Here is a 72,089-nt window from a genome sequence, read left to right as displayed (position 1 = left end):
TGTCGACTTCAAAATTAAATTGACAAAAAAGATAAAGGAAATAGGATAACAAAAAAAAACTAAACCTCTCCATACCTTGCAGAACATATTAATTGAAAAGTTTTGAAGCAACTCGTGTTGAAATATTTGTGGTGGCTTCAAATTTGCACTGCTTCCAGGAAGTGACCAAGTATGCTTCACAGGAGGACGAACAGCATGTCTCTCCTTTTTAAATACTTTTGATTGATCCGTTGTATTGGTTGGTCTTTCAATAGAATTTCCACCAAGACCAACAGAGAGCTTAGGAACTAGAAAACTAGCCATTGCACCAAATGCACTTGAAGTGGCTACAGAACCTTTCTCATTGTCTACACCAGTTTGTCCAAAAACAGCCTGCATTAACATAGTTACTTTTTTGTATAAGACTCGTAAGAACTTAACAATAATCAACTAATGTTTTGCAAATTTATATTTGACATACTTCAATCTGGTTAACAGTTTTTGGAATGTTACCAATATCCCCTACAATGTACAATGTTGCATTTGCAGGGAAATACCAGCGCTCATGAAATTTTCTTATTTTATCTGCATCCCACTTCTTTATCTGTTCTTCTAATCCAATTGGAAACCTTTTGCTCAGCTTGTTTTCAGAATGCAAATGTTGTAACAACTGCAATCACAAAAAGTAAAAGCAAAAAAAAGTTAGCAAAAAAAAGACTGAAGAAATATCAATTTGATTCCAGAAGATATTCTTTTCAGCACCTGGCAATCAACCCGATACTCTATTGTGTTCATCATTTGAAGCTCTGAGAGTATAGCACGCCGTTCTTTTTCTATTCTTGATGCAAGAAAATTTGGGTGGAAGGTTATCTGCATGCAACAAAAAGAAAAAGGTGTGATACAATGCCAACCTAGAAGTACTGTAGCCATCTTTACCATAATGTCCCCTTAACAGCTTCTAAAGATGGCTCAAGTAGGGTCAAATCAAAAGTATAATATCTAGATCAGATGAAACACCCCGTCACATCTAATATATGCATTTCTACAAAATTATAAGTGGCTTACCTCATTCAGGGCATCCAGAACAGATGGAAGAAGATCATCAGAATCCTGACATACAAGATTCACCAATGAATAAATATGTGTAAAGAATCACAGTGCCTAATCAGAATTACAATACGATAAAAATGCAGGGTACTCATTGGGAAATAGTATGTGCAGTTTAAAAATATTAATAAAGAAGTTTTAACATGCAATAAGTGTAGTAAACAAGAGCACTAGATTTCAAATTTTAAAATATTCCCTCTTCCATTTCCTCTTCTTTCTCAGGAGAAGTTTCTCTTGAGCCAGATGTTGTCCCTAATGACTTACCACTGAACATCATGTTGAATCTCTTTTAAAGAATGCTATTCACACTTCCCAGTGAAGATAAGCATAATTATTCCTTTGGCATTGACATGTATTTACCTTCTAATGTCACAAAATAATCAAGGGCTGCGCATTTAGTGTACCAATTGAACATTTGAGAATATTCATGCAAGTTATTCTTCCAACTTTGGTTAAAAAACTAGAGTTAGTAAGTACTGTGCTGCTCAAAATGTAAACTAATCTTTATTCACTGCAACATCAATAACTTCTATGTAACTTTTTGGTCAGAGAAATAAACTTCACTTTTCCCTCGTCACATCTGCTTGATTTGAATTAGTGTTTCATAAGTTGTAACAAAGGTCAAAAAAATGTTTCATAGACGTCAAAAATTCCAAATGAAAAACTACCAATGACCTAATATTTGAACACAAAACAAAGAACTGCACACTAGATGGTCCAAACCTTGGTAGAGGTAGGAGAATGGATGTGAAACACTGTATGGTGAAAATCTGTATAAGCATTTGAACGGGCTCCTGTTCCCAAAAGCTTCTCGCGTTTTTTACTTCCTAAGAAAGCAACATGTTCAATCATATGTGCAATTCCTTGTTCATCATCCTCTTCATCTATTGATCCTACATGAACTTCCATGTGTGCTTCAAACCTTAAATAGCAACAAGTGGATACTAAGAAGTCAGCCACAAGTAGATTCTAGAGAAGTAACATACATATGTACATCCCCCATTTTGGATTTCTTGTCATCGGCATATTACAGCAAAACAATGTTTGATAGAGAGAACATAAAACTATATAAACATCAAGTACATCAATTGATTAATAAATATTATTTAAGTCATCCGATCGATGGTGTAGTTATTCACTTTAAAAGTGTTTGTGTTAAATATACATTACAAATAAGAACTAGAACAATTTTCAAAATCACATATGTTTTATGCATTTCACCATTTAAAGCTATCAGTCGCAGTTTCACAATCTTGCAAGAACAACAACCAGTGAACAACACGAGGGTATATAACACTAAGGTGTGCTCTGGAGGGTGAATTGAATGATACGGACAATTTTCCTCCAAAGAAAGAAAATGCCCTATGTTTGCACAATGGTATCAAAACAACTTTAATCACGCCCTTGAAATTGATCATTAAAAGGGCATGCTAAAAAAACTCAAGTATGATAAATCAGTGAAATCCACAATTCCACCTCTTAAAGCACAACCTAGTTTTCAATTAAATTTCAAAAATCGATTGAAATCCCGTTCATTTCGTTTCTAATCACATCAGAAAGCATTCCATTGCAGTCCATGTATTGTTAGTAAATGTCAAAAATTGTCAATCTATCATTACTTATTGAACTCACCTTGTTGGAGGAACTTTATTTGGCAGAATCAAATAACGAATCCCATTCTTTAGCTGACCCCGATGCAACTTAGGGTGAGATGGAAGTTCAGAACCCAAAAAACCCTCTAGCCTTTCCAGTTCAGAATCAAACAAACTTAAGTCTTGTTTTTCAGCAACGCCCTCCTGCCAAGTTGTGCTAGCGGCATGTGGCTCATCTGGACCAACAGTTGCATGCGGAAGCTGAACCCGCTTAACCTGAATAAAATACACAACACAATTACATATAAAAAAAGAAAAGAAAAAAAACAGTGATTATGCCTAAACGCAATCAAATTAAAGTCTCCAAAATTATCCACGTTGAAGCTTCAAGTTCAAGATAAAACATCAACTTGCAAGCATTGGATTGCTCTAAATATTGGTAATATCAAAATTCTTTCAGTCAATAAACAACAAAATATGAAGGGGAAAAAAATCCAAAAGCCTTGTTAGCTAATTAGTTGCAACAAACTATAATTTAAAAAACAGACGATTAACCAAAACAGTTACCAGAAATTAAAAAAAAAAAACTAAGCAGCATAGAAAACAGTTATTATCCATATAAAGCAAAATCGAAGTTGAAAATCTTACAGAAGCGTGACGAAGCTTATCCTTAGATAATCCAAAAGAAGAACTATCAAAAAAAGCTCCAGGAACAAATCTCGGGAGATTTGAACGGCGTTTCTTTGCGGAAGCAAGACAGCATGAAGTACAGCTTTGCCGTACCGGTACCGGTGCAGTCGGTTGAGAAAGGACGGAGGAATAGTGTTTCCAAACATCCGGCGTATTCCTCCGTAAACCTAATCCAGCGTGAACAACTCTTGCATCACTGAACAAAAAATAGCGTTAATTAATAGAGTTAACTAGAATTGAAATAGAGGTACTGTTGTTGAGTGAATTAGGATCGAGAATTGGTTTTCATTGGAATTATGAGCAACAATTGTGAGAGAGAGAGAGAGAGAGAGAGAGAGAGAGAGAGAGAGAGAGAGAGAGAGTTACCGTGGAGAAGAGAACGCGAGAGAAGAGGATAAGAAGAGACGGTTGGTACGGATACGAGTGGAGATTGAAGAGGGAGAGTGAAAGTGGCGATGATGACGATGCGGAGGGAGAGAGAGGTTAGTTCCAACGACGGAGAGAGATGAGGTTGAAGTTGAAGCAGCCATTGGCATAACCACCGTATGCGTAGCAGCTTAACCTTAACAGAAACGCAAGCACACCAACGCACTCAACCTCTTGATTTTTCTTTCAGATTTTTTTTTTCTTTCTACTTCTCAGAAATGGATGTATGGAATGGAATGCTCTCGATATACTAGTACATGTACGCAAAATAAGAAAATTTAATTAAACACACATTTAAAATAAATAAATTGATTTTTTTTCAATAAAAATTATTTAAAATATCTGCTTTCATTTTTTTTTCAATAAAAATATTTTTTTTTACTTTTTAATTTTTGTTTTTGCAGAAATAATACTGATAGCATTTCATTAAATTAATAATAAAATATGAAGAACAAAAGTTGTTTTTCCAATATCATGATTAAACTGATGAATAAAATTTGATTTTTTTATTGAATTAAATTATAGTAACGTACAATGGATTATTATTTAATATCATGTCCAAATAACATTTTTTGTAATATAATAAATACATATGAAAACATCAATAAAAATGTGGTAATCTTTGTAAGAGCGTGGATTGTCCTATTGACTTGTACTTTAGTAAACTCAACTCATGAGTTTTATAAAACAAGTAATACTCCGTATCAGTTTATAAGAAAAAAACATTTATTTAGTTTTTACAAATTATAAAAAAGAATATTTATTTTATTTTATTAAATTATTTATTCTAAAGAATTTATCTTTTTAAATAGGCACCACAATATAAGATATATTTCTGGATATCCACTCAAACTCACGTCGAATTTGACAGAAAAAATTCATTTTAATTAGATTTAGATTCAGGTTTAGATTTTTTTTTATTATAAATGTGAATACGATCAAGTAATGGGACATTAGTACTCATTTCCAAACCCGCCTCATTTATTTATTTAATGTATGATGTTATTTTAGTTGTTATAATTTAGAATATTAAGTTTATGGTTAATTTTTTGATATTTTTATTTATATTATTATTTAAAATATTTGAAATATATGCATGAAAAAATTTATATTTTTTTTATTTTATTATTTGTAATCTAATTTAATTTTGGAAAAATAAATATTTTTATTAAAAAATTAATTTTATTAAATAGATGGTGGCGGAGTAGGAATATTCAAACTTATCATGAATTTGTTTGGGTCGGAAAACGAAGATTGTTTTGGGATTCGAGTTTAGGTTGAGGAGTTAAAAATCGTTTATATTTCGCCTTATTGTCATGCCTATTTCTAAGGTAAAATTAAATACAAATTGCGAATTTTTTTTAAAATAACCACCTTTTTCAATTTAAATACTAAAATAACCTATTTTTCAAATTAATTAACGAAATAACCACATTTCATTACTTATGCGTCAGTTCAATCAAAGAAGACGCCCTACTCATTGGCGAATGCATGCAGCTATGCATGTGAAGGCGCCACATGCAATGACGTATGCATGTAGGCATGTGAGTGTGCGCCACATGCAATGACGCATGTATGTAGTCATGTATGTGTGCGCGCCTAAGGCAATGGTGCATGCATGTGTGTGTTGATTTACAAATACACAGTGTTTCTCCCATAATTTTTCACACAATTTCTTACCCTCCTTCAATTTTCCTTCAATCTCCTTCAATTTTCTTTTCTTTAAAATGTCTGAATCTTCATATATTCATAAGAGAATGTCGATTTAATCTTTTCAGCAGTGCAGCCTCCAATAAAGATCCAACTTTGGAATATAGAAACATTCGAACGTCTTAATAGGACCTCGAACCATTGGTTAGATTGAGAAATTGCAGAGGGTGAAAGGATTAGAAGAATTCAATGACTTGAGTCCACGTTCAACCAAAATGGAGAAGTTTGTGTATGGGGGGATATTAAGACTGACAGAGACGTTCACAAGATGATGTATACTATGTTCAAAATTGTTTTGATGGTTGTAGTCGCATAGTTATGTTGTTGTAATCGCATAGTTATGTTGTTTATGTGTTGTATTTGTTAGTGATGGTATTTTATTTGTTGTAGTTTGTTGTGTTATTGTTTATGTGTTGCTTATGTGTTGAATGTGTTGTATTTGTTTGTGATGGTATTTTCTCGCAATCATATGAAATGAATGTTATTTTTAATATAAAGCAAAAGAGTTACAATTAAAATTATCTTGTTGTGCTTGTTTCAACATTGGGATAGTTAGTACGATTATGACCGGATGGCGACATGAGCTACATAATCTAACTATTTTGTTCATTGTATCCATTTCGGTTCGAATACGGATGTTGTTTGAGCGGCCCTTTTTCTTTCTTCGCATTATTTCAGTATGCCAGAAAATGTCCCTTGATATGCAGGACAATAATCCTCTTTTGGTACCACTGAAAATCTAATGTTGTAAACATTGAAAAGGCTTATGACTTTGTAAACGTCGGATAGTAAGTAGGATGATAATACGGTAAATATTATGCATTTGTCGTTGTTACAAAACATAAATAAGGTAAGCACATATAGTTGTGGTTCAGCTGTTTTGTCCTATTTATATAGTTCGTTGTGTAAAACTGCCAAAAAAAAATACTTGTACCTTTTATTTTTGCGCCTATTTGCTACAAGCATGGGGTTGGTCAAGACTGTTGTCACTCGGCCCAGTCAACGATAAGCTATTCACATTCCCCTATGCAACAAAGTAAGTTTAAAATTTTACCTTCTAATTTATTAGACTTTATACTACAACTAACTGTAACTAATATATTTTCAATCTTTTTTATCTGGGTGGTCAATTAAAGGGATGAACTATAATTACTTGGTTCACTACTGTGGAGATGCTCCAGAGTGGCCGTGTAAAACTGCAGTTCGACATGCAACAACAAATTCTAGAACCTCCGATGTGTTTAGGAGATTGGCATCAACAAATAGTCGATGGGCAATGGGATTATTTCGATTGGAGAGACTTCGTAAAAGAGATATGTCTTCATTGGAGGAATCGATGGTAACACATCTTAAACGAACCAGTCATACATGGTGTTAGATCAACTCAATATTATATGGCATGGTTTAGGTCGGTTACAGCGCCACGGTTTGTGTCTGAGCCAAGGTATTTGATTGATCCACGCCAATGAGCTTCGTCATCAAACACCGAACAACAAATCCCCGCTCAAGAATAATATCAACCCACCCAAACCCAACGACCAACCTCACACCATCATCTTACCATATACACCCAGCCACCAAACACCCAAACTCACAACAAATTCATGTCACACACCCAAACTTAAAACCAAGAATCAAACCCTAACCACCAATAACCATACGCAACCACCACAACAGTCTATAGCTCAGATGATTCATACAGTTCAGCATCATGTCATCGTAGCCCCCCATCAATAAACACCCAAACATCTCATCGCCCTAACACTCAACCATTGTTTGACTTTAGTAGACCACAAGAACCATTCCTTCGTTTCCAAAATGATTCAATGTCCCAATTCGGGCAACCATACCGTCCACAATCCACCCAACTACAACAACCCAACTACGACAACATGGGCATCAAACTCAATTACGGAAGTGTCGTTGCCAACCCCCCCCCCCCCCCAAACTCAAAACCAGGAATCAAACTCTAACCACCAACAACCATACACAACCACCACAACAGTCTATAGCTTAGATGATTCATATAGTTCAGCGTCATGTCATCGTAGCCCCCATCAATGAACACCCAAACATCCCATCGCCACAACACTCAACCATTGTTTGACTTTAGTACACCACATGAACCATTACTTCGTTTCCAAAATGATTCAATGTCACAATTCGGGTAACCATACCGTCCACAATTCACCCAACTACAACGACCTAACTACGACAACATGGGCACCAAACTCAATTACGGAAGCGTCGTTGACGCCCCCCCCCCCCCCCCCCTCTCAACTATCGGGGAGAAATGATGAGAAATCTATCAAATACCATTGGACCTTCCACCAGACCTTCACACCAGCCACCATTGCATCATGTCAGCACTCAAAGACCCTAAACACCTCAGAGAAATCGTTGGAGACCTCGAAGACAGGCTAACGCACATGGATGTGGAACAAATGAGTGTTTCAATCGGGCGGGTCATTGATTTTCTTAACAATTTTATGTATTTTAACTTTATATTATAATATTATTTTTCATTTAAGTATTTAATTTAATTAATTATAAATATAAAATTAAAAATTAAAAAATATATATATGCATAGTGCATGCGCCACATGCATTGGCGCATACATTTATCTAGTGTATGCATGCGCCAATGCTTGTGGCTTTAAGGCATGCATGCACCTATCCCTATGGTGTTTATGCTCATTTGCAATGCATGCATGCACCAATGGGTAGGGCTCCTCCATTGATTCACAATTAGATGTACCGGTTCAACTAGCCCATAAGTAATAAAAGGTGGTTATTTTGGTAATTAATTTGAAAAATAAATTATTTTAGTATTTAAATTTAAAAAGGTGGTTATTTTAAAAAAAAATCACAAATTGCATTTAATTTGATTTTTCTCTTATTTTTTCAATAAACAACAACCAATCAAAATTATTTTTGCATCTTTCCATAAAACATATTAAAAAACATAAGAACTTAAATTTTCTTAATAAATTTGAAATATTATATTTTTGCTTATAACTTGGAAGGTATTGTTGAATTGTAATTCCTTGTGTTGAAGCAGGTTGTTCGACAGAACAATGAAGTGTCGAATCACCTAGGGTGTTGAGTTGTGTTAGTGTGTCAAAGCATGTTGCTTCACATAGGATTTAGACTTAGGCCTATTTTAATTCTTGCAGAAGACGCGACAGATCAAGAAAAGGTTGCACGTAAATAATTTAAGAAGAAAGATTATAAAGCTCTCTTTATAATCCAGCAATGTGTTGATGCAGATAACTTTGAAAAGGTTAGTGATGTAGAGTCAGCGAAAGAAGCATGAGAAATTTTGGAGAAGTCATTTGGAGGCGTGGAGAAGGTGAAATATGTGAGGCTACAAATTCACAAAAGGACGTATGAATTGCTTCAGATGGAAGTCAATGAAAGCATAACTGATTTCTTCATCTAGGTTACGAAACTAGTGAATCAAATCAAGGTATATGGAGAAATGTTGACATCAAGATCTGTTGTTGGAAAGATCTTGATGTCGTTGGCTCCAAAGTTTGACCACGTGGTAGTATCCATGGAAGAGTCGAAAGATTTGTCATAACTGACAAATGAAGAGCTTCAAGGGACGTTTGAATCTCATGAATAAAAAATGGCTGAAAGAGCTTAGGAAAGTTGAAGAGTGATATGGCTTTGCAGGCGCAATCAACAAAAGAAAGGAAAGGCAAAGGAAGTTGGAATGACAACAAAGGAAGAGGAGGTTACAACAATTTGACTGGTCGAAATCAGCAAGAAGGAAACTGGTCGAATCAGAGGAAATCCTGGAACCAAGGCAACCAAAGATGTGGTGTTGCAGGTAGAGGAAGAGGTGATGGTCAAAAGCTAGAAAAGAGTCATGTTCAGTGTTACAATTGTCATAAGTATGGTCAATATTCTAGTGATTGTCCAGAAAAGCAGAAGAATCAATAAACTTATGCAAAGCTGACGAAACATGAAGAAGAAGAGGCGTTGTTAATGGTTACAACAAGAGATGAAGAGAGATTCAAGGACCAGTGGTACTTAGACTCAGGATTCTCATCACATAAGTCTGGAAGAAAAGATTGGGTTGTCAACATAAAGCCCTCAATGAAGAACATGGTGAAATTTATAAATGATAACACTCTAGCAGCTGAAGGTGTTGGTGATGTTCTGATTATGAGGAAAGATGGCAAGAGGTCAGTAATTTCAAATGTGTTGTACGTACCAGGCATGAAGAGAAATTTGCTCAGCATAGGGCAATTAGTCGAAAAAAACTACAAGGTGTCGATCAAAGACAAGATGATGAGAGTTATCGACTCAAATGAAAGGTTGATATTGAAGGCTCCAATGTCTCATAACAGAACCTTCAAGATTGAGCTTAATGTGATGGAGCATAAGTGCCTTGCAACAGCATCCAATAGAGATGAATGAATATGGCATTATAGACTTGGTCATCTTAATTTCAAAGACATCAGATATTTGAAGAGAAGAAATATGGTTTCAAGATTACGAGAAATTGACATTCCAAATGAAGTGTGCGGAAAATGTGTGCAGGCGAAGCAACATAAGAATAACTTCAGTAAGGATGCAAGAAGCAGGTCGAAGGAAATTATTGAAGTCATATACTCTGATATATGTGGTCCTCTCTAGGTGCATTCGATTGGAGGTAACAAATACTTTATTACATTCATAGATGATTTTAGTCGAAAACGGTGGTGTTACCTGATCAAGAAGAAAAGTGAAGTGATCGAGGTATTTTCCAAGTTTAAATATATGGTCGAAAGACAGAGCGGTCGAAAGATCAAGATTTTGAGGACTGATGGTGGTGGAGAATATGTGTTGAAAGACTTAGACACATTATGTGTGAAATAAGGAATTATGCATGAGGTGGCGCCACCCCACACTCCACAGCAGAATGGAGTCGCAAAAAGGAAGAATATAACCATCATTAATATGGTTAGAAGTATGTTGAAAGACAAACATCTACCCAAAGAATTATGGGGAGAATTTGTGTCGACTGCAGCATATATCCTGAACAAATGTCCGACGAAGAAGCTAGAAGGAATCACGCCAGAAGAATGTTGGTCTGGTGTCAAGCCTAGCTTGAGACATCTGAGGGTGTTTGGATCTATAACACATAGACATGTGTCGGATCAGTTGAGAAGAAAACTTGATGACAAGTCGAGTCAGATGATCCTGATAGAATATCATTTGACTGGAGGATACAACTTGTTCGACCCAGTGAATAAGCAAGTGTTAATCAGCAAGGACGTGATCATAAATGAGCTTAAGGAGTGGGATTGGACTGATAATGTTAAGAAGGATTTAATGAGAATATTTTATGATTAACGAGCTAGTGAAGTCAAAAGAGAAGTTCGATAGGAAGAGTCAGAGGTGAAACAGGCACAAGCAGACCTCAAAGAACAAGACACATGCCTGCAAGGTTACAAGAATGTGTAAATACATCAGATGATGTGGTTAATGAAGAAGGTGAGCTGGTACAATGAGCTTTTTACGCAGATGTTGAATCAGTCAATGCAGTTAAGGCATTGAAAGATTCGAAGTGGATGAAAGCAATGAGCGAAAAGCTGAAGTCAATCAAAGTCAACAACACTTGGTCACTTGTCGAATTTCCCAAAGAAAGAAGGCAATCGACGTGAAGTGGGTATACAAGGTGAAGTTGAATCCCAAAGGAGAAGTGACTCGACACAAGGCGAGACTTGTGGCGAAAGGATTTCTCCAGAAAGAAGGAATCAACTTCAATGAAGTTTTTGCACTTGTTGCTATGATCGAAACAATTAGGCTGGTTGTTAGTCTAGTAAACATGAACAGCTGGAAGATGTGTCAGATGGATGTGAAATGTGAACTCTTTAATGGCCCCTTAGAAGAAGAAGTTTATGTTGCACAACCAACTGGGTGTGTGAAACAAGGCAAAGAAAGAAAGGTGTACATGCTCCATAAAGCCATGTACGAACTTAAACAAGCTCCAAGAACCCTGTAAGGGAGAAGGAGTTTGTGAAGTGTAAATCTGAACATGGAGTATATGTAAGAAGAAGCAATAGTTAATTGCTTATACTATGTCTATATGTCGATGACATGTTGATAACAGGTAGCTACAATAAGGAGATCGAAGACTTCAAAGGTGATCTCAACAAGGAATTCGAAATGTCAGATCTGGGTGACATTTCATATTTCCTTGGCATCAAATTCTACAAGAGTGGTAGAGGTTTGATGATGCATCAAAGAAGGTATGCAGACAAAATACTCAAGAGATTTGAGATGCAAGATTGTAACCTAACTTCGACTCCAGCTGAGCCTAAATTACAACTATAGAAAGATTCAGATGAAGATGATGTCGACCCAACCCAATATAGAAGACTTATTGGGTCACTTCGATACCTTTGTCATGCAAGGTCTGACTTAGCATATAGTGTAGGTATGGTGAGTAGGTTCATGCAGAAGCCAAAGGTATCACATCTAGCAGCGGCGAAGAGGATACTAAGGTATCTGAAAGGAACTCTCGTCTATGGCATTTTGTTTCCTGCAGCTGATGAAGGAAAAGAATGCAAACTAGTGGGATACACCGACGCAAGTTGGTGTAGTGATGTTGAGGATAAAAAATCCACAATTGGCTATGTGTTTATGCTAGGTGGTACACCAGTTGCTTGGAGCTCGAGAAAAGAGCCAGTAATGCCATTATCATCGTGCGAAGCAGAATACATATTTGCTTCTCTTTGTGCATGTCAAGCAACATGGATGGTGAATCTGGTCAAATGGATAAGAGCGAATAGTCATGGAGAAATTACCATGAAGATAGACAACATGTCAGCTATCAATCTAACGAAGAATTCCATAACACATGGTCGAAGCAAACACATCGAAATGAGGTTCAATTATCTTCGATAGCAAGTAGCAGATGGGAAGATGAATGTGGAAAACTGCAGAACTGAGACTTAAATTGTGGACATCATGATGAAGGAAGTGCAAGTTGAAGTGTTTGGAAGACTAAGAGCTATGAAGAATGTAGATAATTTATACACAATGAATTATGTGGTGTTTTGAATTGTAATTCCTTGTGCCGAAGTAGGTTGTTAGACAGAACAAGGAAGTGTCGAATCACCTAGGGTGTTGAGTTGTGTTAGTTTGTCGAAGTGTCGAAGCATGTTGCTTCACATAGGATTTCGACTTAGGCCTATTTTAGTAGTTTTAGCTATTTTGGGCTTTTATAGTTTTAGGCTTTGGCTTGAGGTCCAAGTTAACCTAAATCTATAAATAGAGGGAGTAACCCTTATTCTTGTAATGGGGTGAATAGAAAATTCATAACATTGTATTCATAGTATTTTGCAGTTGCAAAGTGAATAACAAGTTTTTCATAGTTTGTGGGCAGAGAGAAACTCTGCAGAATTTTATTACTCTTCTCCTTCATCGTTCTTTACTTTATTTCTTTCTCCATTGTTCTTCTATTTTCATTGTTATTGTATGGATGATAACAATCTTGTTCATCAAGATTGATTGAAATTCTCCATAGGTTGTGGTGGATTTCCAACAGGTATATGAAGTACAGTTGAAAAAAATCTCTATGTAGCACCTAACTTGGAAATACCTTCCTTAAGGCTGTGAAACTTGTTCGTCGTAGGCATGGCAACATAATTCGTACCCGTAGGTATCCACCTGAAGTTGATGGGAAAATCCGTTTTGATTGGGTTTGGGTTTGGGTTTGGATTCGGATTTGGGTTTGGGTTTTTCCTGATTAAAAAATATGGGGACAAATCGAATAATTGGGACACCAGTATTCGCCTCATTTATTTCATTATGTATATTATTATATAGTTTTGATAATTTGGAATATTAAATATATGGCAAATGTTTTAATATTTTGATTTGTATTAATTATTTAAATTTGAAATGTGTGTATGGAACTTTTTGAGACTGTTTTATTTTATTATTTGTAATATAATTTAATTTAAAAATAAATAATTATTTTAAAAAATGATTTTATTAAATGGATGGTGGCAAGGCGGGGATACCCAAACCCAACTCGAATCCGTTTTGGGATGAATTTGGATTTTAATTTTCCATTCTTATTGAGGTTTGGAGCGGAGAACGGAGATTGTTTGGGGAATCGGATTTGGATTTGGGGGAGGTAAAAGTCATCCCCGACCTGTCCCATCGTCATGCCTGGTCCATCGCAGTTTTTGAATTCATCTCAAAATTAGCAGGATAAAGCATTCACGTCTACTTCTACTTACTATAAATATAAAGTTGTCATAATAACAATCCTAGACAAACCCTAGTTAGAAGTTGATGTGACAATTTCACAAAATTTTCAAATAAAAAATAATCACTAAAATTGATATAATTATATTTTCTTTATAAAACTCTTCATTCTTTTGACTTTAATTTAAAAAATAAAAAATAAAAAATAAAAATAATAAATTTCAATTTAATAATCACTAAAATTGTAACTAATACACTACAATGATGATAATATATACAAATTAAGAAATAAAAAATGAGTTTCATTTTAATAATCACTAAATTGTAACCAACATACTACACTAATGAGTTTATCTTTATGAATTTCTATTTTATTAATTTGTACACAATCAAATTATTTTTATGAGTTTGTAAATTTTAGATTTAATACATCATTTAGCCCCTTAACTTAATTTTAGGTTTCAGTTTAATCCCTTATTGAATAAACGTTTGTTTTAAGTCCCTTAAATGTACTCCTGTTAGCTACTTTGATCTTGTCTTTTAAATTTTGTGAACTTCCCTTAGTTAGTGCATGCGTGGCACTCCAGATGACGTTTATTAAATGACATGGAATTATTATATTACATTTTGATTTAAGTTTGTAAAATCAAAACAAATGTAAGTTAAAACGTTTCATATCTTCATTTTCACTTCACTCGTTTCAACTTCACTCTGTGTCATCAGAAACCCTAAAAACAAATTTGGGCACTGAAGAAGACATGAAACATATTTCATTTGCATTTCGTTGGTTCATTTTCATTTCTCCCTTTTCATTATCATAGAAGGATAAGCTTCATCCATCATCAACTGTAACCACTTCTCATTCAGGTTACTTCATCCATCGTGCATCAACAAACTTTTTAGGTTTCTAACCATCTCGTTACTGCTACTTCTCATTCAGGTAGCTAGTTTGGGTCATCGAAGCTTGTTTATCCAAAATACGGAGTGAGAGAAGAACTTCATTCAGCTACAATCATAAGGTATGATTTGTTACTAAAAATGGAAACTTTGTAGGTTTTGTCATCTTCTTTAGTGTTATTTCTCATTTAGGTTGTTTGTTTAGGTCATGGATAGTCATTTTTAGTATATTGAGCATCATGGGGGTGAGTTTGCTGAGTTCACGAAATTAGGTTATAAAGGGTTAGAGGAAACTTGGGATGTTAATCCAGATTTCTGGAGTTACTTTGAAGTTCGGAGTGGTTAAAGGATTTAGGTTATCCTAGTGTATATAGCCTTTGATATTACAATCAAATGGAGCTTAATAGAATGATTTTGTTGAAAGATGACAATGGAACTAAGATGATGAAGACAATTACAGTGTTGACTGGCAAGTTCATTTATATGTTATTCATCATATATTACAACCTAACATCATTGAGTAGCCAACATTTTCACTAGAATACAATGTCGTAAGTCCCAATGTTGTTGATGAAGCTACCACTGACATTTAATTAGGGAAGAATAATGTAAAAGGGACCACTGAAGTTGAATTTTTGGTTGATGAAAGAGACAATTTGGATAAGGGGACAATTGAAGTTGGAATTGTTGTGGATGAAGGAGACATTATGCATAAGGGGGGCACTGATGCTAAAACTGTTGGGGATGAAGAAGGCATTTTAGAAAAGGGGACCACTGAAGCTGGAAGTGTTCTGGATGAGGGGCAAGGTGAGGAGAATAATTTGGTTGATTGGGGATTGAACTGCAACATGGAGGAAGATGGGGAGACTAATTTGGTTAATGAGTGACTGAACTCTAACATGGAGGAAGACGAGGGGAAGGTGAGGAGACTAGTTTGGTTGACTATGGACTAGATAGTGGCGGTGAGGATGGTGCTTTGGATATTAATTTTGGAGATTATGATGATGATATAAGTATGAATAAAGGTGTGGCAATTGCTGAAGATGTGGTTCATGAATAGGATGAGGTTGAGTTGCAAAGGAATGAAAAAAGGAAGTAAAAGGTGAAGGGTAAAAGTAAGGGGAAAGGTAAAGGGAAAATGAAGGACAAAGGTAGAGTGGGAAAACCACCTAGGTAACCAAAGTAGTGTGAAGGAAGTGGTGAGGTAAGTATTTTGGATGATTGTGTTGATGAAGAGGAAACAAATGTAAATTTGGAAGTTTTGAGTGATATTGAGGATGAAAACAATGATGATTTATTTGAAGAATATTATAGTGAAGATTGTTGTGTTAGTAAGGTGGATTGGCAAACTTTCAAGATACCTAAAAGGATGGATGACTACAAGTGGGAATTGGGGACATACTTTGCTACCAAACAGGATTTTAAAGATGGTATTAGGACATATGCCATACACTCTGGTAGGAACTTGAAATTCAAGAAAAATGACAACACAAGGATTAGAGTCATATGTAAGAAAGGATGTTCATATGAGGCATATTGTGAAAGGATGTTCATATGAGGCATATTGTGAAAGGATGTCCTAGAACTGTTGATATCTGACCTATGAGGTACAAGATTATGCAAGACATACACATTTGTTAGTGATCAACAAAAGTTAATTTGTTATGGATTCTGATTTTTATGAGTTAATTGTTATTTTATGAGTTAATTGTTATTTCTGAACTAACTATATTTTATTGCATGGATGATTACCAGCTCTTGATGAATTTCTCCTTAGAGTAGACCAAATATTTTGTGTCAGGTATATTTTATCAAACACCTAACTTTCTATAGGTTTCAATATTATCCTTAAATTATGGGTTTTATGTATTTCAAGGCATCTATACAACAATTTTAAGGAGAAATATCCAGGCATTAAGCTCAAATAACTCATGTGGAAAGCTGCTATAGCCAGATATGTGAATGCATGGGAAATGGTCATGCTTGAAATGAAGGTTGTTAATGAGGAGGCATTTAAGAATTTGATAAAGATTCCACCAAGATTTTGGAGCAGGTATAGGTTCAGGACTAGTACTTTATATGATACTCTGGTGAATAACATGTCAGAGGCATTCAACTCTATTTTTGTCATAGCTAAGGCAAAACTAATTGTAACAATGATTGAAGAAATCATAATGTATCTCATGTTAAGGTGGGAGTCAAACAAGCAAAAGATTGCCAAATATGAAAGTGATATTCTACCAAATATCAAGAAAAAGATAACAAAGGAATCAGAAAAAACAAACATTTGGATTGTGAGGTATTGGATGTTGGCTTGCTTCCTCATTTGGAATGTGTTTTACATTTGTTGAATTGCTGAACTGTTGTTGTATTTTACACATGTGTGCATGTGAATTTGATTATGAGGTTAGGAATATCTCATATAAGGGAGAAAAGTATATTATGAGTATGTCCACCAAGGAGTGCTCTTGTAGAAGATGAATGTTGACAGGGTTGTCATGCTGTCATGCAATATCTTGCATGAAACCTCAATAATTTGAGAGTGATAATTTTGTGCCTAATTTCTACGAAAGAGCATGTTATGAGGCATGTTATACACTGTAATATATAGATTGAATTGGGATACTTTGTGGGAGAAAACAGAGTATGTTGATTTACATCCACCATCAATCAAAAGACAACTAGGAAGGCCAGAGAAGAAGATGATTATGGATGCATCTAAGAATATAAGGGATGAGACACGACTAAAGTGAGCTAACTTTGGAATCAAATGCAGCATGTGTCACATGACGGGGCACAACAAAGCTACTTGCAAGCTTCACGCACCAACTCAGCCTGAAGCAAGCTAGTCTGTACCAACTCAGACAACCTAGCCTGAAGCAAGCCAGTATGCACCAACTCAAACAACCCAGCCTGAAGCAACTGCATGTGACATACTTAGGCTTTTTGTATTAGTGTCAATTATACAAAATGTCTATGTAACATAGTCTTTTTTTATTAGTGTCGATGAACACTAAATTTGGTTTCGCGTATTAGTGTCAATGAGAACAAAGTTTGGTCTTTTGTATTTGTTTCAATGAACACATATGTAACAATGATCTTAATTCTAATTATGATAATTCAAATAATATTTTTTTATTTCCTTAAATTATATTTTGATTGTGTTTGTTTTATGAACACCATCCTTGTTTTGATAAATAACATGCAACACAAATAATGTATTTGCAATTTGGTTAGAGCATCAAACTTAATCATGTAGATTTCAACATGGTCCCTTATGTATTACAGTGTTTCAGTTAAGTCTCTTATTTAATATTACATACCATATTTTAGTCATTTTTCTACAATATTAAAGACCACATTTTATAATACATAACACCTTTGTTATAGCAGAAATGATAAAACACAGTTACTGCAATATTATAGACCACATTTCACTTAACCAACATTGAAATTACATAGTTTCATAACATCAAATTACATATTGTTTTGAGCACAACCCTATTTGAAATACATGGTTAAAAACACTAAATTAAAGCCTAAACTAATAATGTCAAACACCATTGCAACTTTCAACATTCCTCTTGTCCTCAAAACCTCATTCTTCAACTTGAATATTTTCTTCCTTTGCCTTTCAATCTTTAAATCCCTTCCATCAACAACTTCATCTCCTACCCACTTGAAAAAATTGCATCCTTTCTCCATTTGATTTTTGTAATTCCTATAACCCAAAAACTTTTTCCCAACATTCACACTATTCAAATATGTAACAGTACGAATGACACACTCTTCTTGGCACCAATAATCCCTCATCTTATTTCTTATGACCATAAATCCAAATGACCCACAACTTTGATTGTTTGATTTTGAATATGTGCTAGAATTCATTGACATCTTAGCAGAAATTATGAAGATGACGGTTTAGATAAAGAGAATTCTTGAAGAAATTTGGAAGAAGAATGTTGAAGGAAGAAGATGAACATTAGCCTTATATATAAAACGAGTGACAACGTTAAAATCGATTATATAATCCCTTGCCGAGAAATTAATGAAAGTAATTCTTTGTTGTCATGCCACATCAACCCAGTTAACATTTTTTCAGTCAATTTAACAAAAGTAATTAAGTTGGCTAAAAGAACCATTATTAAGGGACTAAGTTGTAACATTTATTAAATAAGGGACTAAATCGAAATCTTGAAATTAAATTAAGGGACTTCAACACTAAATAAACCTAAAACTTAAATGTCTTAATATAATATTTTATCTTGATTGAAAATAAAAAATAATAGATAAAAATTTCATGGTTTAGATTATATAATATATACTACCTCCGTTTTTTATTATAAGTCGGTTTAGAAAAATATTTTGTACCACAATATAAATCGTTTTATAATATCAATAAATCATTAAAGTTATTTTTCCTATTATACCCTCAAATATTTATTATTCTTTTTCCTTTCAATTATGTCAATTTATCTTTTCAATATCATTAATGAAGGGCAATTTTGTAAAACACTTCATAATTTATCTTTTTCATACAATAATTATTACATTTCTTAATACGTGTGAAAAGTCAAAAACGACTTATAATAAAAAACGAAGGAAGTACTTTTTAATTTAAAATCCAAAAAAAAAATATTCTTTGTTTTTATAGTGTATATTATTTAGATTTTTAATGATAGTTAAAATATATTATTTAGATTTATACAAATCTACTTTTAATATATAAAAGTTAATTACCATCATAATTACTTAATTACCCTAATTACAATCCATAATACAACTACTTTCATGTTCCTATAAGTAATTTCGTACTAAACTCTATTTATACTACTAAAAAATATTACCGTTATTTTATTGTTGTTGCAATCTTATCATTCCAAAATGAAATCAATATTCTGAAATCAAATTAATTATTATTGTAGTTTTTTTGCCAAATATTATCGTTACTTGATTTTCTTTAAATGACAAAATGAATATTTAATTGTATAATTATATGTTATTAAATAATCACTTTAAAATTAAAAATAACTATTTAATATAGTTGATTAATATTAATTGAGTAATTTAATATTATTGTTAATTTACCTACCAATTAATTATTATTATTGTTATTATTATTATTGATATTTACCCGCCATATATGATAAGAATATTTTTAAAATTTAAATAGTATATTTATTATTTGATTTGATTTGATTTAATTGAGATTCAAACTCTATAAATTAAAATCGGTTACTTATTATGAACAATAATATAGGGTCATTCCAATGTCAATCTATTATTAATTGAATTTTACATAGATGTAATTTTGCAATAACACGCTAGCATATTGAATCTTATACCGCTGTTATCTTTGCACTAACATATTTTATCCTTTCAACAGAATAATTATAGTAAATACGTACATTCTGTATACCGAATTATAATAAAAATGTATTAAAATCAAAAGCAATAAAACTGTTTACAGTAAATAAAAATATAGAATAACATCTTAAAATTCTATTCTATTTGATTATTCATTTACTTATTACTAATTTATTTATTATATAAAAATGTATCAAATAAAATTTTAAATATATGTTGTGTCATTAGCATTTATTTCAACTTTTGATTTATTATTGATTTTTTATTTCAATGAATTTTTCTTTAAATATTTATGATCATGAAGAAATTAGACTATATTTTTATTTACTGTAAACAGTTTTATTGCTTTTGATTTTAATACATTTTTATTATAATTCGGTATACAGAATGTACGTATTTACTATAATTATTCTGTTGAAAGGATAAAATATGTTAGTGCAAAGATAACAGCGGTATAAGATTCAATATGCCAGCGTGTTATTGCAAAATTACATCTATGTAAAATTTAATTAATAATAGATTGACATTGGAATGACCCTATATTATTGTTCATAATAAGTAACCGATTTTAATTTATAGAGTTTGGATCTCAATTAAATCAAATCAAATCAAATAATAAATATACTATTTAAATTTTAAAAATATTCTTATCATATATGGCGGGTAAATATCAATAATAATAATTAATTGGTAGGTAAATTAACAATAATATTAAATTACTCAATTAATATTAATCAACTATATTAAATAGTTATTTTTAATTTAAAGTTATAATTTAATAACATATAATTATACAATCAAAACGATGTTATATATGACATCAATGATATTAAAATTTACCACAAAGCAACTAACAAGGGTATTGATTTTTGAATTTTTTTTCAGTGAAAATGAGTAGAAAGGTTGATTATGTGAAAGACATCAATGACTCAAAAGAAACTTGGCGTCTTGCTGTTCGAATAATGGATGTTTGGAGTGTTGTGAATAATAAGGGTATTGAACATTTGTAGATGATTGTTATGGATTCCTTGGTAAATTGTTTTTCTTTTTTTAAGTATAGATTTTTGTATGATAGTTAGTAATTACAACAAAATGCTTTTTTGTATAACATATAAAAAGAAGATTATTTTCATTTTGTTAGGGTGATCAGATTCAGGTCCTTATTCGTCATGACCATTTACTGAAATGGAAAGAGGTCATTAAGGAGAATATGACCTGCATTATAAACAATGGCAGTGTCTATAACAATGATTTTCAGTGGAAGGTATGTGATCATTCAAAAAAAATTGTGTTTCTTGGTGGTACCACAATGAAGGCAATCGAACTTCAAAATATTCCACCTAAAGGATATTTCTTTAAAGATTTTGGTGAGATACTTCAAGGCAAATGCAAAACCGATAGACTGGAAGGTAATTTAAATTCTATTATAACTTATATATTTGCAAACACATTCAATAATGAACCTTACTTTAATGTAGATATTATTGGTGCTGTTAGTGAGATAAACCATATCCAATCCAACACTCCGGGGAAGAAAGTTGTTGTTTCTGTTGTGCTGAAAGATTTGAAGTAATGCGCATTGTTTTCATAACTTATGTGTTTGATAAATTTATATATTTTGCATCACTGAATCCCATCATATAATATTGTTTATTTATATTGCAAAATAGGGGTAATTGCATAAATTGCAATTTATGGGAAATCTATGGATCAAAATTTTTGGCTTACTACAATGATCCTAAAAACAATGGAGCTATTGTAATTCTGCTCACTCATGCAATGGTAAAAGATGGCCAAGGTATTACACTATCAAACTTTATAAATACATAGCTGATTTGTATTTTTCATTATACGTTCAATAATTTTTATATTAATTATACAATTTACCGTGTCAAATGCATGGAGTGGTTCCAAATTGTTGATAAATGAAGACATCCCTGAAATTCAAGATTTTATGTCTAAGTATGGATTTTATTTATTTATTTATATTCAGATTATTATACATAATTTTTAATTTCAAAAACAATCTTATTTCTATAGGTTGCCTACTAATGAACAGAAGGAGAAGCCTACTCAATCTGCAAAATCTCTTTCTAATTGGTCTGGTGGTTCTCAGTATTCGCCAGTAGAAAGGTTTGTTCATAATGCGAAATGTATGTCCTTAAGTCAGTTCTGCAAAATCAAACATGTAAGTTGAATACTATAGAGCCGAATTTATCTTTACTATTACAATTATATTGTTTGCTTTTTGAAATTAATATCATTTTTGATTTGCTTTTAGGAAACTTTATGTGTTACTGTAGCAACCACATTGAAATTTGTTGTCTCAAAGTATGGATGGTTTTATTATGGCTGCACAAGGTGTTCTTCGAAGGCACCTAATCCTGAAAAAGCTTATGAATGTTCATGTGGGCAAAAAGTCGAACAGCCTATACCAAGGTACATATAATCTAGATGAATTGCAAATAAATTTGGTAATGGATTTGTTATTAATCATATTATTTTCTTCGTTTAAAATACTATAGGTACAAGATTGAGATATATGTTAGCAATGGTGAACCAAAATATCGATTTGTATTCTGGGATTCCGAATGTGCTGCTATACTTGGAATGACTACTGAATTTATGCATAACTCTATGGTGGAGGTACATTGTTATACATAAGTTAAAATGTTAATAGTTTATCGAGTTGTAAAGTTCAGATTATCACTCATGGTTGATATTTTATTTTTTTTATTAGAATGGAGAAGATGATCCAATGGTTTATCCTTATGAGCTTGAAATGTTGTTGAATAAGAAAATGACTTTTAGAGTTAAGGTGCAGCCAACGTTTTCCCAAGCGTCTGTTTGGAAGCTTTGTGATGATGAAGCCTTTGTTAAAGAGATTGAAAATGACTACATAGTAGAAGACGTATAATATTCACTTAATTCATGTATTATTTAAACATTTAATAAGTATAATAAATATTCGATGTTTCAATGTGCAGAATCAGTCTAAAACTGAATATGCAAAGTTGGTCCCTAACAAAGAAAATTTGGAAACTTCCGTAGTAAGTATCTTCATTTGTTAACATAATAATTTTCTATGATAAATATTGTATTATTATAATTCATTTTATATCTGACAATTAATTTTTTATATTGCAAGCAAACATTATCTGCATCGGGTGAAAATGATCCAGAATCAATCATTCTAATGACTCCGGCTAAGGATGTTGTAATTGTTGACAAGGGTGAAGAAGTTGATTTTGAAGCGTCTGGCGCTACGCAATTATCAGGCACCAAACCATCCAAGAAATTAAAGATAGAACCATCTTCTTAATTAGAATTTTCGGAAATTTGATATTGAAATATATTTTATGAACTTTTTAGCACTAGAATGAGTTTAAGTATGAAGTTGTTAAGAACATGATATGTTTTGGTTGTAGGATGTGTTCTTACTTTTTTGAAGTGTTTATTTTGTGGGATTACAATTGACATTTATATTTCATGTATGGTTTAAAGGATGATAATGAGTATTTAATTCATGTGTGTGAAATTATTCAAAATCTTATGTTGTTATGTTGAACATTGTGTTTTGTGTGTTCTTTTAACTACAAAATTTATATGAGTATCATATCTTCAAATGTTAATAAGTATTTTAGATTGATAACAAAATACGTTGTCATCTTATGAAATATGTGTATACAACTAAATTATAAATAGATTATTGCATGTCATATTTGGTTTCAGCATGCCTAATGGTGTTAGAAATTAAAAAAACAATTACATAAAAATTTATTATGAGATCCTTCAAAACTAATTATAGAAAACACATAGAAACACATTTTTTTACAATTTTTTTCAAAGTCTAATACATATGTTAAAATTGCAGGTAGTTCAAAAATGTTGGAGCAATGTTTGAATCTTGCATTCAACTGAATTAAGGATTTATAAAAAAACAAGGTATAATTATCATAATTGTCTTTTGATTGGTAATGGAAAATCTACATTGTTTGTTTGAAATGATTAAGTTAAGCATGCAACTATACTTTTTACCAATCTCACGTCATCATATATAGTATTATAACTCAACATATTTAAATTATTTATTTGCCAAAATATAGTTGGGGGTTGAAATGAATAATTATGTCCACTGCTTCCTTTCTATTGGCTAGGTCAGTGGAGTATTAAAATAATTCAGCCGTAAGATAATTAATGTTATGCATGATTTGTAATAAATCAATAAGAATATCAATTCTTTATACATTTAGTTGTACAAGAAAGTGATTGTAAATAATTAAAGTGGGCTAAGAAAATGGGCCCCACTAAATCCCACTATATATATTATATAAAATATAATTAAAAAATTGATTCAAATATATCAAAATACATTAAAAGAGAGTTTTTCATTGGGTAAGGTGATGTATGATATGAGTAATTTCCAATGGGTGAATTATTTTATGGATTTGGGATAAAAAGAGAATTTTGAAATCTTGAATTATGGTGTGGATTTGGAATAAGAGGTGGATTTCCAAAATATGGGGTGTTTTGTTGATTTGGGATACAAAGAGGACTTCCATCATTTTGCATAAAATTGGAGCATGTGTTATGTCGATTGAGGTTCATTTTCAAATGAAATGTGTACACAAAAAAATTAAAATTAAATAAAACAAATTGGTCAAATTTAGACTAGATGTGAGTGAAAAATGTGATAAAATAAATTACCTATTTATACTACTAAAAAATATTACCGTTATTTTATTGTTGTTGCAATCTTATCATTCCAAAATGAAATCAATATCCTGAAATCAAATTAGTTATTATTGTAGTTTTTTAAGGTTGCGGACAGGTTTTGAATCATCACTTCCTAAAAGGTTGCGGACAGGTTTTGTATAAACCCAGTTTTTTAAGGACCAAAGAATTGTACGAAGTTAAATCATTTTTGTTGCTGGACTTATTTCTCACAATTTTAACTAAAATTGTGAACCTTTTGTTTCAATATCTTTTGTTGCATTAAACCTTACTGTATCAATTGCAATTAATTTCAACATTTGGTAGTATTCATTACTATATTTTAAAACAAATGAGGTTCTGGTATTTCTTTTACATGGTTTATGTATTTTGGTTAAATAATCATTTATTATGAAGGTTAATATTTGCGCTTTTATACCTCAAATTAGTAACCGATTGGAAAATTTCATCCATTACTAAATAAATATATTTTTATTTCTTATGTCCAAAATCTCAATCATAAATGGAATGTTTATTCATAACATTAACAATGGAATGTTTATTATATATCAATATATCAATAAATTGTAAAAATATTTTTGTATTATATTTTTTGATTATTTCCTTAATATAGTATACAAAAAAATTAAGCAAATTATATTACTATAAATTAATAATGTTTTACTTTATTATGTCCCAAACTGGAAAAAGTTATTTGTGGAAATTTTTTGAACCCATTTATTGATCATTTAACATCCATTACATTAAAAAAAACTCTTATGCAATAAATTTGTCTACGTTAATCCAACTATATATATATATATATATATATATATATATATATATATATATATATATATATATATATATATATATATATATATATATATATAAACAAAAAAATATATTATATTTTAATTTTTTTTAAATAAATTATTGCACTTGCGCGACCCGTGCGAACGCACGGGTCCTTTACTAGTTGATATTACAAACTTAAATGCATTTATGTACTATTTTTAAAATGTAATTATTATTATTTAAATGATATGAAATTTTAAAAAAAAAGATTTTATCATTATAAGTTTCTACAAAAAAAAATTCTTAATTATAAGTTAATTTTTTTTTTGAAAACATATATATAATTTAAGTTGATTATATTATAAAAAGTATATAATGAAAATTCAATTACAATTTTTATACACACAATATATAAATAAATTAAAATAAATACAGTAATAAGTAAATGGGCAAAAATAAATAACAATTGATAAATGAATAAGGATAAATACAATAATCATTTTTATTAATTTGAATAATAATAATAATAATAATAATAATAATTATTATTATTATTAAAATTATAAAAATTAATGGTTTTTGCAACCTATGGAGAAACGAGGACCAGGGTGGCCGAGTAAAAAGGTATCTTCACCATCGAAACGTCGTTGTGATCAGATGGATCAAGTAGAAAGCTCTAACCAAATGGAAACTACTACATGTAAAATGGAGATTTCAAATGAGGAAACATAATTGAAGATGGGGGATGAAGCTGAGGAAGAAATCCTAAATCTTGCAACCTTAGATCCAAAGATAAAGAACAACAAATGTGAAGATACAACCACTACTACAAATAACAATTTTAACTTCGCACGCGAAAGATATGTAACATCGGCTACTGAGACGACGTAACAAAATGCGTCATAAAAAGTGCACACTCTACCTCTCGATTTTAAAAAAAACGACGAGTATGTGATAAAGTCACGAGCTCGATCCCCAGGGAGACCTTTTTGGAATTCTGAAATGGCGAAAACACATGTCCCCTCGATTTTGTAATTTGACTAACGAGTATACCATATTTTCACCTCGTTTGTCTCATAAAATCGAGGGCTAAAACATTTGAGTTTATTAAATATAATGTGGATTGCTTATTTTGCTAAACCTTATACTGAACATATAACTTCTCAAACTTGGTTAGGAAAATAGTCATATGAACAAAAATGTGTTATATTTGAAGAACAACTTATATTGATTATGATTTTGAAGCATCCTGCAACTCATCCTTCTTTTCACGTTGTTTTATAGTTAAAATCTCTCTAATGTTTAAAGTTCTTTATCCAACACTTCCTTTTCTCCAAATTCATTCTTGAAAGCATAAAATTTGTTGCTTTGAAAAATAAACAAATATGGAAGAAAGTTGAATGAAAACTAGAAGTATCAGAGAGATTTAACAATATAATAACCTGAGATGAATGATGAGTTGCAAAATGCTAAAAAATTATTAATCAGTGTAAGATAACTTTCAGATACAACATAATTCTACATATGATTATTTCCAAAATCAATTTACTAGGTTATATGTTCAAAGAGGGGTTAGTGAAACAAACAATCGACATTAGATATAATAAACTTAACTAGACGGAACAAGATGAGAGTTGCACAAAGAGTCACAAAAAACATAATTTTAATATCAATATCAACGACAAAAACAACAACAACATCAAACACATAATCAAGAACAACAACGTCAACAAACAATAACAATATCAACAACAACGTTAATAAACAACCTATATGGTTTAGGATCTCAAAAACAAGAACAACAACATCGACAAAAACAACATCAATAACAACAACATAAACAACAACAACAAAATTCTAGGATTTTGTATCTCAACAACAACACCGCCACCACCACCACCACAACAACAACAACAATAATATGACAGCAATATTAGTAGTGATGTTTGACGTACCAGATCTATGAAAAAGAGGTAAAAGAAAATGATTTGGATCTTTGAAGAAGAAACGAGAGCACTAAACACATGATATCTTCGTATTGAAGATGATATGCGTTTATGGATCTCGTTGTTTAGGGCTCTTCGTTAGGGTTCTGTTTGTGTTGTTTAGACAAATGAAACGGAATGCTATAAGCTAAAACTATATATGTCAAACAAACTGAACTCTAGACAAATGAAACGGAATGTTATAAGCTAAAACTATATATGTCAAACAAACTGAACTCACATTGGTTGAAAAGAAAGCTGAGGTGAAAAGTAGCGTGCTTTTAAATTAAAAATAAAATATTTAAGAATGCCCCACTTTTAATGAGATAAAAACATAAGTTGAGTCTGATGAGATTCAAAGCATGTACACTGAATAGGTTTACCCCTTTGATTTTCCAAATAATCGACGAAATATATTGTATTTTTTATTTAAAAAATAGGGTGTGTCCAAGAATTATACCTCAGTTTTTCAATACACGATGTGAAATCATTGTCATGAAATGTATTATTTGTATTAGTGAACATCTCCACTAAAGTCGGAGAAGCTTTGGGTGGATATTATCAGCGTCAAGGGAAATTGAAATTAAAATAGAAGACACCGACGTAGAGGTAAATTTTTCGGAATCCGCATTAATTATAAATGTGTTAGGAGGTGAATTAAGTATGAATGTTGTTAAAAATTATATAATTAGATATTGGGACTTTGACCAATTGTTTGAAATGTTTTACAATAAGGAGGGATATTTTCTGGTGAAATTTCTTTCATTCAAGAATATAGATATTGTACTTATGAAAGGTCCATACACCATTCATAATAGGCCCATGTTTTTGAAAGAATAGCAACCTGACTTTTGCTTGAAAAGAGATACGTTGCGTACATTACCTGACGAATTAAGCAACATGTAGAGCATGAATGGAAGCCTCTTTTATGTGATACATGTCAGAAAATAGGGCATCAATGCAAAACTCAGATGGAGCCACAAAAGAAACCCATTATTACTAAACAATAGAAGGCCAAACCTGGAAAAAAAACGACAATCTAATATGAGGAAGTTGATACTCTAAGTATAACACCTAAGAAGGAAACTGAAAGTGAAAATTGGACAAAGGTAGGTAAAAGCTTGAAGGACAAAGGGAAAAGTGTCATGACAGAGAATACCTCCAAGCATCAAACTACTCCACAAGTACGATGTCACAATTTTGTTATGGGTGGAAAAAAAGGACCAAAGACCACCTAAAAGGAACTACTTTAAATTCCTTAACAATTTTGTAGTTGTGGATGGGTTTTCAGAAGCAGTAGCTAACAATTTGAGGATCCTTATGGCAGGTGGGGCTATGCTTGTGCTTTGGAAAAAACTGCAAAGACTACAACCAGCTATAAGAAGGCTGAGTAAATCTATAGGTAGCATTTAGAAGCAACTAGAGGATGTGAGAAATGATCTTATGGAGGCATAACACTCACTGATGCAAGATATAATGGATGCTAGAAAATTGAAATAGTGAAAACCTGTACATAAGAGGTTATTGAGTGGAATGCCTTAGAGAATAATGTTCATATGCAGAAGGAAAATATAGTCTGGCTCAGATTTAGAGATGGTAATAATGCCTATTTCCATGCATTACTGAAATCTAAACAGAAGACTAGAATCATTCACTAACCAAAGATGATGGTATATTGCTTACTAAGCAAGAGGACATTGAGCAGGAAGTGATGCAGTTCTATGGTAAATTTATGGGAACTGCAACTAAGAGAATTGAGATGATAGACATTGTGGCTATCAGAAAAGGGAATTAGCTAACACAAGAGGAATGTAACTTCCTAATAAATCTTCTAATTGAGACAGAAATTGGGCAAGCATTAAAAGATACAGGGGACTTGAAAGCTCGTGGTATGGATGTATATGGTGCAAAGTTCTTCATGTCTACTTGGATATAGTGAAAAAATACTTCATAGTTGTTGTCTTGGAATTCTTTGAGGAAGAAAGAATGTACAAGGTCGTTAAAAGGACCTTTGTCATTCTGATACCTAAAACCTCTGTAGTTAAGACTATCAAAGAATATAGACCAATCTTCTGCTGCACCACCATATACAAAGTAATATCCAAGATAATGACCACTATATTGGAGAAGGTTTTGAGCATCATCATTCATCAAAGCCAGGCAACTTTGTAGCAGGACAGCATATTCAAGACCACTTACTTATTTCTTATGAGCTTATTAGAGGATATACAAGAAAAGGGGGGCACCAAGTTGTATGTTGCAAATGGATCCACAAAAGGCATATGACATTGTTGAGTGGATTGCTTTGGAAACTATTTTGAAAGAGTTGGGATTTCCCCAAAAAAAATATAAGATGGATTATGCTTACAGTGACTACAATATCATACAAATTTAGTATCAATGGAGAACACACCAAAATTTTGAAAGCTAAGAGGGGCCTAAGACAGGGGGTCCCCTTCCCCCCTGTTATTTGTGATTGTTATGGAGTACCTACAGAGATATCTGCAAAAAATCAAAGGAGAGCTTGACTTTAATTATCACTATAAATGGGAAAAACTCCACATTGTTAACCTGAGTTTTGCAGATGATTTGTTGTTGTTCTCTAGGGGAGATAATAAGTCAGTTGAGCTTGTCATGAATGTGTTTACTGATTTTTCTAAATCTACATGTCTCACATTTAATTCAGCTAAATGTAAAATATACTATGGAAGTGTAGCAGATAGAATCAAGGAAGAGATACATGCCATTACCTCCTTTAATGAAGGACGTTTTCCTTTCAGATACTTAGGAGTCTCTCTAACCAGCAAGAAACTCTCGTACAACAATGTATGATCATGGTAGATAAAATACATTGGAGTGTTAGGTTACTCAGCTTTACTGACATAATACATCTAATTAGAAGTGTAATATTTGCAAGTACTAACTACTGGATGCAAAGTATCCCGCCAAAACATGTGATCCCGAAAATTGAAGCAATTTGTAGGTCCTTTCTATGGACGAATGGTGAAGAAATTAAGAGAAAGTCCCCTGTAGCATGGAAGCAAGTGTGCTCACCCAAGAAGCAAGGAGATCCGAACCTAATTTCTCTAAATGAGTGGAATCAAACAAATATGATAAAGCTTCTTTAGAATTTAAGTAGGAAAGCATACATCCTTTGGATCAAATGGATCCATAGTTACTATATAAAGCATGATAATCTTATGACATTCCGGTTAAAAGTATGTGCTATTGGATTTTAAAGGTGTTCCTTAGGCAAAGACTTGTGGTGCAACAACTAAAAATGTGGCAAACCATACAAACTGGTACTAAATTCAAAACAAAAACAGTTTATCATACCCTGGAGGAAGCGCGTCAGATAATACACGAGGAAAGATTTTTTATGGCAATGTGGCTAGACCTAGAGCCAACTTTGTAACTTGGCTTGCTTATCATGACAGACTGGCTACAAAGGAGAGATTGCAACGATTTGGATTCTCTAGGTGTTGTTTATGCACTCAGCCAGAAACAATGCTAGGTGTTGTTTATGCACTCAGCCAGAAACAATGCTGGGTGTTGTTTATGCACTCAGCCAGAAACAATGCTAGGTGTTGTTTATGCACTCAGCCAGAAACAATGCTGGGTGTTGTTTATGCACTCAGCCATAAACTCTACAACATTTATGTTTGTATGCTCAAGTATGAATCAAATATGGAATTATGTGCTGGATTGGCTTCAGATACAACACACGTCGGGCAAATGGAATGCATAACTAGAACATAAATCAATTTATTTTAAAGTCACTCTTAACTAAAATAAAGTCTGTTCAAAATCAATAAATAAATTATGTTCAAAATCAATTCAAGACTGTATTTTGTAGTATCCAAAAACAATTTTAGAAGTGACATAATTGATTTTAGCTTAAGCTATAATTTGTAATTTTTGAGTTTAAAAGTGACTTTTACTCTAAAATTTGTTATTCAACCTATTTTTACATAAATGTATTTAAGCATAAGTCAATTTATATTCAGCTCACTATTAACCATAATCAATTCTACAAAATCAAGTAATTAATTCACTCATAATCAAATCTGGTCATCGCTGAACCAAACACATAAACTTTTGTTAATCCAACACTATCTGCCAAATCCAATAACAGTCAACAGAATCACAAGTTCTTATTGCACGCGCTTGATTATCAGTGTATCTTCTAAAAGAATAGGAGCCAACCCATGGTCTAAAAGAATTTGTTGAAACACTTTTTACATTATATATATGTATGGCCTACATTTTTGGTTTCATCTCAGGATTGCATTTATTCTGACAGAACAAGTACTATAATTTTGGCACCTTTCTAGAGAGAATTATAAGTGAGGTTGAGTAATATAGGAAACATAAAACTAACAAGAAAAAATTACACAAACTCACAACCAGTACACTCGACAGCCATGTTTCTTTTGTTGGGTATTGTTGAAAGTGAGACAAGAGAATGACTTTCTTTACACTTTTCCCACCTTGAGATCTTCCTAACTTCGTTCTTGCACAGCTTCGCAGCCACTGCCTTAATGCCGCTCTTCATATAGCTTATTATTGCAGAGAGAAGCTCTCTGAAATGTGAAATGGAAATTAAAATTCTATCACAATCTATTCATTTTAAACAAAACATGTAGGATCAGTCCGAAAATATTGGACTTACAATGGCGAACAAGGAGACCGTCCCCCATTTACGTAGTGCACGAATAAAAATGAATCATAGTGTTGGCCAGTGATGAAATAAAATCCCTGCAGCCTTCTAACACACTTGAAAGACATTTTCTTGTACAAATTGATTGCTGAGATATTGAAAGAAATTACGTGCAAGTAAACTGCTCGGCATGTGGGAATGCTTGAAGCATATTTTACGACCTCCCGAATCAGAGAAGAAGCTGGTGATGAGGCGCATATTAGATTATCAATTATATTACTGGAGGATTTCAACAAAATTAAAGTACAAAACAAACGACTAATAATACCTATTCCAAGGCTCCTATATGCTTCCACTACTCCCAGTGTTAGAACATACACTAAGGTCTGATCAGATTTGGCAGAGTCATATCCAAGCAAATCTACTATCTACAAGAACAATATTCATGGAAAAAATTTGAGTAAGACAATAAATCAAGTTTAGCACCTAAAGACTAACACCAACGGATAGATTGGTGACTAATGTTATTACATCGCACAATTCACACACAAGACAATGAAAAAATGCCCCAGAGTCGTGACTCCAACATAGAGCATTCCCTATCCAACAAAATACTAAGAAAGCCTATATTTTACACACTACTACAATGTATATTACTAATAAGCTAGTATGTAACTGCCTGTAACTACCATAAATGCAGTAACTATCAACACATACAACTACTTTCAAGCACCATTAGGACATGTATTCCTAATGCATAACTACTCATAACTGCTATTATGATAGATATTTCAGTCACTTTTTCCTTGTAGAATACACATTCCAAAAGGGCGGGATGGATTGTAGGTTGATGGATCAATGGATCATTCTCTGGTCCAGTTAACTCTAGGTTGCCACCTTGCCTTCCAATCAGAATGTAGGACATAGACTCATCAAGATAGATTACTCCACATTATCCTGAATCTAATGATAATCTGACCTGTGATCCAATTTAGAATAATATACAGCATCATGTAGCTCATCAATTGACACTCAACTAAGGGGTACTTATCCAGTTATCCCATTATGGACCCTTATTTATAGCTTTACAATAGATACAAATTCTCCATGAAGAATCTTTTTTCTTAACTAATAATACATAGAGGAGAATGCACCAAAATTGGACAGAATCATATCTTGTAGGAGAATTGATTCAACTGTTCCCCTATTTCATTTTTGTGATGTTGAGGATGCCTATAAGATCATACATTCACTAGACCAGCCCCATGCTGCAATGTGATTAAATGAACCACATCCCCACGAGAAGGAAGCCCTTCCAAATTCCAACTCCATGAAAACCACTGCATAATCCTCCAAAAACATATTCAACTCCTTTTGTAGACAAAGACTAAGTTGACTGTTTTGTTCCTTTTTCTGTCTATTACCCTAAGAATAGTTGAGTCCTCCAAAATACAATTGAAAGCAGTTATTTCAAGTCTGGATTCCCCCTCCCCTTCTTACTTAACTTCCCCACTGTTGTTTTCCTCTGTAATTTCACCTTCTGTTCACCATGATTGAAATCCATCGACATCTCTATACAATTCATGCATACCTTTCCAATGCTACTAGTGATGCAATTCAAAGTATCACATCTACACCTCAGTCCCAAAATCCAACAAATAAGCATCCACTGTAATTTAGTATCCCCTAATTGCATTATCAATCAACACATTTTCCTCTAGTCACCACTTGATGTCTATCTACTAATATCACCCCCACCCCGAACCCTCTGTTTCATCAAAACTTATAGAACCCAAATTGGTTAATTGTTGATTAATGTTCCTTTTTGTTTATAGAATTGATAAATGTTATTGAATCCCAGAATTTACACATAATACAACTTGCTGTGCCAGACCCAAAGTTATATGACTGATTGACTCCTGATAGTACTCTGATATTCTCTGTCCAAACTTACAAACAATATAAACACAAGCAATTTTTTACACACCACTGCAACATATATTTCTAATAGGTTAACATCATAAATGCACAACAACTACTCATAAGTGCACTGTAATAGTTATTTTTGTTCTGTTTGCTTCTTCAAGAATATTAAAATACACACTCAAAATGGGTGATTTAGTTAGGTTATAATCTAATGGATATATGGTCCATTTAGTTCTCGGTTCCTGTCAGACTAATAAAATGATCAAGCCATCTAAACAAACTGTGGAAACTAAGGAATAAAATATTACATTAAGTATGTATGGTTGTCTTAAGTCAAAATGATTGATTGACTCAAACTTTGGTGTTTAGGAATATACATTCCGTCAAGTTTGTCAAGGCTTGAACATAGACCTACTTTGTTTGCGTTAAGAAGATTGATTGAACACAATGTCAAATAAATTTTCCTATATAAAAAATCCCTTTATAGCAACCAAGTAAATCATAAATCATAAAAACATAAAATAGCCACAGTTTCCACATGAAAAGAAATGCTTTCCCAGAGTAGTAGGAGGAGAACATGCTCTGTTTCCAGTGCTAGTTTCAGGCAGCGATGAACAGACAACTTTTTCATAGCACGGTTCAAGTGATAATTCAAAATTCATACAGTTATTATATATAAAGGGGGTCAACCTCACTTTCTTTTGCAAGAACAATCCGTGCTGTTACAAATCCAATGAGTTCGTCACTTTGGCCATTCGGTCGACTAAGATCAACTGCTCCCCACGATACAATATCCCGTCCATTGACCACATCTTGAAAAAAAGTAGATTCATACCTGAGATGCATAAAAATCTTTAACCAAACACAAGTTCAAAACTCATAATTGAAGCCAATGGAACAACCACAGCATGATCTCACCTGATGGGAAATAATCGACCATGGATACGCTCTAATACGTCAAGATCAGAAGGTCGAATAGGCCTATAGCATATTTTAGACTGATTAGACCCTTTCGGCTTTACCATGGAGTACTTTCCACTTAATTCCCAGCACATATATGATGATATACTTGGAAAAACCAAGCAGCAGCAACCAGTAACATTTATTTACACAGTTTGATAATTGCTATAACTGCAACAATTTCAGAATAAACACAGAAATGAATAAGAAAACAAACAAATATTTGCAAATCTTTAGATAGAAATAGATGAATTCATGAAGAATAAAAAAATAAGCATTAAACCTAAGAATTGTGAATGGGAATTAGGGATTAAAGGTAGAAAACCTACAGAGAAATGAAATGATAATCGAATTGATTGAGTAATTTTAACAAACACGTTATGGGTGTACCACAATTACGATTCGGCGATGCTCGCTTGGATCACAGATTCACGCCAACTAGTAACGAAAACAATTTATCTATCAAATTCAACTTAACCCTTTTTGATTCTCTGATAGATTATTATTTGTTTTTTTTAGCTTTTTCTTAAAAAAATTAATTATCTTGCTTCTTATATCTTTTAATATTTTTATTTGATGTTAATTATCCCATACTTTATTTCCAAGTTTTCATTTTGAGTAAACAAGTTAATTCTATTATATTTATGAGTTTAATTGAAATACACTTATACTGTCAGTTAATCATAGACGTTGGATATTAAAAGAAATTTGACTTTTATTTTAAAAATCTAGAAAGTAATACAAACGGATGATGGTGATGAATCGACGGTGTAAAACTTTTTACATTGACATAGTAATTAATCTCTATATTTATTAATATTTTAAAATATTTATATAATAAAATATGATTTGATCATGGTGTAAAATTGTAATTTATTCAACTCTTTATTGGAGGTTATTTTTTCTACCTATTTATTTTCTTATCATAAAAATTGGAATACTAGGTACAACTATTAACTTTAAAGTAGAAAGAATGAATCACTTAAATTTGTTAAAATTGATAGAATTAATAATGAATTATCGTAATTTTAAAAAAATAATTATTTCTTAAAATTTTGCAAAATCATATGTGTGTATAAGCTTTATTATCCGGTCATTAATAATGTTGAAGTCAACAAATACGTCATTGTGAAGGAATCAGAAGTGTGGGATTGAAGTAAGTCTCAATCCAACTCTGGTGTAGTGCCAACACATGAGTTAACTTCTGAAACTTCTGAAGATACTTCAGAATCTGAAGGTTCTGAAGATAAGTTAGAATCAAAAGATGATTTTGAAGATGACTCTAAAGAAAAGTCTGACTCTGAAGGTGAATCTGATACTAATCCAAATTCTGATGATGATCCAGACTCAGGTGGTCAAGACTTTTGAAGGTGGAGTTTCTGACGGTGGTCCAATTTATGAAGGTGGTCTAACTTATAGAGGTGGTCAATCATCTGATATTGTTCCATCATCTAAAGAAGATTCTGAACAAGTTCAGCGACCACAAAGAATCAGACAAACACCAAGGACATTTGCAGAGTTTGACATGTTATAAGACACTTAGATAGACTCTGGGGGAGAAGTCATTCAGTGTGTCATGTTAGTAGATTCTGAACCATTTAGTATTGAAGAAGCGATCAAGAAGAAAGTGTGTTTGAAGGTCGTAGAAGAAGAACTTGAGGCTACAAAAAGAAATAAAACTTGGGAGTTGACTAAGCTTTCAAAGAACAAGAAAGTCATCAGCGTCAGATGGGTTTTCAAGGTGAAACTGAATCCAGATGGATCAATTGGAAAACACAAAGCAAGGTTAGTAGCAAGAGGATTTTTACATAAATGCGGGTTAAATTACTTTGAAGTGTTTATGCATGTAGCTAGACATGAAACAATTAGACTGGTGATTGTTATAATTGCAAATTGGAATTGGTCTTTGATCCATCTGGATGTGAAATCTGCATTTTTGAACGGTCCATTGCAAGAAGAGGTATACATGACACAACCTCCGGGATTTATGAAAAAGAATTAGGAAGTGATGGTGTACACGTTACATAAAGCATTGTATGGATAGGAACAAACTCCTAGAGCTTGAAATCTGAAAATTGATTCATTTTTCAAGCTCAAAGGATTCATAAAGTCTGGGATTGATCATGGTGTTTATGTTCAACATACTTTTGAGGGCAATATGATTCTAGTATGTCTTTATGTTGATGACATATTACTGACAAGAAGCTGTTCAAATGAGATAATGAAGTTCAAGAAGGTGCCGATGAATGAGTTTAAGATGACTAATTTGGGAAATATGGTATATTTTCTAGGAATGGAGATTTTGTACTTTGAGACGGGTATCATTTTGTATCATATGAAGTATGAACCTGAACTTCTGAAGAGATTCAAGCTAACAAATTACAAGACTACAATAACACCTGCTAAGACTAATCATAAGCTGGATTCTGATGCTTAGGATGATGATGTAGATGCTACAACTTTTAAACAGTTGATTGTATCATTAAGGTATTTGTGTAACACCATGTTTGTCATCTATTATGGGGTTGGAATGACGAGTAGGTTTATCAACAAACCAAAGTGGTCACATTACCAAGTTGTTGTCAGGATACTGAGGTATATTAAAGGGAATCTGAGGTATGGAGTGTTAATCCTTTGTGCTTGTTCGCATAATCATATACATATTCATGCATAAATATGACATAAGATCTTTCATTATGCATCTTGTCCCATTGACCTTTTTCCTGATCCCCCTGCTTTGGTGATATTTTTCCCCATGCAGATTTGGTGTGTTTGTCCTCCTTCAATTGTGGAGTGTCAGCCCCTTAAGCAGAAAGAGTTTATCCTTTCTTCTTCCTCACTGAGTTATTTCCTCGTGGATGATTATTATTTCAGTTTCCTCCCTAGTTCATTATCTGGATCGAACCACTTCCCTTGAGCTATATGCTCATTGGGTTGAGTCTTGTTTGACTGTTTCTTTCTTGTTCTTGGTAAAAGGTAATTTACTTCTTTGATTTCTCCAGCGGATTCGTTTTCTCATTTCCCCAACAAGTTTATCCTTGATATATTCACTCTAACCGGTGACAGATATTTTTCCTGTTTGGTCTTCTATCCAGTAAAAAGGTAGTTGTAAATCCTTCTTTCTCCAGAGAGTTTATCCTTGATATATTCACTTTAACTGGTGACAAATTTTCTCTTGTCTGGTATTATGCCCAGTAAATGATAGATATAAATCCTATTTTCCCCTCTGAGTCTATCCTTGATATGTTCATCTTAACCGGTGACAAATATCCTCTTTTTGGGCTTCTACCCAGTAACCGGTAGTTGTAAATCCTATTGTTTTTTGGTGGTTTATCCTTGATATGTTCATTTTAACCGGTGACGGATATCCTTCTTGTTCGGTATTCTACCCAGTAACCGGTAGATATAAATCCTATGTTTTTGTGGTCGATCACCTTTGTTAAGCTGCCCTAACCGGTAGTTGGTGATTCTCCCCGGCAGTCTATCCTTGATAAGTTCATCTTAACCAATGACGAATATTCTTCCTGGAGTTTATCCTTGATATATTCACTTTAACCAGTGACAAATATTCTCTTTTTGGTATTTTGCCTTGTAAAAAGGTAGTTGTAATTCCTATTTAGTTTCTTCTTCCCCATTAAGTTATTCTTACCCAATAACCCGTAATGAATTTTCCTTATTTTCCTCAGCGAGTCATCCTTGATATGTTTACCCTAATCGGTAACGAATGTCCCTTTGTCAGAGTATATTATCTCCCTGCCCAATAACCGGTGGTAGATGATATATCTCTTTCACTCATGTGATGAAGTTTTTTCTTCCCCGTTTGAGTTGTGGGTTCATATTTCTTTGTGAAATCGAATTTCCTTTTGTGTGAGTATTTCAGCTTTGTTCTGGTCTACTCTATTCCCTCGCGGATGTCTTGTGTTGTGTTGGTGTTATCCCAAGACATGCAGACTTCCTTTTTCCCCAAACCGAGTCTTTCCACTGAGTTATTTTCATGAAAATCTCTTCATGTCACCAGTAGTTTTCAAGTTGTAGCCTGGCCTACGCATAACTTTTATCCCCAGAGTCTTTGTCTCCCAGTGAGTTTTCCTTACTGAATGCATTATGCTCTTGTGGACTTTCAGTCTCTCCGAATTCTTTTCCTTTGTGGCAAGGTATTCCCCACAAATATTATTTTTGCATTCATGTCATATGCATCATGAGGTCTCTTATGGACCAAAATTTGTTTCTAGATGTTGTTATTTAAGTCCATTCTACCGAGTTGATACGAAGATTTTAACCTTCACATCCTCATATAGAATGTCCTTAAATAGGGGCAGCTGTAAGACCTCAATTTTGACCCTAAGATCCCTCATGTTATTGCATCATTTGCATTGACTTTGGGATCATACCTTAGTATCCTCCATGCCCTTCATTCATTGGGTTTATATTGGGAGAGATCACCAAGAACTTTTGATTGTATCATACTTTGTTTTTCTTTGTTTACTAACCAAAATATCAAACATATATCTAGGGTAGTTTCATTTCGTTTGTAGGTAGTGTGTGCATCCACATGTGCCTCATCAAGCTCGTATTTAGGGTTTGAGATCCTCAGTGCAGAAGATCAATCAATAAAAGATTCACATTGGTTCTAAGCATCATATATGGATCCCCGTGTTCTTTATTTGTCATTTTGATCAAGAATTTATCAAGAGTTTGAAGCTTGTTTGCCTTGGAGCCCTAATTCATCTAAGTATCTTGTGTGACTTCCTCATCAAGTTTCTTCAACAATTGGTCAAATATTTCAAGGGATACTCCATTATAAATCATCTGAAGCATATATGATCCTCCGTGAGCCCCAAAGAGCAAAAGAACTTCAATTTTGCAAGTTGGTTCAAAGAGGTTGACCAGAGAAAGTCAACTAGTCAAATATAGGGTTCCCTAGACCCTATCTCCTACACTTTTTTATCATATTCAAATGATTCCAAGATAAAAGTTACTTTTTATGACATTCCAAACAACTTTCATGTTGGCATCAAGAGCTAGTTTTGCTTGGAAAATCACTTTTTATGTCAAAAGATTATAGGTCATTTTGTATGTGTCCTAGATAGAAGGTCAACTTCTAAGAACCATAACTTGATCAATTTTTATGATATAAAGGCCACGTAAGTTTCATGATCAATTTAAAGATATCTTATCCAACTTTTCTTCTTTGAGAAATGTCAAATTCTACTTGCAAGGGCATGTACTAAGAGGAAACATTATAGGTCATTTTGGGTCATCATCATTGAACAAGCCATTTTCCTCAACTTCTAAAATCCATAACTCCCTCATACATATTCAAATGGTGTCAAATTCATGACCAAATTGAATAGGATTAAAAGATCTACAACTTTGAAGAAGTATTCATTTTCATTTGAAGCTCATAGTAAAAGTTATTCAAGGTGGAAAAAGTGGTCATTTGACTTTTAACTTAGAAAATTTTCAACTATGTTTGATTCTTCCAACTTCCACCTCAAAGTTCATCATGATCGAAGCTCCAAATGAAAAAGGTTTCAACAGAAAAGTTGTTCCCCTTCATGTTAGATTTCCAAAGAGTCCAATATCATGTCACTTGGATTATTTTTGAGTGACTTGCACATGGGTGTAATGCATGGCCCTAATTTGAAAGTTTTATGATCAATTTTCATTTCATAATGCATGGCTTCATGTTAATGTTTCAGGATCATTTTCACACAAATTTGGACTTGTTCACATAATTTCACGGGCCTTGTGCAAGCCCATGCAAGCATGCACCTCACATTGCTATTTTTGGCCAAAGTTTGAAAGTGTGTGGAAAGCATTTGAAAATCCTATAAATATATTGCCTTGCTGATTAGAATGAAGACCCATTTGCCCAAGCTTTAAACTGCAACCTCCCCACCCTCCATTGATAGGATAACCTTGAAGATTTTACTTGAAATCGAGCTTCAATTCCCCTTCTGTTTTGGGATTGAAACTCCAAGGATCCAAGTCATTTCTACATCCAATTCACTTCCTGCAAGTTGGTAGAAGCAAGGCAAGGCAATTTGGAAGAGATATCGAGCTCCATTGCTGCAAACAAAAGGTCATTTTCCATAATTTTCTCTTCTTCGATTCTCCCTCAATTCTTCACCATTTCTTTTGATCTTTGGTTGTATGGAGTCCTACCAATGTAGGCAACAAGATTGAGTTGCTTTGAGGTCAAATCGAAGCAACTCAGTTCATACACCTCAATTTTCAATTCCACATATCTCTCTATATAGTGAGAATTGGGAAATTTAGAGGTCAGATTTGAGTTCCTGGCATTTTTATCTTTAAAATAGTGTATGCATATTTTATTTTTATGAACACTAGTGGTGGACCAATTTGGTGAGGTCCACCGGAGAAGATGACCGAAGCCCTAGCTCCGGTGGTGTGTTGGTTGCTTCCCATCCATTTAATCTTGCTCCAACGTTTTAATCATGGCCTTTGGTTTGTTTGACTCATGTTCCAGCGCATTAACCTTAATGTATCATGGACCCTACGCGCATGGCCATCAGATCTGCCACCTCAATTAATGAGGGAGATCTGATGGCCCATGTTTTCTCCCATTTATTTTTAATTCTGGTTTTATTTTTAATTACTCTTATTTTGTTTAATTCATATTAAATTCATTTTTAATCCAAAAAATATGGGATTTTCACCAAAAATCTTTAAATATTTTCTTATTCCATATTTTGAATTAAAATCATTTTTTGGATTAATTTTGATATTTTTTGTGAATTAGATGATTTTTGACTTGTTTTTAAATATTTTTAAATACTTTTGACTTTCCAAAAATTCTCAAATTTTTTGTCTAAGGTCCTTTGACCTTGTTTGGCCTAGGATAAATCCCTTGGTCATTTATTTGGTGATTTGAAGGGATTTGAGGTTTGGTCCTTTGAAAAATGCATTTTTATTTCATTTTAAAATTGATTTTTAATTGTTTAAATGTGTAAAAATATTTTTGAGCCATTTGATTGACCTTGTGTTGTTTCATCTTCTGTCTGGACTTGATCGTGGTTGATTTGAACTTCCATTTGATAAATACTATTGGATTTAAGGGGTTGATGAAATATGCATTTCATCCCTCAAAATGAATGGATACTATTGATCAAATGAAATTCCTTATATGGTCAATGTGGGTTTCCATTTCCCTTTACCTCTTCATCTTTATCCTTATTCTTTCCCAATCCATCATTGGCCAATGATTTCTCTATAAGTCAAATGCTAGTTGATTCATCAATGACCTTGTGTCAGATGAATCAACATGAGCCTGATTGAGATAGGTTCCTCCCATTTTGTTTTTGTGTGTGGTATGTTTTAGGAGCTTGGTTCTTTGTACCATGTCTCTAACATGCATTAACACCAATATTTTTATTGTCCGACCTCAGATAGTTGTGACTTCTACATAAGTCTAATTAGGATTGCTTAACATATAGCTAAATATGTCCCAAAAGGCATAACATTCTTGTAAGTGAGATTGTAAGTCTCATATTCTTCATGGCATTGTGTGAAGACTTGACCTTTTTTCCATTTATGAGAGTTAGTGGCATACTTGTTAATTTATCCAAGTTGGAGCCTTTCTCATAGGTGATGTCTTGGTTCATGTCTACATACTTGTGAATGAATGGTTGAGTGTTCTCCAAAGAATGACTTAAACAAATTGAACTCTTTAACTAACATTTCACTAACTTCTTTTATTATTGCTTTACATTTATGTCATTTACTTAATGCAATTTAAATTTCAGTATCTTTACTATTTATTGTCATTTACATGTCATGCAAGATGTTTATGTTTCAGTCATTTTTACTTTGCTCACTTGAGCCATATCATCTGTGCTTGTATATATTATGTGCTTGTGATTTTGTTTTGTTTGTGGTCTTACAACTTTAAAATACTTAATAACAACAAAAACCCTAAAAAAATATGTTGGTGGATTGTTGGACCTTTGCCCTTGACTTGATCTAAACTCTTGGACTTAGAAGTAGGCAACATTCTCATGCTTTAAAAGACTTGGCCAATGCCATTATTTGAGACCGAGTTATCTTTGACTGTGCTTTTCATCTGATGTAAACCCTGAGTGCCCTTGGTTCATCTATTACTTTGTCTATATGCTTAAATTGTTACACTATTATCATTGTTGATGTTTGATGATTGTTTCTATGAGTTTGCCACAAGGAGTATTTCATCTGATTCATTTGAAGACACTGAAGACTGCTTTCTATTGCAGTGCTTGCTTGAATATTATGGTTATCTTTATTTGATGCCTTTGATCTTCATACTTATTGATTGGATGTTGCTTATGCTTGTTGCTTGCTCAAAAGTCCAAAGGAAATGGGTTTCTATCTGACATTCTTATCTTGCGTATTGCTTCCCATTGGTCAGATCTTTTCAACTCTTAACTTTTAAATTTTGTCTAGGATAATCCATTCATCTCCTTACTTCTTTCTTAAGTTTCAAAATCTCTCCCCCTTTTAAAAACCTTCTTCGTTTGTGTTTTCAATTTAGACTTGTTTTAATGAGTAGAAACTTTGGCCTTGTGCCATTGATTTTCAAAACATTTTCTTAATTAAACCATGTAAATAAACTTAATCATATTAACTTAACTTTCAAAAAAGACAAAAAGAACCAACAACCTCATTTAAGTCTTTGCCCATTTTGTGCCCTTTTCTTTTAAACTTTTGTTAAAATCAATCCACCAACTTCTTTGAAATTTTTACCACGAACTACGGGGTTTTGATCCCTCATTTTTATGTTGGTACGTAGGCATAAGACCGAAGGTCTTGTCAAACACAAAAATATAATAATTGAATTCTTTTCTCATCCCCCAATTCCATTTTTATCAAACATCTTTTCAACTAAAACACTTGCACACAAAAAAGGGCTCCCTAGGAGTACCTAGGACACTTTGGGTGCTAATACCTTTCCTCTATATAACCAACCCCTTTACCTATAATCTCTGACTTTTTATTAGTTTTGATTTGAAAACTTCTTATCTTTGGATTTTATTCATGCCTTTCCCCCTTTTCCTTTGGAAACAAATAAAGCGCGGTGGCGACTCTGACTTTTCATTGACGTCGGGTTTATCCATAGCTCAATGGTCACGAATGTACCACTATAATTGCATGTACTTTCTCTGAGTGTTAAACTATTTGGCTTATGAATTTGTTTCAGGATCTGAAGATCAAATGGAACAAGCATGTGAAGCTGATGATTGGCAACAAATCAGCCATAAGCCTTGCCAATAATCTAGCGTTGTATGGAAGAAGCAAGCATATTGACACGAAGTTTCGTTTTCTGCAAAATCTAGTTCAGAATGGAGTGCTAGAAGTTGTGCATTATAGCATTCAGAAGCAACTTGCAGATGTTTTGACTAAAGATATCAAGACTGGACATTTTGTCCACTTGAGAGGGAATTGGTGTTGTAGAATTTAATTAGATGAATATGAATTAAGAGATGGTGTTAGAAGTAATTAATATTCAGAAGCAGTATTCTGACTCAGAAGCAGAAGCTTTCGAGGTTGTTGTTCTAGAAGTGTGTTTTAGCTTCTGGCTTTCTAGTTTAGATTTTAGCAATGTCTACGTGACAATTTATTTTGTGTATTTAAACAAGTTTGTAACTAGTTTTTTTTAATAATGTTAATAAAGTTTCTCTCTCTTTCAAAGTTTTTTATAACCGTTTTTCTCTCTCTCTTCTTCCATCTCCATCTTCATCATCTTGTGCTCCAACACCTATAATGTTGTCTATTAGCATCCAAAGTAACCAATTACAAATAAAGTGTATATATCCATGCATATATATATATATATATATATATATATATATATATATATATATATATATATATATATCACTTGATAAGAAAGTGATTTTCATGGATCAAACTATTATTTAACAAGTTGGTAAAAAAACTCATAATACTACTTTTATCCATATACCGATTAACCTCAAATCCGCGTCACTATAGTGTAAGAACAAGATTTGGTTATGCATCTGTCATTTAGTTTTGATGATAACAATGCATTGTTTCTTAGAGAAAAAATTTGTATACTAATGGTTTTTATCCAGTGCGTAGATTTTGCTAATAGGTCCTGACTCTGAAGCATTGATGTGTGACGTCATCAGCTTCTGGAATCAACACACTCTGACTCTAAAGAGATATGAGTGTTTTACAAGATGCTGCCAAGTTCTAGAAAGCTCTTAGACAATGGTTATGATGAACGTTTCTCTTAAAGCTTCTAATTGTGACTCTGACTGAAGAGCCTCTGAATGATTGTCAGCCTTTAAGATTTTTCACTCAAGTTCTGAAGATTATGAAGAACAGGATCTGAAGACTATGAAGACCAGGTTCCGAGGAACTGTGTTAAGACTCTGAAGACCAAGGTTCTAAAGATTCTCTCAACTAGTGTCTTGATCCTTCTAAGCATGCTTCGACATCATTTCATCAGAAGCCTCTGAAGATTAGAAGATAAGGTCAAAAGGTTTTGCTTTAGGAAAATAGTACGCAGTATAATATCATCCTTCATCCACTATGTTGATTTTGTAGGTTAAGGACATTACTATTGTACTAATTTGCCTCCTATATGCAAACTGTTATGAAAGGAGACAAATGCATTTTTCTATTCCAATTCTACCTTCCAACGGATCTTTTAACTGCCTATATAAAGAAGACTTGGAAGATTGGACAAGCTACTAATTCACTGTGCAATACTATGCTCATACGCAATGCTCTTTGCTGGACTTAATTTTATTTGTGTATAATTTTTGTAAACACACATAGAGTTTTTGCTCGTTATTGTGTGAGAAATTCATTGTACTTAACTTGTGTTAATCTGCTTTCTTAGAAGCAATATTGTAAACATAGTCTTGTAAATCTCAAATTGTCTGAGTGGTTTACTTGAGTGACTAGGTTTTAGTCAGATAAACTCAAGAAGACAAAGACGGTTTATCTTTGTAGTGTCTATAATCAGTTTCGGTTATAGTGGACTAAGTCCTTCTTGAGAAGGAAACATTACCTTGGTATGGTGGACTGGAGGTAGTTTTGTTAACAACGAACCAGTATACAAATAACTTTGTTATTTTTCTTGTTTGTGTTATTGTTTGATTGAGTTGGTTTTGAAAAAGCTTTCATTTTTAGAAACCCAATTCAAACACCCTTTTCTTGTGTTTCTTGCCACCTTCAATTAGCATCAGAGCTCCGGTTCTGGTCTTGATAAGATTATCAAACACTTAACAATGTCAGATAATGATCTAGTGTGAAACACATGGCTAATATTCCACCACCAGTTGCTCAAACAAATGATAGAGATCACTACAATGCCAAACCTCTTGTTTTTTATGGAGATAAATTTGATTATTGGAAGGATAGAATAAAAAGCTTCTATATTAATCCTTGACTCAACAACTTTAGGTTCTAACTAATTCAGAACCTTTGTATTTTCAGCAGCAGTTACAAAATAAGAGTCAAGCCCTTTGCGAGCAGAGCTTGAAGAAGAAGGATTTGTTGGTTTACTCAAGGTTTCAAAACTTGGATTAAATTATTTTTTTGTGAGTAACCAAGACCTTCTTCCCATTTCCTCCTACTTACTCCTTAAATTATGGAAGCAAGTTTGGTTTTATTAAAACCATTTATGATAAACTCTTGAAGAACCATTTCATGTTCATCAAGAGGTTTATCAGACACTTCCTTTACTAGAGTAATATGATCTTTCTCTATAGCTTCTTTTTTTACTTTGAACATAATATAATTCTTTCTTTAAAAGATCACATTGCTTTTTAAATATTTTCATGTGCCTGGCTTTCTCTTAACATCTTCCCATGAGATCTTGAATGAAAGTAATTAAATCAGAATGAGATAGTTTAGAAAATACCTCATCCTCTTCCTGAGACTCTGAACCAGAGTCTGAGTCAGATTATGCTTCAGGAGATGTAAGAGCCATCAAGGCAAGGTTGACTTACTATTCATCCTTTTCAGAGTCTTCTTCATTTTCAACTTCATCCCATGTTGCCATGAGACATTTCTTGAATTTGTTCTTGGACCTATCTTTCTGAAAGCTTCCCTTCTTTGACTTGTCCTTTTATAGTTCAAGATATTCATCAATGAAGTGACCATGCTTATTGCAGTTGAATCATCCTATGTGATCATCCTTCTTTTCTCCGGAGCTAGATCCTCTGAACCCACTGCTTTTGTCAGAGAATATCTTGTTCTTCTTGGCCAGATACTGAAACATTTTGATGATAAAGACCATTTCTTCATCATATGAGTCATCTTCAGAACCTTCTACAAGAGAATATTCTCCAGACTCCCAAACTTGAGGAGCCTTGATAGCGTTGGCAACAGATTCAAAGCGAGAGGCTTTGACTTTCCGACAGGTTCATCTCCATTGAGCTCCATCCCATGGCTCTGAAGATTACGGATAATACTTTTAAGACTTAATGTGTTTAAGTCTTTAGCCTCATGAATAACTGCCACTTTAGACCTGTATCTGACAAGAAGACTCCTAAGAATATTCTTGACATGATTAGATGTAGTGTAGCTCTTATTCAGAACCTGAAGTCCAGACACAAGAATTTGAAACCTAGAAAATATGGTTTCAATGTCTTCATCCTCCTTCATTCTGAACAACTCATATTACTGAACCAAAAGGTTAATCTTAACTTCCTTAACTTGTTGGTTCCCTTCATAAGTGACACATAGGGATTAAAAAACTGTCTTAGCTGTAGATTTATCAATGATTTTGATGTAATCATAATGAGGTAGAGTATAAACCAAGATGCCTATAACTATATGATGATTTTTATAGATCTTTTTCTGAGTTTGTGTGAGAGTTTTTCTCCTAGACACCATTCCAACTCCATTAATTGGAATATTAGTGCCATATTCTATAATATCCCACATCTCATCACCAAGACCTATGATATGAGTATACATCTTGATATTCCACCATTCAAACCAAGTAGAGTCTCCACTGAAAGTTGGAGGTCTAGCTGTATAATTGTTCTTTTTTGAATTGCTATAATTATAATTTATAGCAGCACGTGGATTAGGAGTACCGCTAACAGATTCAAAAACTCCAGACATGGTTCAATATGTTTCTCTTAGGATCTTTTCTACACCATTCTTAAGTGTTAAGCACAAACTGTGCTCTGATGCCAACTGGAGGTGAGAAAAATACAAGAAAGGAAGGTTGAATTGTGTTGACTTTTCTTTTTATTTTTAAAACTCTTGATCATATTATAAATACAAAGTTGTAGAATATGATTCAGTCGGAGGTAGGTAGTGAATATGAAATGCAAGAAAGAAGCATAACACACAAAGTTATCCCAGTTCCTCTTACAACTTGAGAGTAATCCATTTCCCTTGTACTTACATGAGATTTTCACTATAATATTAATCATACAAGATTACAATTTTATCAAGCACACAAACAAGAGACTTTCAATGCTCAGACACTAAATTAAGAGACTTATATGCTCAAGCACACAAACAAGAGACTTCTAATGCTTAAACGTACAATCAAGAGATTTTTATGCTCAAGCACTCAAGCAAGAGACTTATATGCTAAAGCATACATGCAAGAGATCTCAAATGCTCAAACACTTAGTAAGAGACTTCAATAATCTATCTAACACATAAATGGTTATTTGTAAAAATACACTTAATATATAATCAGAGGTGTATAAAGAATACAAAGTAAACTCTTTTAAAAGTTAGAGATTTACAAGATGTACAAGGATAAGAAATCCTAAGTTCAACTTGTGCTTTTATGTTGACACAGTAATTCTCTTTGATTGTCAATTGGTGTATTTTTCTTTAAGTCTTTATCTCCTTAAATAGAGAAGAAAATATTCACAGAAGATGCAACACAATAAATTCCTTTGAGAAGCTTCAAAAGAGGCATTGGGATGTTTCACCAAATAGTCATGGTTGGTGAAGGTTAATTTGAAAACTCTTTGCTATAAAAGAAATTATCAATTGTATCCTAGAAGACTCTAGAAGAAAATAGAGCTCAGGCATTCACGTGATAAAGTAGACTAAAAGGTTGATAGAGATCCATCAAAGTCACTTTGGTCCTTGTGCTTTGAATGGCTCAGGTTATGATCATCAGAAGCAGACTTCTTCAAAGTCTAGTCTTCAGAGGTTGGCTTCTTCAAACTCTGACCTTCAGATGTTGACTTCTTCAGAGTCCAGTCTTTAGCTTCTGATCCGTTAGATTTTTGTCTTTAAGTTTCTCATTGAGTGTTCATAGTCAGGACCAATACTTGGATTTTATATGAAATTTTAGCCTATGGTCCTGTGCAGTTGAACAGACATTAGTATACCCAATTATTCTTTGAATACTTTGTTATCATAAATATCTAAGGGATAAGGGACAAACCAATTTTGTTTCACACCGCGACTTCCTGAGAAATAGGTAGTCAACAATCTCCTCTAATCATGGAGGAGTGGTTGCCGCCCCTAAGGGTTTCCTAAACCCTAGGCCCGAAAGACCTCTATAAATACTTCTCCTTAATGAGAGAAATGACATATCTTGATTCATACGCTTATACCTAAGAACCAAATAAATACATAGAGTCTCTCACCTCACGTGAACATGTCCTTTAAACCACCATAAACACCACCATACAGGGGTAATATGCACACCTATTCTTTTTAACCAGTAAATCAATGTTATGACCAATTGGCTTATGGAAAATAACATCGAGACTAACTAGGCAAGTGGAGCAATTCAACATATGTTGTATTATAGAATTAGCGAAACTACTTGCTCTCCATATGGGGACTTGATTACAAAGATTATGAGTCATGTTAGAGTTAGTCTGGAGGGGGAATAGTTTGATCCAAGCTCTTCAATGATTAGGAAGGGTGCTCTAAAGTCGATGAAGATCACCAATATAGGCTGGATCTGGATGTACAATACACTTGTTAGGGATGCACCTCGGGCTCCCCAACAACCAGAGTAAAAAAATCTAAAAGAGTTTGGCTATAAAATTCCTCCAGCTCCTCAAACATGAGCTCTTCTTTACGTCATCCTTGCAAGCACTCAATATAACAATAGTAAGCTTCATCAGATTTCTGCCAAAGTAAGCTTCATCTTTGAACACTTAAAAAGCACTGAAGTACTAGTTCCTCTTAGGCTTTTGAATGATGATGATGGCAACAACTCGTAAATGTCTTAATTTTTCCTATATGCTTTATCTGTTTGCTTTCTACTATTTTGCTAGCTCTTTATTGTTATCCTTTTTTTTAATATATGAAACTTGTTTTCTTTTCTCATACTTTATTTAAATGTGAAATATTTGTTTTATGTGTTGTTCGCGTGTTTCTCTTATTTTTTTCTCCACTTTTTGATAATGTCAAAGGGGAAAAGTATACTTTTGTGAGAAATAGATTATACTATCTTTATATGTGATGGGGAGTTAGCCACTCAATCTTTTTCATCTTAATATCTTTGTTTTACCACCTTTTTAAGAGATGTGTTGTCACCATCATAAAGGGTGAGAATGTGATTCTATGTGTTATGTAGATTATGATATTATTGTTTGTGGTTTTGATGTTGACAAAAGAACAGTTGAAAAACAAAGTTAACAATATTTTAGTGTTAAGAGCAAAGATAGTCAAATAGAAAAATCAACATAAAAAACTAAAGTCTTTTAAAGATCGCTTGATCGTGCGTGTGATTGTAATTTTATCTATTTAGGATCAATAATGTATAAATAAATGTAATTAACTTTCAAAGTACCTAGGCACTACACAAACACACTCAATGGTTATGCAAATTTTATCTATTTCATAATCTTTCTTAAAATTAATTATGGTCACTAATTGATCGATTAGGAAGCATCCTAACGAATCAGGAAAGTGAAATCTCACTATCAAATTTATTATAACTTGTATCTAATCGATTAAGGAGCGAGCTCGTCACCTAATCAGTTAGGAACCTTCTTAATCGATTATGCTATAAATTTAGCTAATATTTTTTCCAGATTTGATAGGTCTAATCGATTTGAGCCACATGTTAATCAATTAGAGAGCAACCTCAACCTATAAATCATTTCCTTTCTTGACCAATTTTTCCTCTTATATAAGAGAGTCCTTGTGCACTCTTCTAAACATGAAAGAATGATTTTATATTCTTCTCTCCTACTCACTCTCTTCTTAGAAATTGATTTTATAAATATTTATTGTTTTAGTATTGGGAGAGTAAAAGACTTAAAGTGAGAGTCACTCTCTTCTTAGAAATTGATTTTATAAATATTTATTGTTTCAGTATTGAGAGAGTAAAAGACTTAAAGTGTATAATCCCGTTTAAATTAAATTATGTTGTAATTGGAAATCAATAACTTAGTTATCTTGTGACATTATATGTAATATAAAGGTTGCAAGATAAATTTGGGTAAAAGAATGATCTAAGAAGGTTATGTGCTAATCTTGTGATAAAAGTCCATCAGTGGAAATCTCAACGGAAAATTCTCGGGGATTGAATTAGGCTATGTAGTTTAAGATCGAAACAATATAAATTTTGGTGTACACCTTCCTAACTCTCTTCTCTTTTATATTTGTGAAATTATCTTCCACACTTAATCCTCTACTTCATCTTCTTTCTAAATACAAATCAAGCTAAAATTCCATATTTTTCAGCATGCAGAAAGGTTGATGACCCCAATTTAACTAAGGTTGATGATCCAAATTTAACCATTAATCATTTAACATTGTAGGTGTATGATCAAAAAGACAGTTCAACACATACTTAGAATAATTACCCCAGACATTCCACCAAGACAAAGATATCATGAATCTATCTGGTCTACTTATAGATCAACCATCCAGTCTTGACCTAGTAAACTATCTTTCATTATTCTTCAATAAAATCATTAAAAAGCCTTGAATCTTAATCTCTTGAAGTTGACACACTTTCTTTGCGCTCCATATTAGATGTAGTTGCAGTAAAGTCTCCACAAGTACACCATTATCTTTTTCATCCCTTCCTTCAATGGTACTCATATTTTTTCATCCTCAACCACCAATTATTTGGACATTTCATATTTATCACTTGTAAAAATTAACAATATTTCTCCTTTGAATCTCTCCTAAATGCATGTTTGTGAGAATATATTACATATTTACAATAGCATTGCTGCTTGTGAGAAAGCAATGCAAATTCAAGACATTCATATTCCAAAAAAACAAAAGGAATTTTACAGGCTTGGTGAGCCATGTGGTAGATATATTTCACAATGATAACCATATTCTTTTGATCTTGAAACTCAAAGGACTTCCCCAGTCATAAACCTGTGATTGAGAACAGCCTGCGCAGTTGGTCTCTTTCGGAAGTCAGCATTGAGCATTGCCTGGAAATCATGAAACAGCACCATGAACATTCGATATAGCTCTACTGAATTGGAGATTTACACTTGAATTTGATGTAGCAATAAAACATATCCAACCATAAACTGTTTGTTAGGCACTTTTGTTTACCACACACTCACTCAAAGCCATAAACTGATAGTTTCCCTTTCTAGCAAACATGTTTTATATACCTGAAGCAGCTCCCAACCAGCACCATTGCCAAGATCCAGGAACTCGATGGCATTAACTAACCTGTCATCTGCTATACAGTATCTACGTAACGAAGAATAGAACAAAGTGAGGCAAAATCAATGACCAAATAAGTAAGCATAAATATCCAATTTCTGTATAACCTTTATTTCTTTGAATTTGATTGATCTTGTGTATTACTAGGCATTTGCTTCTTCAGAGTTTTACACATGCTAGATAAAATGCAAATTTTAGTTTGTGAAAAATATACTTCCTTTTTTAATTTTGGAGTGGATGCAACTTGCAACAAGACAACGGAACTTTTGAATCCACTCACACTTTGTAAAGTATAGCTCAACCATGGAAAACTAGCTTTAAAACAACAGATGTCTACTCCCAGTAATAGTTAAACCAGAAATATAGAATAAAAGATATCTTACTCTCGCATTGCTTCAAGATCAAGCCGAAAAGTGTTCTCTAAAAGCCTCTGAATTTCATGGCGAATAAATAATCCAGTGAGGATATTATCTTATGATAAAGAGAATCAACAGAAAAATAACGAGGTACTGAAGACAAAGTCTGATTGGCAGCATGGCTTACTTGCAAAGAAAGGCCATCCATTACACCAGCTTCACAAAACGGAACAAAAGCCAAGTATGCAAAAAGAAGGCCTGCCTCATATCTGTATTGTAATTGATAAAAGTCAGAGGAGACCCAAAAAGACTCTGAAGCAAACTTCTGCGTTAACCCAACTTCAGACGACTCACATGTCATCGGCTATTCCAAAAGCTCTTTTCTCTAAATAAGTGAATGCACTAGCTGCAGAAGCTCGTGCCCAAAGACCTTCCGTAAGTGGTCCCGAATCCTCTAGTTCTGAGTACCTGGAATGACTTAAATAAGAGCACCGCTATATGGCATGAAAACATGTGAATTGGTTTTGACCAATCACATTGAAGTTACAATGCTCTAATCAGCAACCAATCATTGAGGCAAAACACGGATAGGCTATCCACAGTCAAAACATGGATTGGCAAGTCATTACCTTACCTAACACTAACAGAAAAGGCTAAATCCTTAAGCCTTGAAATCAAATAGGGAGCATCTGTTTCAGAAATTGTGCTGCCATCATATTAAAATTAAGCACATTAATGGTAGAGTGAGAAGGAAATAGAATCCAAATGGAAAACATAGAAAACAAAGCTAAATGCCTGCTAGTTACATACTTGAGAGATACGGAAAACGGTCCAAGACTCTGGTGCAATCTATCATGATCATGCATGTAAGCTAAACCTCTCAAAGCACCCTGAAGCAGTATTATAATGAAACGTCGTCTTCTTTTCATTGCCTGTCCTCGTTCAAAGCTATTCCACGAAGACAGTTTTGATATCTTGTCACTCGCCACTTTAGCATAGTCTGCTGCGCTAGATTTCCCGTAATCACGAAAAGCAAGCCACTGTATCCAACCTCATTAACAGAATTGGAGGACCAAAATAAACTAAATTAACTTAATCTCGAATTGATAGGGACGAACCTGCTCTCCGGTGGTTGTTTCAAAGCCACCTAAAAGTAACATAAGATGCTGACTCATACCTTTAGAACTACTCTGTAAGAATTACAAAGAAATGAGAAAGTGATAACACACAGTGAAGTAGAAGTAATACGGAATGGTTAAAGTATCTGACTTGAAGGAACATGTGGGAATTCAACTCGTTGGCAGCCATCATATCTGCCACAACACCACCAGCTCGTGTTCCGGGATAAACCTTAAAGAGAACAGGTGTTTGTGTAAGCGGACCTTGAGAAACCCTGCCTTCATAAAGCCTGCAATGGAGGTGCGACGATGAGTATTAATCAATAATCCAAAAAATGAATCCCTAAAAGTAAAAAGTACCTGATTTTGACGCTACCTTCTTGAACATCTTGACTTTTGAATCCTCCTCCTTCACCAAACGAATATTGATCAGTATTAGTGGTAACGTTCATGAAACCATAGTTCCCAATGGGTCTACCCACTTGAAACCAATCAGAGTTTGTGATAAGTGTAGCATTAGCTTTAACTTTGAGTATTCGAAAATTGAAAGTGTGTGATGATGAGAACAAGAATGTGGGAAGAGGAATAGCAGCAACAACAACCATGCTTTGCTTGAGATAAGAATCCTATGATTTTCATTCTGTGTGTCTGTGTGTGGCATAGGCAGTTTGTTAATGTTTTTCTGAGAATAAATTTATTTAATAATTTAATTTTGATAATGAACTATTAATAAAGATTAGTGTAATATATATATATATATATATATATATATATATATATATATATATATATATATATATATATATATATATATATATATATATATATAATGTGATGGTAGTAGAGATATCGATTATAAATCATATTTGAAGAACAACGTTATATAGTAAATTGTAGTATTCGACAATAACATTCCAACCTCTTATTATAAGTGGATGATCCTATTTTTTTTGTTAAATATTATGACGTGAAGGAGTTTTTAGTTGTTCAAAATTGTTCATGCCTTTTTGAGTTCATTTTCATACTTATTAATAAAATCAGAATCAATTTCAACAAATGACTGAAAGGAAAAAAAGGAGTTAAAAATCTGTAATGATTCAGATTAAAAAGTCAGAATTGAAAAGTAAAATAGTGAAATATCTTGTAAAACACTTACTTTACTTGAGAAGTTATTTTAACCATTGAAAAATTGTCTATAAGAGTTTAATGAAGAAGAAGTCTAATTGATTCCATGAGTTATGAGAAGAGTAGAGTATTTGATGTTGATTCAAGAAGTATGATTTTAAATGTTGTTTGGAAAGTTGTAAAATATGGTATATTTATAGTGTAAATTGAGATAGTGTATCGACATGCTTTATTGTAATAGTTGTAATGATGTAACTATATTGTTGACCTTGGAAACCTCAACTCACATGTGTATATCACCGACCGGTAAACCAAAAACATTGATGATTATATTAATTCTCTCCATCAATGCTTTAAATCTTTCCAACCGTCCAATATGGTATATGACGCTTTATATTTGGTATGCTTTATGAAAATAATATATTTTTGTGCAGATTTAGTTTAATGTGTTGTCATTTATCATAAAGATTCATTGTACATTGTGAGATAAACAAAAGTATTCAGTGGTGAATAATGCGGGCTTGATTGTTCCGGATAGTAAGAATGAAGGGTCCAGTCAATAAATTCGTTTCATTATATAAAGAGGCGGAGTTTTTACTTCTCTACCTTTAAAGTAGGAAGAGATTACGAGTCATATTTCACTTTCGTCTTCTTCTATCAGGAAGTACAATTTTAATTTTATTCACGTTATATTCTCGTGACTCACTAAAATGTGTATTTGACTTTTCTTTTCTTTTTTTAAGTGCAGTTTTGATCCTGCTATTATTTTGTTATATCATTGTCATGACATGCATGCTCAGTTAAGTAGTATTTGTTATTTGACCGCATTCTTTATTTATTTACAGTTCATCAAATGTGGATATTGAAGAGATAATGTCCATGATCGATCATCTGCATCGCCAGATCGATGAACCCCAATGACCCATGGAACGCCTTGATCACAACAACCAGTTTCCATAGCAAGTACAACCACTTGTACCCGTGGAAGTCGTTGGTGTAAACAACAACCCTATTCTAGACCAAGTACAACCACAACAACCTCAGATACATATCGAACCCAACAACCACATGTTGAGAACAACAACCAACTTCCACCCGAAGGTGTGATTCATAATGGTGAGGAATTCACATGGACCATGAAGGTCACATCTCAACCAAAAACAAAAAAGTGTGTTGGTAAGACCCATTTGACCTTAGTAAAAGAATATGTGATTTTTATAACTCATTATATTATTTTGTAGCATTTCCCGCGGTAACTTTCACGTCGGGCCCTTTATATGAATCAAGATGAAATCATAAAGGTTGATGAGGTGACGAGCCGAGTGATGAATTTGTGGAGGAAAAAAGGTTAAGGACCGGTGATGAGCCGAGTTTTATTACTCTATGTGATCCTCTTAAAATTCTGTAAGTTAGCTTGCGTTGAAATTGAAGTTGAAGATGAAGGTAGAAGATTTGAATATGTTTGAAGATGAAGTTAGTTTGATGCAATAATGTTGATGTATCCAATTATTAAGTGTTTTTTAAAGTTATTTGAAATATTTTTGTTGGATATTTTGTCTTTAAGTATGTACTTTTGAAAAAAAAACTCCACATATGGAGTTTTTAGTTATAATGATAATTCAGTTTTATTATAAATATGTCTATGAGTTAATTTTCATTGTAATATATGTTTTTATAGAAATATAATGAAGCCAATACAAAACAATATACCATAATGTTAAAACTAAGATAGTATAATGTATGAATTATACATATTAGAGGTTCAGTGATTAACATCTTGTAAGGTGAATAACATTTGAAGATGGACAAATTGTTGAAGAAAAATTAGTGCAGAAGAAATATGTCAGCTGATTTTCATATCTTACAGAGTAAATTACATTTAGAATCTGGCAAAAGGGTTGAAACAGAAGATGCAAGTATGTAAAAAGTTTGATAAAACAGCTTTCACCACTTGGCAAAATGAATATGTACTTTTTTTTTGTGTGTTTACCACCAATATCTGGTCCACTGGACCGACTAATCCAGTTCAGGGGTCAGTTCTAACATCTATGTACTCTTTTATTATAAAAACAATAATGAATGTTTAAAATCTTATCAAAAAAGGACAAAAGAACTTGATAAAAAGTTTCTTCAAGTTTATACAAATTGTACTTGTCAATGTCTTATCTGTAAAATGAAAGAAAATATTACTATAATCATTTAACAATTTTAATAAATTTGTGATTAAATATTGACTTACACATTTTAAAATATTTATTTAAATAAAACATTATGTGTAGTTGTATTTTTATCTGATTGTTCATCATGTATATACTTCCAATCCTTGCTTGTTCTTTACCCTCGACACTACGACATATAATGCCCATGACTGGAGACAAAACGCGATAAATATATGTCACTCCCTAAATTTTGCCCACTAATTTTTATCAGGACTTTCTACTTTAGGTCATTGATTCATCTGAGTCATTTTGTTTAAAAAAATTGTTTATGTGTTTATTTCATTTCTAATAGTCTCTTCTTTTCATTTATTTTATTTTATTATTTAATATTTTTAAATTATTTTTGTTTTAGTCTTTTTTTTAAATAGTCACTTGATTGTTTTTGTTTTATTATTATTATTTGGTAAATCCTTTTAATTCCATTTTTTTATCATTTCGTTTTTTAAAAAAAAAACACCAAAAAAATGACCAAACTTGCCAAATTCGGATCAAATCACACAAAAAGGAAATCAAATATTTTTTTTATTACAATCAAAATTGGTCATATTTGATACTTTCCTAATTTACGCAAACTTGAGCCCTAAGACAAATCTGAATCAAATCAGATCAAACTCAATAAAATATTTCCTAAAACAGATCAATCAATTGAATGCAAAAACTAATTTTGTTACCTATATAAACATAAGAATTTTACACTGAAAGGGACATGAAAAAAATTAGAGAGAAATACACAAATCCTGAACCTAAATGTTTGTCTTCACACGGAAGAAATTTTATGTTCTAAACCCTAGCCTCAATCATCCATCAGTGGTACCTCGCAATAAGAGAAAGGAGATGAAGTTAGAGAGGAATCAAAAGAACAAAAGAAAAGAAAAAGAAAGGAGAGAGTTTACCTTTGGGAATTCAAGACACTTCAAGTTGGTGCCCTTTTCTTGAATCCTTGTTCATTTATGAGTGTGTGTTTGTTTTTTTTATGTAGAATACATGTAGGTTTTTTGTGTAATTCGTGTTTGGGGTTTGGTTTAGTTTGTTTGGAGTGCTTCAGGTTTTGTTTTGGTATGAACAAATGTGTATTTAGGGTTTTGGGGAGTTTAGATATTTTGTTGTTTGTTTGACGTTTTGAGGTCTGATTGTTGTTTACAAGGGCCAGATATATGGATTGATGTTATTATTTTTGGATTTTGGTTAGGGTAAGGTTAGTTCTAGGTAGGTTAGAGTTTTGGCTGGAGGTATGAGATGAACATTCATCATTTCCATATGAACACGACGAAGACTCATGACGATGTTAGGTTTAGGTATAATGGTTGGTGGTAGCTCACAGTGGTCTTAGGGTGGATGTTCTTGATTCTGGGTAGTTGTTCATCATGTTCATGATCAATAAGATGAAGGTGATGGATCTAAGGCGGAGGCCACAATGGTCTTAGGTTTGTTCTGCGGATGGTCAGAGTTTGGTGGTGGAGAGAGGTTAGAGAGAAGTGAGAGCGAGAAAAAGGTTAGAGAGAAGAGTAAGAATAAAAGAGAGAAAGAGATATGGGAAATGAAGGAGATATAAGGGATAAGGCCTTCATATACTATTTTTCTTCACACCCCGACGACCAACATGTAGCCTCCCTAAAGTCGTATGATTTTCCTCTCTCCCCTGATCCTATGTATTCCTTCCCCTCGTGGGGATCCCATATGAGCATTTAATTCTCAATTAAACGGCTAAGCGAGTTTCACCTAAGATTAAACATAGGCCTCTAAATATATTTAATGGCTACGCTTCCCTCAGTTTTTTTTATTTCTTTTGGGCTTTCATGAGTTTGGGCCCTGATTCCTTTTATTCTCACCACCATAATTCCTTGTATGCAACCATGGATTTTTATTTATTTAATTTATTAATTAATTTTATTCTTTATTTTCTTTTGTTTTAATTATTTAGAAAAATACAAAAAAAAAGCAACAAATATAAAAAATTTCCAAATAATAAAAATAATGTTTAGAATGTAAAAAAGGTTCTTTTCTTTTTAAATCAACTCCCCTTTAACATACCTCTAATCAAATAGATAGGAATGGGTGAATTCATATTCACCTGTTTTTCGAATAATCGAGGGCTTAGCGTATGCTTTGTCTGAACGATCATTTGTACTCCACAAACAATTTTCACAATAAACTTATGAGGAATTGATTGAATGTACATTCATTTGTGTCTCGAACAATCGAAGGCTTAGCATACACTTTTCCCGAATCGGTTATTCATCACATGCATCTAAAAATAATCTCAACTCATCAAACTAACCTTTTGCCCTTGTGCATTCAAAACAAACTTTTTCATAAAATTATGGTGTTTTATCCATTCCAATTCGAAATACAAACAGACGCTTCATCCTCCATACTACGAGCATACAAGCAGACTTTTAAACACCATTTTCTAAAAACAACCAACACACAAATATTTTATACCAAAGAACTACATAGACTTGAGTTCCCCATCACACCTGGGGGTATGTAGGAACAAGACTCAACATCTCATCAAACCCATTAATAAAAAACTAAAATTCCCCCATTTGTAATTATCTTTTAATGAATAGAAAAACTGCAAACATCTTTGAGCTAAAGACTTTATTCCCTAAGAAAATTAGAAGGTTTCCATTGAGTAAAACGGATGTGAGGGGTGATAATACCTTCCTCTTGAATAACCAACTCTCGAACCGAAAATTGGTTGCGATGACCATTCTTTTAGTCCTTCAAGGGTTTTATCGGCATTTCCCTTTAAAAATAAAACTTCGGCGGCGACTGTGTAGTTTATTTCGAACATTAATATGCTCGGGTATTTTTTTGCTCCGCGACAGTTGGCGACTTTTCTAGGGGCTTTCTCGCGAGTCAAGTCTATTCCTTTTAGTTGTAGGTTGAGTGTTTTTATTTGTTTTTGTAACACCCCGATTATCGGTAGAATAATTTAAATATTATTTAATATGATTATTTGAAGGTAAAAAGGAATTATTAAATAATATTGGGAATTATTATTATTAATATTATTATTATAAGTGTTATTTATTTTAATAATAATTAAATAATAAAATAAGTGGAATATGAAGAGTGGAAGGGTAAAAGTGGAAATTGGATAGAAAAAGGTCCAAAGGAGAACTCAGAGTTGGTTTTTCACGTATTGTGTCTCAGAGTCAGAGGAAAACGGAAAACGCTGAAGAGAAAGAGAAGGAAGAGGAAAAGGCCAAAGGTTTCTCGGAGCTTCCTTCAATCCAAAGAGGTAAGGGGTCTGAACCTTATTAAACAATAATATGCTGAAAATGGTGAAATATTGGATAAACGAAATTGGGATTTTAATCGAAGGAATTCGTAGAAATTATATGCAATGATGTTAGGATTTGTGAACTCGAATAGGAGACTAATTGTATTAGATGATATGAGTGAGTTTGTGCGAAATTTGGACTGTGGAAGGATGAGTTTGGATAGATCTCGTAGCAGAGAAGGCCATTGCAGATCTGGAAATCTGGTTTCTGGTCATACGCGTATGGCACTAGGCAATACGCGTATGAGATGGCCTGGTACGCGTATGGCACTAGGCAATACGCGTATGGAGGAGGAAGATGGAATTTTGAACGTGAAATGGTCTCTGGTGGTACGCGTATGGGGAAGTGATACGCGTAGCATACGCGTATGGGAATGGCCAATACGCGTATGGATTTGACCAGGCGTGGCCAATACGCGTATGAGCATGGGCAATACGCGTATGGGCAGACTTGTGGTCTTTCCTGGCTGTTGTTGTGCAGTTTCGGTTGTTTAGGCTGAGCGAGGTAACTTAGCTGATGCATAGTATACGAGGGATCAATTCCCGTTGCTTTGAGTGGTATAGATATTAGTAGAGTGCGATAATACTGTGTTTGATTATGTGGCATGATGTGATATGCTCTTATGATAGAATGTGTTAATGATGATGATAACATGACTATATGATGCCGTTGTTACTATGTTGATTATGATGAATGCTTGGTGTGCATGCATTCATGAAAGGCCGATGCCTAGTGATGAACGGACTGAGTTCCAATGATGTTGTTGACTCCGGGCTTGTTGAGAAGCTTGGTTCCTTACGGGGAACTCGGATTCTATGGTGATGAATCTGGGAGTGGTGATCCTGTAGTTGGTCACAAAATGGGTATACCGAGTCGTGTTGAGTCATGCATGGGTGCGTGCATTGCATTTGATGTGTTGTGTTGTTGATGTTCATGAGTTTATGGATTATGATGATTATGATGAATTGTGTTGGCATATGTGAAATATATTTATGTTTATATTTCTGTCGTTATATTATTATTTAATAATGTAATTCTCACCCCTTCTGCATGTGTTTATGTTCATCTATGATGAGCAATGTGCAGATAAAGTGGAGTAGCTATTGTTGGGGTTCGAAGAATAAGTGTAGAGTTATTCTACAGAGTCGAGTCAAATGCTCTGGTCATGTGACACCGGGGATTATGGGATTCGATAGCTAAATTATTATTATTATTTACGTTGTTTATGATGACTAATTTGTTGAGATAATGTTGAAACATTTTTATAATATTTATGTTGTTGTCCGCTGCGAAGTTTTAAATAATATGATTTATGTTGTGATGCGATAGGTGTTATGTTTTAAGAAATGTAAACTCTTCTACATGTTGTACTCTGATAATCTATTCAAATATGTCGTTTGGGGTAGAAGGGTGTTACATTAGTGGTATCAGAGCATGGTCAGTCCAGTCGAGTCATAATGTGAGGTTTTCCCTGTTGGTCGATTAGTGTAAATGACACTGTCGATATTTAACGATTGTGGTTGTGTTGTGCAGAGTATGGCTGGAGAAAATGACCGTGCAATTGCTGAAGCTTTGGCTGCTATGGCGCAGGCTATGCAGGCGCAGCAGAATCCGCCGGTCGACGAGTTTAGGAATTTGGGAAGGTTTCTGAAGAATAACCCTCCTACATTCAAAGGGCGCTATGATCCAGATGGTGCTCAGATTTGGCTGAAGGAAATTGAGAAGATTTTCCGGGTGATGACGTGTACTGAAGCGCAGAAGGTGCAGTTTGGTACGCATATGTTATCTGAAGAGGCTAAAAACTGGTGGGATAACACCCGACAGAGGATTGCAGTACCAGGTGCTGAGATGACTTGGGAAAGGTTCAAGACGGCCTTTCTGGAGAAATATTTTCCTGCTGATGTGCGATGTAAGAAGGAGATGGAATTTCTGGGACTGAAGCAGGGTAACATGTCTGTTGCTGATTACGCTTCGAAGTTTGAAGAGCTGGTGCAGTATTGTCCTCATTATAATAATGCTGATGCTGAGGAATCCAAGTGTGTCAAGTTTGAGAATGGGTTGCGTCCAGAGATCAAACAAGGCATTGGTTACCAGGAGATTCGTAGGTTTCCTACACTGGTTAATAAGTGCAGGATATTCGATGAAGATAGCAAGGCTAAGACTGCTCACTACAAGAGTCTTAGTGAGAAGAAGAATAAGGATCGTGGTAGTCCTTATGCATCTCCGAATGGTAAAGGTAAACAGAAAGTGGTAGATGAGAAGAAGCCAAGTGGGGGAGGATCTCCCATAGCTGGTAAATGTTTCAGGTGTGGCGAGCCAGGCCACCGTGCTGATAGCTGTACCAAGAAAGTGCTGAGATGTTTCCGATGCGGTCAGGCTGGTCATAGAGTTACGGAATGTAAGGATGCTAGTCCGACATGTTTTAATTGTGGCGAGAAAGGCCATATCAGTTCGCAGTGCTCGAAACCGAAGAAGGCGGCTACTGCAGCTCATACTACTGGTAGGGTGTTTGCGCTGAGTGGGACTGAAACTCCTAAAGAAGATAATCTGATTAAAGGTACTTGCTTGATTAATAATGTTGAATTGCTTGCCATTGTTGACACTGGTGCTACTCATTCGTTTATTTCGTATGAGTGTGCGACCAGGATTGGTGTGATTATGTCGTCCCTCGGCGGAAGTATGGTGATAGATACTCCTGCTAATGGTTCTGTGAAAACTTCTGTTGTCTGTCGAGGTTGTCATTTGACGATCTTTGAGAGAGAGTTCGTGGTTGATTTGGTGTGCTTACCCTTGCACCAAATTGATATTATTCTGGGAATGAATTGGCTAGAATTCTATGGCGTGTTTATCAACTGCTATAGGAAGACGGTGCGGTTTTCTGAAGTTGGTGAGAATGATGAGGCAAGATTTCTATCTGCTAGGCAGGTGGGGGAATTTGTGAAAGATGAAGCTCAGATATTCGCTTTATTTGCGTCTCTGCAATCGGATAAGAAAGTAGTGAGTGTAGATTTGCCTGGTGTCTGTGAATTTCAGGATGTGTTTCCGGAGGATGTAAGTGAATTACCTCCAGAACGGGAAGTCGAATTTACCATTGACTTAGTACCAGGTACGAGTCCGGTGTCGATGTCTCCTTATAGAATGTCGGCAACTGAATTAGTTGAATTGAAGAAGCAACTTGAAGAATTGCTTGAGAAGAAGTTTGTGCGTCCAAGTGTTTCTCCTTGGGGTGCACCAGTATTGTTAGTGAAGAAGAAAGAAGGTACGATGAGGTTGTGTGTCGATTACCGGCAGTTGAATAAGGTGACTATCAAGAATCGGTATCCATTGCCGAGGATTGATGATTTGATGGATCAGTTGGTTGGAGCTCATGTTTTCAGTAAGATTGATTTGCGGTCGGGTTATCATCAGATCCGAGTGAAGTCAGATGATATTGCGAAGACTGCTTTCCGTACGAGGTATGGTCATTATGAATACACTGTGATGCCGTTCGGTGTGTCTAATGCTCCAGGTGTGTTTATGGAATATATGAATCGTATATTTCATCCGTACCTTGATAATTTTGTTGTGGTGTTCATAGATGATATATTGATATATTCTAAGACGGAAGAAGAGCATGCAGGACATCTGAGAATTGTTTTGCAGGTGTTAAGAGAAAAGAAATTATATGCAAAGTTATCTAAATGTGAGTTCTGGTTGAAGGAAGTGAGTTTCCTTGGCCATGTGATTTCGAGTGGTGGGATTTCTGTTGACCCGGCTAAAGTTGATGCTGTATTACAGTGGGAGACTCCGAAGTCTGCTACTGAGATACGCAGTTTTCTGGGGTTAGCTGGTTATTATCGCAGATTTATTGAGGGCTTCTCTAAGTTGGCATTGCCATTGACGCAGTTGACTAAGAAGGGTCAAGTGTATGTGTGGGATACAGCTTGTGAAGCGAGTTTTGTTGAGTTGAAGAGGCGGTTGACCAGTGCTCCAGTGTTGATCTTGCCTAATCCTGGTGAGTCCTTCGTTGTTTATTGTGATGCTTCTTTGATGGGTCTTGGTGGTGTTTTGATGCAGAACGGTAAAGTTGTAGCTTATGCTTCTAGACAGTTGAAAGTTCATGAGAGGAATTACCCTACGCATGATCTAGAACTTGCAGCTGTTGTATTTGTGTTGAAAATGTGGAGGCATTATCTGTATGGTTCCAGATTCGAAGTGTTCAGTGATCACAAGAGTCTGAAGTATCTGTTTGATCAGAAAGAGTTAAATATGAGGCAGAGAAGGTGGTTAGAATTACTGAAGGATTTTGACTTTGCACTGAGTTATCATCCCGGTAAGGCTAATGTAGTTGCAGATGCGCTGAGTAGAAAGTCTCTACATATGTCTATGATGATGGTTCGGGAGCTTGAGTTAATTGAACAGTTCCGTGATATGAGTTTGGGTTGTGAAGTTTCCGCCAATAGTGTAAAGTTGGGTATGCTGAAGTTGACTAGTGGAATTCTGGAAGATATTCGGAATGGCCAGCAAGTTGATGTCGCTCTAGTCGATCATATTACTATGGTTAACCAGGGCAATGGTGGTAATTTTGAGATTGATGAGAATGGCATACTGCGATTTAAAGGTAGAGTTTGTGTTCCTGAGGTGTCTGAATTGAAAAAGAGTATTCTTGAAGAGGGCCATAGGAGTGGATTGAGTATCCATCCAGGTGCAACTAAAATGTATCAAGATTTGAAGAAGTTGTTTTGGTGGGCTGGTATGAAAAGAGATGTTGCTAAGTTTGTGTATGCCTGTTTGACTTGTCAGAAGTCAAAGATTGAACATCAGAAACCGGCAGGTATGATGCAACCTTTGAAGATTCCTGAATGGAAGTGGGATAGCATTTCCATGGATTTTGTGACGGGATTGCCGAGGACGGTGAAAGGTAATGATTCTATTTGGGTGATTGTGGATCGGTTGACTAAGTCGGCGCATTTCTTGCCGATGAAGATTAATCACTCTTTAGAGAAGTTGGCAGAGTTGTATATCGAGGAGATAGTGAGGCTGCATGGTATTCCATCCAGTATTGTGTCTGATAGAGATCCCAGATTTACTTCTAGATTTTGGGAAAGTTTGCAGAAAGCGTTGGGGACTAAGTTGAGGTTGAGTTCAGCTTATCATCCTCAGACTGATGGTCAGACTGAAAGAACTATCCAATCCTTGGAGGATTTGTTGAGAGCTTGTGTGTTGGAGCAGAGTGGTTCTTGGGATAGTTATTTGCCGTTGGTGGAGTTTACTTATAATAATAGTTTTCATGCTAGTATCGGTATGGCTCCATATGAAGCATTGTATGGTCGGAGGTGTAGAACTCCATTGTGTTGGTATGAATCAGGTGAGAGTGTTGTACTCGGACCTGAGATTGTACAGCAGACGACTGAAAGGGTTAAGATGATTCAGGAGAAAATGAAGATTTCTCAGAGTCGTCAGAAGAGTTATCATGATAACAGGAGAAAGGCACTTGAGTTCCAAGAGGGAGATCATGTGTTCTTGAGAGTTACTCCGACGACAGGTGTGGGTAGAGCTTTAAAGTCTAAAAAGCTTACTCCGAGGTTTGTGGGTCCGTATCAGATTTTGAAGAGGGTTGGGGAAGTGGCGTATCGGATAGCTTTACCGCCGTCGCTTTCTAATCTGCATGATGTGTTTCATGTATCTCAGTTGAGAAAATATATTGTGGATCCTTCGCATGTTGTTCAGTTAGATGATATCCAGGTGAGGGATAATTTGACCGTTGAGGTGTTGCCAATTCGGATAGATGACCGAGAAGAGAAGACCCTGAGAGGTAAGAAGATTGCTCTAGTGAAAGTTGTTTGGGGAGGTCCAGCTGGTGAGAGCTTGACTTGGGAGCGTGAAGATCAGATGAAGGAGTCGTATCCGGCTCTATTTGCTTGAGGTATGTTTTCGAGGACGAAAACTCTTTTAGTGGGGGAGAGTTGTAACACCCCGATTATCGGTAGAATAATTTAAATATTATTTAATATGATTATTTGAAGGTAAAAAGGAATTATTAAATAATATTGGGAATTATTATTATTAATATTATTATTATAAGTGTTATTTATTTTAATAATAATTAAATAATAAAATAAGTGGAATATGAAGAGTGGAAGGGTAAAAGTGGAAATTGGATAGAAAAAGGTCCAAAGGAGAACTCAGAGTTGGTTTTTCACGTATTGTGTCTCAGAGTCAGAGGAAAACGGAAAACGCTGAAGAGAAAGAGAAGGAAGAGGAAAAGGCCAAAGGTTTCTCGGAGCTTCCTTCAATCCAAAGAGGTAAGGGGTCTGAACCTTATTAAACAATAATATGCTGAAAATGGTGAAATATTGGATAAACGAAATTGGGATTTTAATCGAAGGAATTCGTAGAAATTATATGCAATGATGTTAGGATTTGTGAACTCGAATAGGAGACTAATTGTATTAGATGATATGAGTGAGTTTGTGCGAAATTTGGACTGTGGAAGGATGAGTTTGGATAGATCTCGTAGCAGAGAAGGCCATTGCAGATCTGGAAATCTGGTTTCTGGTCATACGCGTATGGCACTAGGCAATACGCGTATGAGATGGCCTGGTACGCGTATGGCACTAGGCAATACGCGTATGGAGGAGGAAGATGGAATTTTGAACGTGAAATGGTCTCTGGTGGTACGCGTATGGGGAAGTGATACGCGTAGCATACGCGTATGGGAATGGCCAATACGCGTATGGATTTGACCAGGCGTGGCCAATACGCGTATGAGCATGGGCAATACGCGTATGGGCAGACTTGTGGTCTTTCCTGGCTGTTGTTGTGCAGTTTCGGTTGTTTAGGCTGAGCGAGGTAACTTAGCTGATGCATAGTATACGAGGGATCAATTCCCGTTGCTTTGAGTGGTATAGATATTAGTAGAGTGCGATAATACTGTGTTTGATTATGTGGCATGATGTGATATGCTCTTATGATAGAATGTGTTAATGATGATGATAACATGACTATATGATGCCGTTGTTGCTATGTTGATTATGATGAATGCTTGGTGTGCATGCATTCATGAAAGGTCGATGCCTAGTGATGAACGGACTGAGTTCCAATGATGTTGTTGACTCCGGGCTTGTTGAGAAGCTTGGTTCCTTACGGGGAACTCGGATTCTATGGTGATGAATCTGGGAGTGGTGATCCTGTAGTTGGTCACAAAATGGGTATACCGAGTCGTGTTGAGTCATGCATGGGTGCGTGCATTGCATTTGATGTGTTGTGTTGTTGATGTTCATGAGTTTATGGATTATGATGATTATGAATAAGTGTAGAGTTATTCTACAGAGTCGAGTCAAATGCTCTGGTCATGTGACACCGGGGATTATGGGATTCGATAGCTAAATTATTATTATTATTTACGTTGTTTATGATGACTAATTTGTTGAGATAATGTTGAAACATTTTTATAATATTTATGTTGTTGTCCGCTGCGAAGTTTTAAATAATATGATTTATGTTGTGATGCGATAGGTGTTATGTTTTAAGAAATGTAAACTCTTCTACATGTTGTACTCTGATAATCTATTCAAATATGTCGTTTGGGGTAGAAGGGTGTTACAGTTTTCATGTGTTTATGTTTTTATTTTATTTTATTTCTTTTGTTTTTTTTCTTCTATTTTTTATGTTTTATTTTAAATGCTTTATTTTATTCATATATCATGTTGGTTTGAGACTTCTTATTGTGAGTAACTCTATACTCGAGCTTGAGAAAAAACATAAGTTAGAAAGGATGTTGTGTAGTATGAGCCAATGGGTTGCACATCCTAATACGTTTTATACTAAGACTCCGCCTAGAGTCGGTCTGTCTGATACTTTCATCATGAAGTAGCTAGTCCACCCTTGTGTCGAGATTTCGAACATGATACGTAACTCCGAGGACCCTGTTTAGGATCCATACCAAATGTTGGACCCAGATACCCTATATTATGGCATACTAGATACACATGTCATTAGGTCTATATTAAGGCTCCTCCTAAGGGAGATCCTTTGAGATTTCACCATGAATTGGTTAGCCCATACTAGTGGTAAAGTTCTAAATGAGGTCTATGACTTTGTGTTTTATTCTCAAACAAACAAAAACCCTAAATCTAACCTTTGTGAGAGGTTGGGTAGAGAAACTTAGAACTATCCTATCATAAGGAGTCTTTCCATATAGGTTGTCCTATTGTCCAATTACCCATACGATTCCAAATCCACAAATTCCCGAGCCCACACATGGCGTTGCATTGTGTTCATTAAAAACTCTCAGCATATTGCGTTTCATTTCATAGCATTCATTTCGTTGCATTGCATTCATACCTAATGTATACCATGTTGTCACCCACCAGATAAATGGCAAGTGGTCTTACATTGTCATATTGAACTCATTCTCGCAAGTTACAAAAGAATTTGTGCTAAGTTAAGAAGCACTAAAATGAGAAGTTAGCAAATTGAAAGAGCAGGTGAGTAAGATTTTGATAGCCTTATGAAAAAAGAAGATCAAGAACATGTGACTGCAAGTGTGGGGCATCACCACATCATCCCTCAACTGCAAAATCTTAATCATACTTCCCTTCAACATCATCAAGGGACAATGGGTCCAAGAAAGGTTTAACTAACTAAACCTTATAGAAAAGAAGACGGAGCTTTGATTCTTACAGTGATGGATATAAGTCTCCACTCATTGTGAACTCCGACGCAATAAAAATAAACTATGCCAAAAAAGCAAAAGAGAAAAATAGCCCGCTAAGTAGAAATTTCGAAAGGGCGGCTTAGGAAAAAAAAGAGTATCATCCCATTGGACTGAAAACTCAAAAGAGAGGTCCAGGAAAAAGACAGGGATTTAAAAAAAGGCAAAAAAACTTCAACACACGAGCCATCTCCAAAATAAAAAGACAGGAAGAATCAACGACAGTCTTCCAGACGTGGTAGAAGTCGATATTCCAAGTGTAGAAGAGCCTGAAAAAGAAGACTCATATGATTCAATGTCAAATCATGATACAAATTTAAATATCATCTCTTCCATGTAGAACATGTCAACCTCGGCATTTGAGTGGGTGAAAAGGCCAATCAAACAATAAATCAAGCATGAGAGAGTTTCCTCAATATTGTCAATCATTAGGCTATCATTTGTAACTTCTTCATTTGTTAAATATGACTTGCTTGTAAATTTTTTACTTTTAGACGATAATAATAATGAATGAGCATGCATGTTTCAAACGAATCCTTTTGTGTTCACTTGTTTTTCCATTTTTATCGCAAAAAATGTCAATACTTCTCCCATTCACTTTTCTTCACCAAACTTTTATTTAAGCAGGGATCAGAGGGAGAATGATGAAAATAAAATACTCAAAATTACTGACGGTATGCTTTCAAAAAAAAATTTGCTGACGATGTAAGGAATTATTTCAATTCCCAAAATGTATGAATATGTTGTGCACAAGTCTAAAAGAAGTTGGTATGAAAAGTATAATGGTCAATGATGGTATGAGTTTGTGAAGGAAAAGAGTTTGAGGATTAATGATGAGTTGAGTTTTACTCTCTGTGATCCTCCTAAAATTATACATGTCAGACTGCATTGAAGTTGAAGTTGAAGATAAAGGTGGAAGGTTTGAATATGTTTGAAGATGAACTTAGTTTGATGCAGTAATGTTGATGTATAAGAATATTCATTGTTTTTTTAGGTTGTTTGAAATATTTTCGTTGAATATTTTGTCTTTAACTATGTATTTTTGAAAAACACCACATATGGAGTTTTTAGTTATAATGATAATTTAAATTTTATTGTAAATATATCTATGAGTTAATTTTTGTTATGGTGTATGTTTTTATAGAAATATAATGAAGCCAACACAAAACAATATACCATAACATTAAAACTTTGATAGTGTAATGTATGAATTATACATATTAGAGGTTCGTTGATTAACATCTTGTAAGGTGAATAACATTTGAAGGTCGGCAAATTGTTGAAGAAAAATTAGTGCAAAAGGAATATGTCACTGATTATCATATCTAGCAGAGTAAATTACATTTAAAACCTTGCCAAACGGTTGAAACAAAAGATGCAAGTATGTAAAGAGTTTGATAAAACAATTATCATCACCTGGAAAAATAGATATATAGTCTTTTTTTTCCACCACCAATATCTGGTCCACTGGACCGACTAATCCAGTTTGGGGGTCAGTTCTTACATCTATGCACTCTTTTATTATAAAGACAGTAATGAATGTTTAAAATCTCACAAAAAACTGGACAAAAGAACTTGATAAAAAGTTTCTTTAAGTTTATACAAATTGTACTTGTCAATGTCTTATTTATAAAATGAAAGAAAAGATTACTATAATCATTTAACAATTTTAATAAATATGTGATTGAATATTGACTTACATGTACATTTTGAAATATTTATTTAAATACAACATAACTTGTAGTTGTATATTGATCTGATTGTTCATCACATATATACTTTTAATCCTTGTTTATTATTCACCCTTGACAATGTGACATATAACTGCCCATGACTAAAGAAGGAACGCGACAAATATATGTCACACCCTAAAATTTTTCCCACCAATTTTTATCAGAACTTTCTATTTTGGGTCACTAGTTATGTCTAGGTCAGTTGTCTTTGTCTTAGTCCTTGGTCCTTGACTGAGTCATTTTGATTCATCTGGGTCATTTTGTTTTCATCTGAGTCATCTGAATGATTTGCTTTGGTCTGAGTCAAAAGGTGACCATGGTTGACTAAAAGTCAAAGGGGGCCATTTTGAGTTTTTCCCATTTTTCTTTTTATCTGTTTACTAGCGTCCAAACGGGCACTCCGTGCCCGTTTGTCCATTTTTTTTTATTGCGCTATCATGTGAAAATATTAACAGTTTCTCTTTTTATAAGTTTGATTTTAATATAAACTATTTATTTGATGAAATACATATTAAATTTTGTTTGCAATGTAATATTTTTTGTATTAAATTTTGTTTGAATTGAGAAAACCGCATTGTGACGTGACGTTATTCAACCGCATTGGAATACGGTATTATGAAAAAAGAAAATAGGTGACACCAAAATTAAGTTTTATCTTTATATATTGTTATAGATTGTTCAAAACCATAAGAAGATTTAGATAAAATAAGAAAAAAATGTTTCCCACAGTTTATTAAGCAAATAAACATAAACTTTAAAAGAGAGATATTAAGTGACATTGTTGCTTAATAGGAAGGTCAACCATATAATCAAAATTAGAACTCTCTCTCTCTCTCTCTCTCTCTCTCTCCACCCAAATATCAACTTTGTGATGATAATACACACACTCACTCCCCATTTCTCCCTACTT

General features: G+C 33.9%; 3 protein-coding genes across 8 annotated transcripts in view; all 3 read right to left on the bottom strand.

Annotated features, from left to right (window-relative positions):
• LOC127120903 (stromal processing peptidase, chloroplastic) overlaps window positions 1–4,018 on the bottom strand; it is a 13,273-nt gene extending 9,255 nt beyond the window's left edge. The window contains exons 1-8 of the mRNA NM_001427554.1: window positions 3,735–4,018; window positions 3,327–3,564; window positions 2,719–2,954; window positions 1,810–2,008; window positions 1,045–1,089; window positions 742–849; window positions 461–649; window positions 76–372 (exon numbers count right to left, since the gene is read on the bottom strand). Coding sequence (NP_001414483.1) covers window positions 76–372; window positions 461–649; window positions 742–849; window positions 1,045–1,089; window positions 1,810–2,008; window positions 2,719–2,954; window positions 3,327–3,564; window positions 3,735–3,904 — 1,482 coding nt within the window. The 5' untranslated portion in view covers window positions 3,905–4,018. The remainder of the gene's footprint in view (window positions 1–75; window positions 373–460; window positions 650–741; window positions 850–1,044; window positions 1,090–1,809; window positions 2,009–2,718; window positions 2,955–3,326; window positions 3,565–3,734) is intronic.
• Window positions 4,019–31,692: 27,674 nt separating this feature from the next.
• On the bottom strand, window positions 31,693–35,575 carry LOC127120902 (histone acetyltransferase MCC1). 5 transcript variants are annotated; one of them, XM_051051497.1, is made up of 6 exons: window positions 35,354–35,524; window positions 34,983–35,195; window positions 34,755–34,899; window positions 32,467–32,566; window positions 32,151–32,379; window positions 31,693–32,061 (listed from the first exon to the last, which is right to left on the bottom strand). In XM_051051497.1, the coding sequence occupies exons 2-6, from the start codon at window positions 35,117–35,119 to the stop codon at window positions 31,869–31,871; spliced, it is 804 nt and encodes a 267-aa protein (XP_050907454.1). In that variant the 5' UTR covers window positions 35,120–35,195; window positions 35,354–35,524; the 3' UTR covers window positions 31,693–31,868. The 5 variants fall into 5 exon arrangements, with proteins under 5 accessions (XP_050907454.1, XP_050907455.1, XP_050907452.1 ...); XM_051051498.1 differs by having other exon boundaries at window positions 35,308–35,520; XM_051051495.1 differs by having other exon boundaries at window positions 32,151–32,566; window positions 35,415–35,575.
• Window positions 35,576–52,119: 16,544 nt separating this feature from the next.
• LOC127120901 (uncharacterized) lies at window positions 52,120–54,794 on the bottom strand. 2 transcript variants are annotated; one of them, XM_051051491.1, is made up of 10 exons: window positions 54,478–54,794; window positions 54,269–54,407; window positions 54,118–54,189; window positions 53,810–54,039; window positions 53,634–53,705; window positions 53,354–53,467; window positions 53,187–53,268; window positions 53,027–53,073; window positions 52,589–52,670; window positions 52,120–52,399 (listed from the first exon to the last, which is right to left on the bottom strand). In XM_051051491.1, the coding sequence occupies exons 1-10, from the start codon at window positions 54,720–54,722 to the stop codon at window positions 52,316–52,318; spliced, it is 1,167 nt and encodes a 388-aa protein (XP_050907448.1). In that variant the 5' UTR covers window positions 54,723–54,794; the 3' UTR covers window positions 52,120–52,315. The 2 variants fall into 2 exon arrangements, with proteins under 2 accessions (XP_050907448.1, XP_050907449.1); XM_051051492.1 differs by having other exon boundaries at window positions 54,494–54,641.
• Window positions 54,795–72,089: the final 17,295 nt, after the last annotated feature.

Source organism: Lathyrus oleraceus, chromosome 2 (genome assembly GCF_024323335.1).
Source record: "Lathyrus oleraceus cultivar Zhongwan6 chromosome 2, CAAS_Psat_ZW6_1.0, whole genome shotgun sequence".
NCBI classification, from domain to species: domain Eukaryota; kingdom Viridiplantae; phylum Streptophyta; class Magnoliopsida; order Fabales; family Fabaceae; genus Lathyrus; species Lathyrus oleraceus.
This window is presented reverse-complemented; position numbering and strand designations above follow the sequence as displayed.

What these genes read in the sequence shown, in the direction of transcription:
- LOC127120902 (XM_051051495.1), bottom strand. Translation starts at nt 35,119, where the DNA reads ATGTGCTGGGAATTAAGTGGAAAGTACTCCATGGTAAAGCCGAAAGGG. An exon ending in TTCTTGCAAAAGAAAGTGAG is followed by an intron (nt 32,567 to 34,754) that starts GTTGACCCCCTT and finishes TTGTTCTTGTAG; the next exon opens with ATAGTAGATTTGCTTGGATA. An exon ending in CGGTCTCCTTGTTCGCCATT is followed by an intron (nt 32,062 to 32,150) that starts GTAAGTCCAATA and finishes TTCACATTTCAG; the next exon opens with AGAGCTTCTCTCTGCAATAA.
- LOC127120901 (XM_051051491.1), bottom strand. Translation starts at nt 54,722, where the DNA reads ATGGTTGTTGTTGCTGCTATTCCTCTTCCCACATTCTTGTTCTCATCA. An exon ending in TGGATGGCCTTTCTTTGCAA is followed by an intron (nt 53,074 to 53,186) that starts GTAAGCCATGCT and finishes CATGAAATTCAG; the next exon opens with AGGCTTTTAGAGAACACTTT. An exon ending in GATCTTGAAGCAATGCGAGA is followed by an intron (nt 52,671 to 53,026) that starts GTAAGATATCTT and finishes TTCGTTACGTAG; the next exon opens with ATACTGTATAGCAGATGACA.